Source organism: Anolis sagrei, chromosome 4 (genome assembly GCF_037176765.1).
Source record: "Anolis sagrei isolate rAnoSag1 chromosome 4, rAnoSag1.mat, whole genome shotgun sequence".
Lineage (NCBI taxonomy): Eukaryota > Metazoa > Chordata > Lepidosauria > Squamata > Dactyloidae > Anolis > Anolis sagrei.
Genome location: NC_090024.1, coordinates 46,873,951 through 46,936,996, shown reverse-complemented (window position 1 = coordinate 46,936,996; position 63,046 = coordinate 46,873,951). Strand labels below are relative to the sequence as shown.

General features: G+C 38.7%; 2 protein-coding genes across 3 annotated transcripts; one reads left to right on the top strand and one right to left on the bottom strand.

The window, feature by feature from the left end:
- Positions 1 to 2,824: 2,824 nt before the first annotated feature.
- Positions 2,825 to 11,300, bottom strand: RNF4 (ring finger protein 4). The gene is made up of 2 exons (XM_060775390.2): positions 10,962 to 11,300; positions 2,825 to 6,533 (listed from the first exon to the last, which is right to left on the bottom strand). The coding sequence occupies exon 2, from the start codon at positions 6,491 to 6,493 to the stop codon at positions 5,645 to 5,647; it is 849 nt and encodes a 282-aa protein (XP_060631373.2). The 5' UTR covers positions 6,494 to 6,533; positions 10,962 to 11,300; the 3' UTR covers positions 2,825 to 5,644.
- A 110-nt stretch (positions 11,301 to 11,410) lies between these two features.
- Positions 11,411 to 42,836, top strand: YTHDF3 (YTH N6-methyladenosine RNA binding protein F3). Of its 2 annotated transcripts, none has more exons than XM_060775389.2 (5): positions 11,411 to 11,863; positions 15,831 to 15,855; positions 21,260 to 21,345; positions 24,609 to 26,201; positions 41,681 to 42,836. In XM_060775389.2, the coding sequence occupies exons 1-5, from the start codon at positions 11,840 to 11,842 to the stop codon at positions 41,702 to 41,704; spliced, it is 1,752 nt and encodes a 583-aa protein (XP_060631372.2). In that variant the 5' UTR covers positions 11,411 to 11,839; the 3' UTR covers positions 41,705 to 42,836. The 2 variants fall into 2 exon arrangements, with proteins under 2 accessions (XP_060631372.2, XP_067323504.1); XM_067467403.1 differs by lacking the exon at positions 11,411 to 11,863 and adding an exon at positions 18,469 to 18,548.
- Positions 42,837 to 63,046: the final 20,210 nt, after the last annotated feature.

Here is a 63,046-nt window from a genome sequence, read left to right as displayed (position 1 = left end):
CCAATTCCACTAGTATTCAAATTTGGGTGTGTTGGGTATTTGTGCCAAATTTGCTTCAGTGAATGAAAATATATCCTGTGTATCAGGTATTTACATTACAATTCATAATAGTAGCAAAATTACAGTTATGAAGTAGCAACGCAAATAATTTTATGGTTGGAAGTCACCACAACATGAGGAACTGTATTAAGGGGTTGCAACATTAGGAAGGTTGAGAACCACTGCTTTATATGTAATATTTTATTTTGTTTTCATTTATTTTTCTGCACACTGCTCTGAGATCTCATTATATAGGGCAGGATATGAATAATTTAGGATTGGTTCATTTTTGGTTTAATTTCTCAGTGGCTTGCTCAACATATTTATGGATTTAATTATTCCTAATGCCTCAAAAGTGGAAACCATAAACATATAAAAGGAAATTAAACTCAACACCCCTTAAAATAGTTTTGATTTTATACATTAATAAAAATCTTTTTTTTAAAAAAAAACAACAAACCACCACTTCAAATATGTCAAAGTATGTTGTTCAGAAAACATTCAAACCAGCAGCAAGAGCCTGACTCTTTTCTTTGCTGTGTTATTAGCTGGAAATTATTTTAATCCATGTTGTAAAACAATTTGTCTCCTACTCTAGGAGAAAGGTGGGATAAAAACAAAATTAATCCTATTATATACATGCCGGATTTGTATTTACCACAGGCATCCGGTTAGCCATCATCAGAACAGGATGTTGGACGGTGGTCTGATGAAACTTTCAGTTTTTAAGAGAAAGTTTTTTGAAAACCTGAAGAAAAAAGAATTAGCTGCTTACCTCTATGCTGTATGCTGTGAGCTGATAGACTTCAGAAAATGGAGGTTGTTCCATCATGTAATCTGCCAAATTTACTTTTAAGATGGCCTGGAAGCTGCAATTGGTGCAAAAGTGAGCTGCCAGGCTTTTAACTGGAACTAATTATAGGAAGTGCATGACATCCCTATTAAAGCAGCTTCACTGGCTGCCGGTAAGTTTCCGGTCCCAATTCAAGGTGCAGGTTATGACCTACAAAGCCCTAAATGGTTTGGGCCCCACCTCTTTGTGATCGTATTTCCCCCTTTGAAATGGCATGGGCTCTAAGATCTGCCAGGGAAGTCCTCTTCTCGCTCCCAATATCGTCACAAACACAGCTAGTGGGGACAACGGAAAGAGCCTTCTCAGTGGTGCCCCCGACTTTGGAACACCCTCCCCAGGGAGATTAGGCAAGCCCCTTTACTGTCCTCCTTCCATAGGGATCTGAAAACCTGGATGTTCCAAAAAGCATTTGAGAATGACTCGTCCCTACATACTCGGCCCAGTCCCTCTCACCATATAGTATTCTGTTCTCCGTACTTCTTCCAATCCCTTGGCCCTATACTACGCTGTTTTGCACTATCCCAGGCCCGGTCCTCTTTATACCCTGATCATGCCCATCTTAGTATTCTGGTATTTGTTTTTTGTTGTGTATTGTTTGAGTGATTTTCAATGCTGCTGTTTTATACCTTTATGTTTTGTTCAATTGTTTTTATTTATTATGCTTTGCTGTTTGATTTTTAGAGCGTTTTGTTTTTGTTTTCATTGATTGTTTTGTTTTGATGATCTGTGGACATTTTGTCTCATGTGTAAGCTGCTCCGAGTCCTTTTGGGGAGCTGGCAGCAGGGTATAAAAATAAAGTTATTATTGTTGTTGTTCAGAACCACTCTGGTAAGAAAGTTATGACTTTTTGGGAAAGCAAAGCACTCCTTCACAACAGACAATGCTATTTGTCATTTGGCACTGCATCTAGTAGGACTTTTAACAAAGCTGGTAAGTTAAATAGCTCTATGAAAAGGCGCAAATGTCAGTAGAACTTTGAATAATAAGCCCAGTGAAGTGTGGAGAACATTGGCTCTGCTTTCAAAAGATAAGTATGACATACATCTAAATGTAGTTGGACAAGAGCATGAATTTTAAACTCGTGTCATGTTTTAATCTCTATCCTGTGCATTTAGTATTTCATAAAAGTATGTTTGAATATGTATCTTTTATAGAACTGCATTTTAAAATGTGTTTATAGGTTTTTTGCAATGTTTGTGTGTTTTGACTGTGGTATGACCTGATCTGCCTTGAGCTGCAAGGAGAGACGGGTAAGAAATAAAATGATTATTATTAAGAGAAGAAAAAGTTTAATGTGCTTTGATTTAGACTGAATATTAGCATTTTTTTAATTAACTGAATAGATACTGTCTTTGGGGAAGCTGGTATCTCCTATACCTGGAAGACTGTTTCACTGTTATGAAATTGAATGTTCCTTAAGAGATCCATGAATCAACATCACTAATATATACCAAATTTCCTGAAACTCAGTGAAACTATGGTGCAATGACTATCAAAGTGGTTATACCCCTTCCTGCTTAGGAAAGTCAAGGATCTTAAGCAACATAGCATTGATGCCTTATTCTCTGGCCAGTTTGCTAGCCAAATCAGATTTATTCCCAGCATTGGAACAACTGAAGAAGGTACAAGGTCCTTTTCGGTGACCTGAAGAACCAACTATAAGTCTAAATCTTCCTTTGGACAGCAGACACTGGAATATGGTGATACAGCCCAAAAAATTCACAGCAACCCAGATTTAAATTTCAATTATCATATTTTTGTTCAGGCAACTCTTCTTGTTCAGGTAGTTATGTTTATGATTTACTATATTCTTTACAAAGTGCCTCATAAAAGAACTCTCTCTCTCTCTCTATATATATATATAGCTGTTATTTATCTAAAATACTTATATTCTTAGGTTTAATGTTCCCAATACAATCAGAAAGCAAAAATTATGGAAAAAGATTTATCAATAAAATTTATTCATCTAATTAAAATGTCGAACACAAAACTGATATACACATAAACAGATATGTTTAAATAAGTAAAAAGCATGAACTCTACACATTTACAATGGGGAAAATACAGAAAACAGAAATGTGATATTTAATTCCTAAATTCATGCACCTCATTTACATCATTTGCTTTGAAAATAAATTCAAAGGGATTTTTACATCTTGTTTTGAAGACAGTTAGGTATGGCTACAACATTAAATTGTAGTTTAGGCATTATATGCATGTGGTTTGTGCATCTTCCTCTTCCCATGGTATGAATTTGGTTGGTTTCAATAACACTATTAAAACTAGCCACAATGTGTCTGTTTAAACATAATGTTATGCATAGTTGGTTAAAAATGAAAGAGAAACTTTCAGATTTCCTTGTAGATTCACTGAAGAAGGGATGATACCCATACTTGAGGCCTGGCCATGTAATACTAAAACATGGTTTAACATAAAATCCAAATACAGTCAATTGGTTGAATCTATATTATTGCAAGCCAACTCACTGGAAACAATGGCCTAACCTTAGTCATGACTAACTTAAGCCTCACTGATTTAAATGGCATTATTTTAACAAAATCTGGATCCAATAAAAGCTATTTGAAAATTCATTATAGAAATTGTGTGCCTACAAGCTGGTGCAACTTTCAAAAGCTATTGTAAAGGGATTTGTAGACATGCCTCATGTAAATATATACTCACAAAAACAATAATAAAATTACATGAACCAGAAGAATACAACTCTTCTTAAGAGAATTATACTTTTTTATTTATGAACTGTGACTTTATGAAAAATATATAAAAAGTAAGCTCCTCTTAATGTACTAGAAGTTACTTTTAAATTACAGAGGTTTTTCTGCCATATTGCCTTATGGTAGAGTGGGTTGATAATGTTCTTGGTCTCTGGAATGAATTTTTTGAGTTGTCAGGATATGATTCAGAAAAGTTCTGTATTTTTCTAAACAAGACTGCCTACTACTGAAACAGTTCAGCTAATGTGGTATAAAACCAACCACAATACATTTCTAAGATTCTATGATACAACTGGGACTTTCAAATTTCTTTTAGTGGTATGGGAGTTAATTTTCTGTAAATACTAAGTGTTGCATGTAAATAACCCAAGATGGAAGGGGCTATTCAATCATATAGATTGTCATTTATTTGCAACTTCTAATCATGCATGACTATTTATAGTAAAGTATTTATGATGAGATCAAAATGTTTAACATGAAAAATGTGAACTTTTAGGTAGTTCTTTTAATAAGAAGGCCAGAACTGGTGATTTCTGTATTTGTGCAATCTATCTGTACAGTAAAAATTCTAAACAAGAATTTATTTATGTAACTTAAATTATTAGTAAGCACCTGAAACTGTCTACACAATCAATAGTGGCAAATGTTCAAAGTCCTTACCTCAACACTAACTCGCTGTCAAGAAAGAGACTATATTACATGAGATAGTATCTTAACATTTCCACATACATTAGCCTTCATAGTTATATGAAGTATATGGGATGACTTATTGCATGCTAATATAGGTAAAGGTCCAACTACTGCCTTCCTTCACCAGTTTATTGCTGATAAAACTTTGCAGAGCTCCAGAGCTCACTTTTGCCTAGTGTAAGGGGCACCAAAACTTCACATTGTGGGCTGCACAGCAAACTCTGGAAGTTGAGAAAATGGGCTTACAGACAAAACCTGCTGGGTCAAATAGAAAGAAATTCCAGATCATGCTTTACACAGCTTTACACATAAAAACTCATTGAAATGATTACTTAAAATGTAGAGCTGTAGTCCAACTTCACATATATAATCTTGATCATTGTCAAATGAGCAGGATGATGCCTTAGTCCATTTTCAAAATATGTCTTCACAGGGGCGAAAGTGCAACTAATATACATATTTAAGGCCTACTCAATTTAAACTGCATTAATAAATAGCAAAGAGAATGTATTGTTTCTAAAATTACTTTCCCAAATTATGAAAAACCTATTAGTTAAGTATCAGCAATAGGAACTTGTTAATACATAGTACTTTTTTAAAGTCAAGTCATTAAACATTGTATCATGAATACGTAAAGGGCTAAAATAAGCTTGTTTCACCACAGCTTAATTTCACATCCTTCTCAGAAGGGGAGAAGTTAAGGAGGTCCTTTTCAATGTATGCGTATGCAAAGATTAGGCTTTGGAACATCAAAAAGTATGAGCAAAGCATGCCTTCAAATAAAATATTTGCACATTTTATATCAGATGTATGTTGCAATATGGCTACAAAGTCCAGCCTCTTGGAAATTCAGAAGTTCACACACGATGAGCAGCTTCCCATGGCATTGGATTTGATTATTATAGTGAAGTGCACTAAAAACTGCAGGCTTTCTAATTGCTTGTCACTTTTACTTTCATCATCTTGAACTTAATGACTTTAAAGTCTCAAATGAAAAGAATATTCATGCAGTCTCTTCGAGAGGAGGACATCTTCCTTTTTTTTCAAAAGTGGCATGGAAACACAAGGTGCTTTCCTTGCTGCAGATAGTCCTTCAAATAATTATTTACCCTGATGAGGGATAAAGCCAACTTGCTAGCATGAAAAATAAAACAAAAATGAGCTTATGTATAAGACAGATCAATAGAAAAACAAACCAGAAAAGTCAACAAATAAGCATCACAATTTGGCATATATGTAATCTGTAGTTCTTTATTATTTGTGGTATTAAAATTTTATGAAGCATCTTTCAAAGTTCAATTCAGATTCTTTGGAGAAGAATCTAAAGCTTCATATATAAATTGGATGATACTGTTTGTAACCAAGTTTCTTCCTACAAGTCGGGCAAGAATTAACATTTTTTAGAGAATCCCGGAGGCACTGACTACAGAAAACATGACCACATTTTGTTGACACAATGAGCCTTCCACTCTGTACAATTTCTGAGTATCCATCCATGCAAATCGGGCAACTCACAGTACCTGAACGTCGTGTACTTGAAATGCCATCTTCCAGCAATTCCAATTCCCTGGGCAGTGTATCAGTCAACACTACATCATTATCTCTTGGTTCGTCATCATCACTGCTCAGAACACAACTGTCAGGAAGTTGTTGGCTTCTTAAATGTTGGTTTCGCTGTTGACAAATATTTTCTTCAACTATAACAACAGAATCATTGCGAGTCAGATCAACTACAACTGGGTCTGAAGATTCACAAGTGAGGTCTACTACTTCTTCACAAGGGGTTTCTTCAAGATCAATAGGTTCTACTTGTGAAGAACTGTCAGTAGATAAGGTAGATATTCTGCTTCGCTTGCAAGTTTGCCTAGAATTAATTGTTCCTCCACAGCGCTTTTTGGGAACTTCACTCTTCCCTATCATTTCACTGGAAATTGATGGTATGGCTGTGTCAGTTTCTAACAGAACACTATTTTCATTGCTAGGAGAAGCAGCAGTGGCAGATGTCTGAAAAGAGAAGGCCACAGAAGAAGTTGATGGGGTTGAGGAGGTGGTGGTTGAAGGAGGAGGGGCCACAGACTTCACCTCCAAATCATCAACTAGATTTGAAGAGACCAGACCAGTAGATCTCTTGTTCTTCCTGCGCTTGGTAGCACAACGTTTGGAATCAGTTGGGCTCATGGTGTGTAAAAGTAGGAAGCACCAAGCTCAAACAAGCAGTCTAGGAATAAGAAAAATAAAGAGATGATTTCTGAAATCCAAATTTAATAGCCATTGTCTGCATGCATATTCCCAAGCAATAAACAACAAAACCATTGAACTTTAACCATCACAATAATATGCAAGCAGCCTACTTCCCATTCTTATTGGCACTCTATGGTTAGATATTATCTGAGTCTTTTTCAGGTGGCTACGTGTCTATTTTGTGCAGGTTTTGGAGCAGCATCTGTTACGATGCTAAAGCCTTTGCTAGCAATTAAGTTTTAGCTACTATTTGTAATAAAAGTTAGCTTCTGGTTTCTTGATGGTTCCTTCTGCTTGAAAAAATAGTTTTTTCTGAAAGTCTATTGAACCTGTCTTATTGTTATAAACTGACCAACTGGTCTTGTATTTTTCTTTCTATTAAACATTTTTCAATTAGTGTGCAGCACTGTCCCTTTTGCAATATGGTAAGTACAGACACTTCCTAATATGCCCCAGATGCTTAGCTCAATGCTCTCATGCTATCCAATGCGGAGGATCAGCTGCCTCCTTCCTGCCATGTGATAGAGACCAGTCCCATATTTGTAACCACTGACTACAGCTGTTTCTTCCTTTTGCCAGACTGGAATATGACAACTTTGACTAGTGTGGCTTTAACTAAAGAATGGAATGCTAGTTGAGGCTCCAGATTGACAAAATAATAATTATTTAATGCAGAACATTGACACACATGCCCCTCATCAACCTTATTATGAAAATAAGTGTGGAAATGTTATGTATGAGAATTTCGCTATAATTTTCTTCTCCAGGAGGAAAAAAAGGCAGCTGATATTTACAGGGCTGCACCACTGACATGAGCTTGCACATAAAAATGGATACATTTTCCATGAACCAAAATGATGCACTACTAATTAACAGAAACAAAGCTATTTCCTGAAGACCTTACATTTGCCATTAGCAACCCCACCAGAAATGATTGTGCAACATGGAATTCAGAAAGAGATTTTTTTTACATATTTTAGAAAATTATAAACCATAGCCTGTGAACAGACTACGTATGAATAGGGAAAATTGTTGCTGGCAATCATATTGATCTTGAAACACACATACATTTTATCAGCATGTGTTTGGCATATTGGAAGTTCAGTCTAATCCAAATCCATTAGCTAAAATTAAAATATATAATTGGCTTATATATGAGGCAATGACATCTGCATGGCAGAAACACTATGCAGACTTGTGGAAAGTTGTATATTTTACTTTCTGACCAGTAAATGACTGATAAGAGTCTAACAAACACAAAGCTACCTGGAAACCAATTGTTTAATGTACTCATGAAATGTACATAAATGAAAACTAGAATCATGAAGTCGTGAAGAACAACATCTCAGTAGATTACCACCTCCACATAAAATTAGCTAAGTTTAAGGTGGTAAATTAGAATAAAAAGTGATCTGATGAAGCCAAATGCCACCAGAAACTCCAGCTCAACAACCAGGAGCTTATGAATCCAATTAAAATCTAGTCTATTCACAACAATCACTATTGCCTTTCGAGAATTGTTTTATGAGTTACAGAAAGAGATTTTCATTCTGGAACCAAACTTGTCACCACAAACAGGCTGCTGGGGGTACCTCCACAAGTTCTTATATCAGATAGCCCTCCCACCCCCCCCCCCACACAAAAAAAACACAACCCAAGACACTGGCATATCAGCCCCCAGTGACGCAATGGGTTAAACCCTTGTGCCAGCAGGACTACTGATCAAAACATCGGCAGTTCAAATCCAGGGAGCAGGTAAGCTCCCGTTTGTCAGCTCCAGCTTCTCATGTGGGGACATATGAGTCCTCCCACAGGACGGTAAAACATATGACGTCCCCTGGACAATGTCCTTGCAGATATCCTATTCTCTTGCAGCAGAAGCGATTTGCAGTTTCTCAAGTTGCACCTGACACACACACAGACACACAGAGGAGGCTCTTGAAGAAATCATACCAAGCAGTCATCACCTGTTGGATTAATCATTTCAACTTCAAACATATTCAGGGATACCTGTGCTGGCCATACAGTGAAGTAATTGTCTGAGTTTTACCTAATCATAAATCTTTATTACAATCATAGAACAGCATAAGGAGAGTGAGGTACAGTCTCATAAAATTATTGTACATTAAAATCTAAAAGGCTAAAAAACAGAGGTATGTTGAAGGCTAAAGCACAAAAACTATTACGGGAAGGGACTAGAAGGGGATGGAGAAGGAGGGAGATTGGTGGAAGGGTAGGAGCATTTAGGGCACAAGTCTAGGGTACTGGAGTGGGAAGAACCGATTTACATTTCAGTTAGCTGACAGTTAAGATTGTTAACTTTTGGAACCAGTCATTGCCCGGCGGATTTGAATTGCTGCTGCACAAAACCTGGCAGTAATATAGGTTATAACTGGTTGGTATCTGAGAGTAGCAGGGTGATGTAAAATTGCCCTGAATGGCCTGGGTAATTATACAGCAAAGGCAGGATGAGCCTGCATCAAATGTCCATGTAGAATAGGCACTGGTGGAGAGAGCACCTACACAGCACCCAACTCCTGTACTGTAGCAGCACAGAGACCTCTGGAGAAATTCAGTGTCTCCTACTTTAAAAAACTTCTGGTGTTTGGATATCAGCCAGCACGCCAACGCCTTAAATCAAGAATGGGTTTTCTAAGATTTACAGAGATACTCACAAGTGAGAGTCCAAAACTGGCAGGCTAAAACCTGGAACCCCAAGACATGGCTGATACTGAATGAGACTCCTCCCTGGGCACACAGAAAACTGGGCTGAACAGACTGCACCTGGCACCATGAGATGCAGAGCCAACCTTATGAAATGGGGCTGCACAGTGGAATCTACGACATGTGAGTGTGGAGAAGAGCAAACCATAGACCACCTCTTACAATGCAGTCTGAGTCCTGTCACATGTACAGTGGAGGACCTTCTTATAGCAACACCCGAAGCACTCCAAGTGGCCAGCTACTGGTCAAAGGACATTTTAGTATAATGCCAAGTTTTTAAAAAATACATTACAAATGTACCCTCGGTTTGCTTCCAATACTATAAATAAATTCCTAAGAAAGGGGCCTGTGGCTTCACAAAAGGCTGAGTCATCCTGGATTCCAATAGGAGTGACTCTGCTGCTGCAGCGATTTACGGTATATACTCGAGTATAAACCTAGTTTTTCAGACTCTTTTTAGGCTGAAAAAGCTCCCCTCGGCTTATACTTGAGTCAAGGTTATTCTTTTACTCTGTTATTAGTAATATTTTATTACATTTATTATTTTACTCTATTATTCTATTTACATTATTTTGCTCTATTATTATTATTATTACATTTACAGTATTTTACCCTATTATTACATTTATTATTTTAATCTATTTATTATTATTATTATTATATTTACAGCATTTCCCCGTTATTGCTACATTTATTATTTTACTCTACTATGACTGTTTTTATTACATTTTCATTATTTCACTGTATTATTTTTTATTATATTTATTATTTTAATAATAAGTACATTTACTTATAGGTTAACATAATGGTTTAATAAGAGTTGGGCAGTCTTATCTTAAATTACAGTTTTATGTAAACATTCAAAAACATTTAGCCTATTGATGCCTCAATTAATGTAATTTTATTGGTATCTATTTTTATTTTGAAATTGACCCATAGTGGATGCATTTCCCACCCTCGGCTTATACTCGAGTCAATACATCTTCCCAGTTTTTGTGATAAAATTAGGTGCCTCGGCTTATACTCGAGTATATACAGTACATTTGACTGGGTTTTTTTTTGTCTTGGCACTCAGAAGGCCAAAATGGGGGAGTGGCTTATGTCTGGATTGAAAACCGCCCTGAACAACTGACCCACAAAAACAACACTGGGTGCAAAACGTAGGCCTGCGTCTCCAATGCCCTCATTTTTCTTCTCTTGTATGCATGATTCTTCAAAGGTCTCTAATGCCCTCATTTTCCTTCACTTCTATGTATGATTCTTCAGAGGGCGCAGAAGCCAGTGGAGCTTCGAAATCTGACATGAAGCGTTTCTCCGCATTTTGCGTTGGCCCAGATAGGTACATCTCTCTTTGGTGGACTTTGTTCCATTTGTTCGAGCTATGCCATGACTCAGCACTAAAAGCCGAATACCCTGAACGCGGAAGGCTTGAAACAACAAAAGGAAAAAACCAAACAAATGCCTCTTAAAACTCTGATAATTCCCCCCGTCTTTTGCCGACTCAGTTCTAAGTCTTCAGCTTTTTTTCTACCCGGGCCAGGACCTTCTTAAAGGCTTCCTCATGCCAGGCTCCCACTCCCTCGGCCGCCATTTCCCTGCTTGGAAGACAGGCCCTGCCTTCCTTCCTTCCTTCCCCTCACACCCCTCCCTCATATTGTTAAGCCTTTGGAGACAATCTCACCGAAATGGGAGAGGAATCTCCCGGGGAAGAAGCGGCGAGGAGCCTGGCGCCGAGGCCTCCCTGTCGCGAGTGCCGATGGTTCAACGGAGGGAAGGAAGGAAGCAAGCCAAGGGGCTCTCTTTCTCCTCAGCCGTCGACTACGGCGTCCCGAGAAAGCGCCGCCTTGCTCACTCCGAGCCGAGCGGTTGAGACGGTTGGGAAAACGGCCTCGAACGCCTTCCTTTTCGAAGCACTCTCACGCCTTTTCCGTTCCCTCAGGATTCTCGCCCGACTCTGTGCGGCTGAGGGAAAGAATGCTGACGTCACTTCCGCCTCCACCCCCACCGGTCGGAGGCAGCACTGCGCCTGCGTCGACGCGCGCGAGCGCCTCACCCTCCTAGACACACACCATACGGGCTCTTGGAAGCTCTTGGAGGCCAAGGAGGCGTGCGCATGCGCCCCTTTCTGGTTCTTCTCCTCCTCCCTCCTTCTCCTCTTCCTTCCCCTTCCCCACGTGACATGAGGCGGAGACGGAAAGGTCGCCTGCGACGTCGTCGTCAGCAGCAGCAGCGAGGGAGGGAGGAGGAGGAGGAAGAGGGGGGAGAGAGCGGAAGGTCAGGGCGCTGCGGAGCGGAAGTAGGAGCCGGAGCGCGTCCGCCATTGTGGGAAAGCGAAGCCCCGAGAGGAGAAGGGAGGGAAGCCGACGCCGCCGCCGCGCTCGCAGCGTCCAGCGGGTTGCTTTCCGAGGAGAAGGAGGAGGGGGCCGAGCTGCGGAGACAATCAGGCGGCGGAGGAGGAGGAGAGAGTGGCGGAGGAAGCGGCGCTTGGAGGGAAGCGGGACCCACGAGCAGGCCCGAGCGGAGCGGAGGGGGTGAGGGGGATTGCGCGCCCCTTGAAGAATGTCAGCCACCAGCGTCGACCAGGTAGCCGGCCCGGCCTCCTTTCTTTCTCCCTCCCTCCTTTCCTTCCTTCCGCCGGGCATAGCGGGGATCCGCGGCCGCTACATCCGCGGCCGAGCGGCGGCTCCTCCCCCGTTTCCCAGCGCCGCCCCCTCGCAGGCCTGGAGGCCGCTGCTCAGCCTCGGGCTCGCCACTGAGGAAGGCCGCTGGGCTGCTCCGGGCCTCTCGAGCAGGCCTTCCCCTTTCCTGGCGCCCTCCGCGGCCGTCCCTCCCCATCCGGGCCCGGCGAGCGGGGTTTTGGGCCCTGAGGGCTTGCCTTCCCCGTCGCCTCCTCGGAGGTGTCTTCTCATCACTGCGACCCCTTCCTGGTTGTGTGTGTGTGTATTTCTTGGAATATGTATATAAATAAAAATGTAATGTTCGTTTGTGGGATTAACAGAACTCAAAAACCACTGGACGAATTGACACCCAATTTGGACACAATACACCGAACAGTCCAACGAGTGTCCATCACCCCTAAAAATACACACACACACAACCCCAGCGGAGCAGACTTAAACCCCCCCCAAAAAAACCCACCATATACACATACACTCATACATATTTACATGCACACATTTGTGTATATATATATATGCACAAACACACACAAATATACACACACATATATACCCAAATATTCATATAGACAAGCACACATACACAATATACATGCATACATATAAACACAAATACACAAATATATACACAGACTAGGCCACAGAAACACGTGGTAGGGGATGGCTTGTGTGTGTGTGTGTGTGTGTGTGTGTGTATATATATATATATATATACACACATATACACATACATTTATATGCCACCCGTCTCACCCCGAAGGGGACTCAGAGCATCTTACAAGTAAAAATACAATATATTATATTATTACTATAGCACAATATTAATATTATATATTACATTGTACTATAACATTATACTCTAATATTATTAGTAATATTACATTTAATATAAAATATATTATTATAATATCATAATATTATTAGTAATATATTGTATTACATTATAATATTAACTTGGAAAATATATTCTTGGAATGATGCTCCTTTACACCATATTTCCCATTGCTGAGGCATATTTTCATCCCTCCTTTTCAATCTCCCTCTCCCCCCGTTTCGTGCACATATATCCAGGCTTCACTCGTTTTCCTTGTCCACTCTATTGTCTTCATTTTATTATTATTTATTGTGCTTTGCAATCAAACAAATTTACATTTAGCTTGAAGAAAAGAAGGTTGAGAGGAGACATGGTAGCAAAACCAAAACATAATTTCTAGACAATAACATATACTATAAATTAAGAACCTTACCCGTGTTACACATATCATTATAAAACAACATATACATTAAAATCGCATCATTAAAACACATCAATTGAAGCAATTATTTAAAATCGCACAATCTGGGAACATAAGTCAGGAGCCATTCCAATTGTCACCTGTAATAGCTTATTATTGCACCAAGATATCAATTGTTGCACTATCATTGTGAAAACACTTGGTCCCACAACGAGGACTTAACTTTCTTCCTGAAGGTCAAGAGGGAGGGGGTGATCTAATTTTCATGGGGAGGGTGTTCCACAACCGAGGGGCCACCACTGAGAATGCCCTGTCTCTCATCCCCACCAGTCCTGCCTATGAAGGGGTGGGATTGAGAGCAGGGCCTTCCCAGATAATCTTAATCTCCAAAATCTTTCATAGAGAAATATACGCTTGGACAGGTAAGCTGGGCCAGTACCTTAGGGCTTTATAAGCTGAAGCCAGCACTTTGAACTGTGGTCGGTAGCAGATTGGCAGCCAGTAGACCTGGTGCAGCAAGGGAGGTTTGTAAAGCAGACTCTCAGTTAATTGGAAATCTCAAGCAACCAGCACAAAAACTTAACTGAAATCGCTTATGTCATTCACAAGAGCTATTTTATAATAGTGTAAAATGTATTACTTTTAATTGCTTTATTTCAATATTAATATCAAGTCAGTACAAGAGTTTACGGTATAATATAGGTTATAGCAGGCTTGGGCAAACTTTGGCCTCCAGGGGTTTTGGACTTCAACTCCCACAATTCCTAACAGCCTCACGCCTCTTCCTTTCCCCCCTCAGCCGCTTAAGCATTTGGATTGTGGGAGTTGAAGTCCAAAACCCCTAAGGGGCCAAAGTTTGCCCAGCCCTGGCTTACAGTGTTAGGCCTGTTTTTAATAGTAATTCCCAAGCAACTTTATCTGGCATCTACCAACCATTTAACTGAAAGTTTATTGGTTTTGAAAGATATAGTGAGAAGGGGGAAACTTGTTTTCTATTGTTCCAGAGCCATAGATTCAAATGGCAGGAAAAGTAATTCCATTAGGGAAAACTTTTTGGTGGACAGGCTTTTGAATAGAGGCTGGATGGGCATCTTGTCAGGAGTGCTTTAATTGTGTATTCCTGCATGGTAGGGGGTTGGATTGGATGGCCTTTGGGCTTTCTTCCAATTCAATTATTCCAAGAAAAAACAGTGGATCCTGCCAGAGGCATACGATCTAAAATATATGTGTATACACAAACTTATTGCAACAAGAATAACAGACCATAAAACCATACAGTACAATTGCAAAATTAAGCGAATAAAGACTCACAGAAACACAATATAATACAAAACAAGCTTAAAATGCATGTTTCATTCCTAATCAGCCCTTCTTCATATCTCTCTCTGGATGGGTTTTCTCCCAATCCTCAGCCTCATGGCTCCCTCCCTCTGTTGTGTACACATTGCCTTTCTGACAGAGAGTTAATAAAGGCTTCTGGTTCATGTCAAATTTGGAAACATCACTTTAGAAAACAGAATTGATCAAGGAGAGGAATTTTTTTAAAAAGAATCTCAGGATTGAGTAATGTTAGGAAAGCTTTTGTGGGTGGAGTGAACAGCAAAATAAACTTTTAACTCTCAAACTTAAAATGAATTAAAAAATTAAATCCACATATGTTTGTTTATAAAGCTTTGTTTTAGGTCTTGGTATGGATGGTAAGCTTCATCTTCCTTAAGTAGTGGAATAGGGACATTGAGTAACTTACTGTAGGATTATGGTTCTTTTTTAAAGAACATGCAGAGTGCAGCTCTGTGGTTGTGTATTATCTCTATGGCTATTTTTGCAGTCCCCAACTTCTTCCATATGCCTCGAATTAATCCTTTTGTGTCTTTTTCTGTCAAAAAACAGTTCATTGCTTCTTCCAGAAGCATCAAGGAAGAGATCACAGCAGAATCTTGCCTTGTTAATTTTTTTTTGTAAAAAAGTAAGAGATCTCTGTCTTTAAGTCAGAACTGGACTTTTAGCTACTTATTATTCTACTTAGGCTAGACTTAACACAGTTTGATTCCACTTTAACTGGCGTGGCTTAATGCTATGGAAACCTGAGAGCAGTAGTTTTACAAGGCCTTTGGCATTCTCTGCGAAATAGTGCTACAATTTCCAGAATTCCATAGTATTGAGCCTTGGCAATTTAAGTACCTTAAAAGTACATTAATTTCACCCTTATATTCACAATTTCTTTTGGCAGTTTGTGTAGGTCTCAAGGAAGAAAACTGGTGTACACCTCCTGTAAAGGTGCCCAGAGAATATCATATAGTTTTAAAGGTTACATTTTTAATGTAAAGTTGTCTACTTAAAAAACAAAAGCAAAATAAAAACCAACATAATACAACATGATTTTTGGCATTTCTGTCTAATTTGACTCTTGGAGTTGCCAAACATTTCTGTGACTTTTGTATTTGATATGTTTGGATGGCAGAGTATTCAAATGTCCTTCAGTGTGTGTGTTGTAATATTGGGTTCTCCAGCAACCACGTGTTTAGAAATAATCTGGTTGTCAGCTCTTCCATCATTTACAGCATAGTTATAAATATAAGTGCTATCATAGTTTGTAATTTCACATTCCTCTAACTTTTTTTTCTTTATTACTAACAGAGACCTAAAGGACAGGGAAATAAAGGTAAGTTGAAACTTTTTAGTCATATTTTAATTCTATAGCTTGTCAGAAGTAGACAGTTTTTCAGCTAGCAAGGGGAAAGGTACTCGCCACTGACTTTTATACTGATATAGTAGGTCATATCATAAAATATGGTAATGGGAGAGGATGGTCTTGTACTTTTATAAAATAGAATTGCCCAAGTATTTCAGCATGTCTGAAAGCTGTGAATTCCGTTCTCTTCTTGCCCAAAGCCCAAAGCAAATGACATGACTAATCAAGTAGTCATATGACAGTGTTCCTTTTCTCTGCTTAACAGCTTCCTCCCAGTAACATTTTTAGTTTAACACCTGGAGTGCCTTTAACATTTTTAGTGGAAAGAACCTTTGCATTCTGAAAGGGTGAGATGAAGGTAGATACTGTGGTAATATTGTACTACTGTAATGTTTACATGATACAGTATAAATAAAGCTCTGTATCAATTTCCTTGAGTGCAAATCTTACTGCACTAACCAGAGCCTACTTATGAGCAGACATGTATAGTAGTCTTGTGCATTTCAACTGAACCTTGATCTGTTTCTGCTTCTCATTTTTTTTTGGTAGGGGGGTGGTTCCATTTTCAGTCCACAACCAAAAAATGCAGCTAGATATGGCCCATTGGAAGCAATGGGGGAAGGGCTTCAAGGGCTCCTCTTCCCGTCATTTTCAGGGCTACCAGGATGAAAATGGTCACACTTGGAGGACACATCTACCACTGCTAGCCCACCAAATTTTATAATGTTTGGGTCATCCACTTGTTTTTAGGATTTTTTTTTCTTTCTAGAAATAATATATCCTTTTTTAAAAATCCCCAAAAGGTATCCCCTGCTGGCCCCACCTTGTGACTTATTTAAGAGCAGCAGCAATATGGCAGCATTCCTTCTTGCCAAATGTCAAATATCACACAGCCCACCCACTATTACACTTTCTTTAATAATAATAATAATAATAATAATAATAATAATAATAATAATAAAAACAGCAACTTCTTCCAAAGCATTTGGAATTTGCATTTCTTGTTCTCACAACATACTGGAAGAGGCCAGCAGCCCACCATCCACAAGCAAACGACATGCCCCTTATTAGAAAAACACTCCTGTATGACCCAGAAATTATTAAATATTGGTGGTAAGTTTAGGTAGGCAGGTAGTTTTTTTCTGAGAATGAGGCTTTGCTGTTTGCTGGAATGCCTATAATTATTAATAACAATAATCTTTTAAAAGTACTACTTTGATAAAAAAGAGGAGGGAGAAGAGATAGGAGATAGGAGAAGAAGCTAAAGGCTTTAGTAGAGGCTAAAGGGTGACTCAAAGCCACCCTAAAAGATAAGCACACCCACAAATGACATGTACCCACCCACCTGCTCTTTCAAACTCCCAGTCCCACTATATAAAGAATCCAGACAATAAAGGAAAATAAAAAATAATCAATACTAGAAGCTAAGCCAAAAGCTAAAGCTGAGAGTGAGTGGCAAGGTAATCGCACTGAAGCACCTCTCTAGAACTAGGACGCAACTGAGAAATGGAGGCGTTTGCCCCACAGCTTGTGTAAGATACATCATGGTGTTCTCCTACTCCGATTGGTCCAACAGGCAAGGTTCACAGGGAAACCCCGTGCAGGCCTTTCTGTGCATCCTGTGCTCCTGAAAACAGGGAAGTAACTGCCCCTGGCAGCCACATGGGTTGTTTTGGGTGAAAAAAAATGGCGGTGGTGCCCTTGCTGTTATGGCAAGCCGAAAAAGCCAAAGGCAAATGGCCAAAATGAATCCACATACAAATCTAATATATAGGACTGCATTATCAGGAGCCTTAAGCTTCAAACTTACCAAGTTGGTCGTTTACCTTTTGTAAATTTGATTTAAATGTTTTCTCTAGGAATCTCTAGATCCTCCTGTGTGTTTCTATTGTCAGCTTTCATAGAGCCATACAGGAGAACCTAGAGATTTGTATAATCTTTCAGGGAAAAATAAAAAAATGCACTTTTCCACTTTTGCTAATCTGGAGGACTGACGGTATAGGACAGATAGACATACAGCCCATGCTTTCTCTATCAAAAGAGAAAATAAAGGCAGCTTGCACAACTTAAGAAAAAATGAAAATATTGCATTATTAAAATTCACCAACAACAGAGGAAATGAAAAATGTGCACTTTGTGAATGGATAAATACATGAAACGACAAGCTAAAATTTTAAATGCTCGACAAAAAAAAAAGATCTTCAGAAGAGGATGAATGTTCTACATGTAAATGTGACAGTATAGCAGGAATGTTTCTTTAGTTGGCAGCTAATGTGTTATGTTACTTGTGTAGTTGTCATGGGTTTGGGGAACAAAATCTTGACATGAATACTGTTTGAATGTTCAACAGGTAATGCAGACCGAAAGAAAATAGCCACAGTGATTCAATGTCAGCATTTTCATTTAATATATTTCTTTGTAAGCTGGCAGCTGGGTTTATTTTACTCTTTAATTGTTCGTAGCAACTTTTTAGCATATTATAAAATATGAATGTATACAATTTATAGAGCATTTTTCAGTTTGAGTATATTAGAATTTTCTAAGTCAATTGTATATGCATTTCAAACATTATTCTTCTTGCAGATAACTTGCTAACTTGATTCTTTTTTGAGCATGTTTTACTGATTGAGTCACTGGTTTGTAACTCCATTTCTTTTCTAAGGGTGAGTTGGTTTCCTTTCAAACATGCTACCATTTCACTCACACAGGGAACTGTTGTCTTATTTTGCTGAGCTACTAGCAAAAGGATTTTGAATTTTTCAGAGCACATAAGAAATTGAAGCACAAATTAAAGCCTTTCCCCTCCACCCACTCTTCTTTACTTCTGCACCAAGCTTTTCTATCAGAATGAGTTTGCAAATGTTGTATTTATTTATTTTGTATGTATTTGGTTTTAGAATTAATACTTCTAAAACATTTGGATATTTGCAGCAGAAGATATCAAACTCTTTGGGGTTTTTTTGAGCGACTATGTTTAATGTCTATTTTTACAGGCATCACAACCTGTGGCCCTCTGGGTGTTTGGAACTCCAACTCCCAGCATGTCCAGTTAGGAATTCTGGGAGTTTAAGTCCAGAAACACCTCAGGTTGTGCAGACCTCTTCTACAGAATACATTGTTTCCTCCACATAAAATACTGCCCCCTCTCTCTCAAAATCTCTGAAACATAGTATCCGTAATAAAATATTTCAGTTTAGGTTTACAGATTTTATACAAAGGCTAGTAACTAAGGGAAATACAGTGATACAAACTTAAGTATAGAATGATGGAGATCTCGTAGTTGTGGCCACAAGCTGGAATTAGTGAGCTGCATAAAATATTCTAATGTTCAGTATTGCTAAGAGTTTGGAATTTTAGTTGTAACATGAAACAGTGGAACAAGCACAATATGGTTGCTTGCTGAAATCAAGAATTGTTCAGAAGTTCTAATAAAAATAACCTTTCTTGGCATCCTAGGTTGAAAGACTAAATAAATAAATAAATAAATAATAAAGACCCTCCAAAAGTAGATTGTTAGGGAAGAACCCACTCTTATATTTTCCTAAATAGTGTTAGAAAACTCCCTAAATCAAATCAATCAATTCACCCTTGCACTGCTCCATAATATACTATTTGTGTCAGGAAACAGAATTGAAATAGAGAATGATCTACTGTATTTAGATTTTAGATGTTGAACTCCCATGAACTGGAACTTACCTTTTCCTCTAGTCTAGTTGGCATTTTTTCTAGATTATTGTTTGCAAGTAAGTGAAGTAAAGAAATTTGAAAAAAAGGTTTTTACATAGGGAAGAACACCAATAATCGTTATGTGTTAGAAGTATAGTTGAAATTACCACATTCTGTGTGTAGTTTTCAGTACTGATATGCAGTTTTTTGAAGAAAAAACGGATGGCCCAGAGTGTTGGATGTCAGTTTGAGTTGGCATATTGTTGGGCTTTAAGGTGCCTGTGCTCTTTCAGTACATGATACTCAAACAGCACAAGAAATCAAAACCTTATGACATGCTTGAATTCCTTAAAAATCAATGTGGTGTAAGACAGGAATTCCTTAAACAAAACTAAGTACAACTATGTGAACATAGAGTAAATACTGATTGCATTCCACCTGTTACTTTATATATGGTGCGATGGAGCTGAAGGTAAGTTGACTCTAATACAGAGAAATCGTAATGATGCTGTTATGCTTTTTTCATCTCTTCCTTGTAATTCTCCTTTTTTCCTTCTGGGGGTAGTTTGTGTGTGTGTGTGTGTGTGTGTGTGTGCGTGTATGAGAAAGAAAAGGAGAGAGAAAATGAATTTACCCCAAAAGAAGCCTTAAAGCAGTGGTTCTCAACCTGTGGGTCCCCAGGTGTTTTGGCCTACAACTCCCAGAAATCCCAGCCAGTTTACCAACTGTCAAGATTTCTTGGAGTTGAAGGCCAAAACATCTGGGGACCCACAGGTTGAGAACCACTAATTTAAAGCCTCTGTATTCTTGAATAATATATACATCAGCATGTGCTTGTTTGGACCTTGGTGATTGGCTCAAAGTGCACAGTATTGCTTGGATTTGTGCTGACAGAATGAAATTTAAGAACTGAAGATGCCTCAAATCTGTTTCAGTTGTTAGTAGTACAAATGTGTAACCTTTAACTGTTCACAATAATTGAGCCTTGCTTAACAATTTAGATAACATCATGGTTGACTGTGATGCACAATGAAGGAATCCAGATTTGTCTGTTTATGGTTTAGAAAATGTTTATTGTTCTTTACAGATCAAAATAGAAAGACAGTACTTTTTTATTTGCATGTGTGTGTTTATGTTTAAAAACCCTGTTATTGTATTGATAGCATAAGCAAAAACATAGTTTTCTATTTCCTGTGTTTGAGCAAGTTCTTCTGTCTCCTTTGGAGTGCAGGATAATTGGATTATTATCTCCTTCCTTTGTTTTGGGATTTTATCCATGTTCTGGGGTGGGGTGGAGGTGGTGCTGCTGCTTGGTTGAATTTATGCTGTCAGAGTAATTAAGCTAATGTTTACACTTGTCACCCTTGAAACTTTAACAGTTCTTCTTATGTATGGCTAGATAATATATACACTTCTGAATATTTTTTCCACTTTCAGACTCATTAGTAATCAAAATAAACGATTTAGTTTTATACCGCACTCTAATTTACGGCCTCAGAAGTATGACCTGTTTTTCAATATTGTTCAGTTTATATTTTCTCATTATTGTCTTGAAAACACATTATCTACCTACTGTTGCTTGAGATACATATATGGGATTTTTAAATGCTTCTAGCGTTTCTGACTTATTACATTTTAATACTAAAATACATGTACAAAAGTGATAAATAGCATTTTTGAAAGACCTCTAATTTTGGTTGCATTTTAGTTTCAGTGCAAAACGGTTCGATTCATCAAAAGGATGCAGTAAATGATGATGATTTTGAGCCATATCTAAGTAGTCAGACAAATCAGGTGCGTATTTAGAAAAATATTGTTTTTGTTTTTCAAGCAAAGTCATACATTTTTAGTTTGTTAGTTCCATGTCATTTCTATTTAAAATGAAATTGTTTTCAGCATTTTATTGTGAAATCAGATTAAGCAAACCAAGAAGTTGGCTTGCTTAATCTGTTCCTTTGTTTAATATATGTGTACATATTTATGGGTTATATCAAATTAAGATAGAAATGAGTAAACTTTATTTTGTGATAATTTTTTGTTATATTTGGATATAACTTACTGCAAAATTATTGTTTACTCTTGGATCCATGCATGTGGAATGTCCTAAGTAAGGAATGTGATGTATTATAGAATTGTACATCCCAGATTTTATGTCAGTTTGAAGTTAAGGATGCGATTTGATTAGATTTTCTTGAATGAAGAAATCAAAACAATAGAGATGATTTGTGAAGATTTTGTTAGTCCTTTCCAGTAATATTTTCTAAAACACACTGGGTGCTCTACTTTCTTTTGGTATCACAGGCTACTGTTATTGTTGCCTATAGAGTAGGAGCACAAGTGAAACAGTCGTGAGACCTGAACATTGAGGGGATGCTACCAGTGATAATTTCAGTGTTCTAGAATCATTTCCTGATATATGGATTAGGAATAAACACTCTTGCCATTGATGTTAGTTGCTAATAGATAGCTTTATAAAAAAACTCAGTTAATTTATAGCCTACATTTCTCGCAACAAGGGACCTAAGACTGTTTAGTATGTGGTCTTGAATCCCATCCATCCCCCTTCACAAACATTGGTAGCAAAGCTAAAATTGTATTTACCTGCTTACTCCCTGCTGCTTTGATTTGGCTGGAATTTGGTGGTGACATCTCCTTATAGCACTGCCAGATCTTTCCATTCTTTTTTTATTGGGGAGTGTTCTGGGAGTGTTTCAAATTTTATGGCTGTTACATAGAGATACTAGATACCTCTGTGCAGCAGTTCCTTAAGTTTCCCAGTTCTCTTCTGGAGAAGGAGGCTAGTAGGATGTGTCTGTTGTCTTGATCTAATATGACATTCTGAATGCATTGGCTTCACAGTTTTCCAAACTGCATTTCTTCTCAACTTCAGAACTTGCCTGCTTACACTTTTCAGCTGAGTAACAATGTTGATTTCCTAATAGAATTTATTAAACTTTCATTTGCCAATGCATGTGTGAACATGCTCCCAAATTGTTCCACGTCTTATGGCATCATAGGCTAATAGAGCCAATGAATCATAGCCTTTACACACCAAAACTTTCAAGTTACCTGAATTCATTTCTTGTTTGCTAATTGCTTTGGAAGAAGCATGGATTAAGAGCCCCCCCCCCCAAAAAAAAGAATGTTTGTGGATTTAAGGACAGGTTCAGACAGAGCAAAATGTTTCCACTTGTTCTTGGAAACAGCTTATTTTAATTTTAATTTATTTAAATAATGTGAACACCACCTTTTTGCCAAACATTCAGGATAGTATAATACAAAATAATGTACAAATTTGGTCCACGTACTATATATTCCATCTTGTCACTGTGTGTTCCCATCCTGAATTTAGGGGGAGGAACAAAAAGAAATGGAAATTGGTTGATTTTTTTAATGATTTAGCCTTTAATTAGCTGCTCTTTTTAAATTATACCATGAGCTTCCCTCCCAACAAAGATTTTGTTCTCTTAAGGAATCCTTGTTTGAAGGAGGTGCTATATAATACAGGATTTCACAATATTTGTTTTAAAATATGGGCAACTAAAGATTTGTGATTGCACCATACTATATGGGAATGCTTGTGAGAAGGTTGGGGAAGGGGACGATCAAAGGTCGTGTTTCCTTTGAACAGCAATTAACAGTGTAGTATGTGCATTTGCATTGGAGAATAGGAAAACACAAATCAAATGAAGCAATATGTTTTTATTAGCTCAGCATTGCATTTTAACACTATTTAAGTAATTACACTATGTAACAAAATTTAAAAAAAAATCTGCTCCTGGTTTGAAAGTGTTATTTCCTGTTTCATTGTGAATTATCACTTACTTTGAACATAGTTATTATACTCCAGAAACTTCATTTTTGTGGCTACCACATACAATGTTGAGTTGGTTGAGTCTCTAAGGATCTCATCATACGAGAGCATAGATCCACTTTAAATCCAGTTGGTGCCTCCTGCAGAATTTTGGAGCTTGTAGTTTAGGGAGCGTCCTTTAAACTGCTCAGCCAGTCATGTCCTGGGCCTCACTGAACTACAAACCCTGGAATTCTGCAGGAGGCAGAAAACAGATTGAAATTGGATCCATACTCTAGTGTGATGAGGCAGTATGAAATATTAATTGAAAAACTATCGCAAAATGTGCTTTAGGATGTCTTGCTAATAAAACTTTGTCATGTTTTTATGAGAGAAGAAATTAGGAAATGACATTTATAACTCAGGGACAAAAAACGTGTTACATAGTGCTATCGAGTCTCAAGCCACCCAATGTTTGTATGCTAGGGTGACATATTATATAAGCCTTTGAGGTTATTCAGCTGTACAAAGTCTTAGTTTGTTTATGGTTAGAAATGTTACTGGTTTTGCTTTTCTTTTTTATATTTCCTTTTGTTGGGTAAACACTGATGCTGATAAGACTCAAGTAAAGCAGCATAACCCTGCATACTATGGAACAATAAAACCAGTTTGAGGTTGGGAAAAAAGAACAAGGTTAAGTAGCTGCTTTGAGTCCCCTTTGGAGAGATAAATTGGGGTATAAATAAATATAAATCTTTCTGGCAGGTCATTCCACAGTCTCGGGGCAGCTGATGAAATGCTCCTCTGAGTGACAGTTGCCAGTCAGGTTCTGGCTGGTTGGAGTAAGTGTCCCCTAGAGGCATATACATAGCAGATCAATAATGCTGTCAGCACTTGTCTGAGGCAAAGGAAAGGAAGAAGAATCTAGAGTAAGAACAGGAATCAATTAGAAGAATAAAATGTAACTTTTTAAAAAAGGGACTTATCACAGAAAAAGAATGTAAACATTTTCTGATCTTAATTGTTCGGACATTGCAGACATCAGTAAAATTGGATGCTTCTGTCATCTGCTCTTAGTTCAGCTACTGTTATTTAGGTGAACTGTAAGATTTCAAATTTGATGTTGTCATCTTTTCAGTTGAGTATGATGGTTGTCTGTTGATGTTGGGTGATGAACAAAGTTAGATGTCAGTGTAGGTAAATTCACTTTTTGAATTCCATGCCTAAAATCTGATTCTCATGTTAACTTTCTGTTTTCCTGCAGAGTAATAGCTATCCACCAATGTCAGACCCATATATGCCTAGTTACTATGCTCCATCCATTGGATTTCCATACTCTCTGGGTGAAGCAGCATGGTCCACAGCAGGAGATCCTCCAATGCCATACTTGACAACATATGGACAGATGAGCAATGGTGAACACCACTACATCCCTGATGGTGTATTTAGTCAACCTGGGGCTCTAGGAAACACTCCTCCATTTCTTGGTCAGCATGGATTTAATTTTTTTCCTGGGAATGCAGATTTCTCAACATGGGGAACAAGTGGATCTCAGGGGCAATCAACTCAAAGCTCTGCTTATAGCAGCAGCTATGGCTACCCACCTAGCTCTCTTGGGAGAGCTATAGCTGATGGACAGGCTGGATTTGGCAATGATACTTTGAGCAAGGTACCTGGTATTAGCAGCATTGAGCAAGGCATGACTGGACTGAAAATTGGAGGGGATATGACAGTTGCTGTAACAAAAACAGTTGGCTCAGCTCTTAGCAGTACAGGTATGACAAGCATTGCAGCAAACAGTGTTCCTGTAGTTAGCAGTTCAGCACCTAAACCAACCTCATGGGCTGCCATTGCTAGAAAGCCAGCTAAGCCTCAGCCAAAACTTAAGCCTAAAGGCAATGTTGGAATTGGGGGGCCTGCTGTTCCACCACCTCCTATAAAACACAACATGAATATTGGAACTTGGGATGACAAAGGGTCTATGGTCAAAGCTCCCCCAACCCAACCAGTACTGCCTCCTCAGACAATAATTCAGCAGCCTCAGCCATTAATCCAGCCACCTCCGATGGTGCAAAGCCAACTGCCTCAGCCGCAGCCTCAGCCACAGCAGCCACCAGGACCTCAACAACAGGCTCCGCCTCATCAACTGCAGCAGCAACAGCAGCAGCAACTGCAAAACCGCTGGGTGGCTCCTCGCAATAGAGGTGTAGGCTTCAATCAGAGCAATGGAGCTGGCAATGAAAACTATGGTATAGGTGTTATGCCAGTTAGCTCTTCGCCTTCTGGTATAGAAGTGCACCCAGTATTGGAGAAACTAAAGGCCATAAATAACTATAATCCCAAAGACTTTGATTGGAACCTGAAGAATGGGCGTGTGTTTATAATCAAAAGTTATTCAGAGGACGATATACATCGTTCCATTAAGTATTCTATCTGGTGTAGTACTGAACACGGTAATAAGCGCTTGGATGCTGCATACCGTTCACTGAATGGAAAAGGCCCACTCTATTTACTTTTCAGTGTGAATGGCAGTGGACACTTTTGTGGAGTGGCTGAAATGAAGTCTGTGGTGGACTACAACGCGTATGCTGGAGTCTGGTCTCAGGATAAATGGAAGGGGAAGTTTGATGTTAAATGGATCTTTGTTAAAGACGTTCCGAACAACCAGCTGCGGCACATTCGCTTGGAAAACAATGATAACAAACCAGTTACCAATTCAAGGGACACTCAAGAAGTCCCCCTAGAAAAAGCCAAGCAAGTGCTTAAAATAATTGCTACTTTCAAGCATACCACCTCAATCTTTGATGACTTTGCACATTATGAAAAGCGTCAAGAAGAGGAGGAAGCCATGCGTAGGGTAAGATCATAATGTCACAATAAATGTTTGTGTTTTCACTTTTTGGGGAGGGAGTAAAAATGGGGCTCAGCCCATCTTCTGATAGCGAAAATTACAGGATCAAATTAGTAGAATCATTATATCAGGCATCTTCAGATTGCGGCCCTCCTGCTGTTTGGGCCTCCAACTCCTAGAAGCCCTAATGAGCTTGTTCATTGACAGGAATTCTGGGAGTTGAAAGCCCAAACAGCTGGAGGACCACAGTTTGAGGATGCCTGCATTAGATTGTAAAAGATATATATAGCAATAGGCTAGGCACTATAGCTGCAAATACATTTAAATTGTGATTTATCTATTCTTAATATCATTTTAGTTCTGTATTAAATTTTTTCACTCCAGTGTAATCAATTGTTAATACTATCAACTGGTGGTAGTTGGATTGATTATTTTAATGATTTTAGCAGCAAATTGCCCTTCTTCTTTATTTGTATTTCCTGTTTTCTTTTATGATGTTGAAGTTTATTAGTGCTTTAAATATTTCCAGCATCATGAGGATTATACACAGAAAAAATTAATTACTTACCTTGGAACTTGCCGCATTAACTTTGGTGGCAAAGCACCTTGTCTTGCAGGGTTAGCTAGATATCACACTTGAATCTCCTATCTGAGTAGAGACTCACACTGTTTTCCAGCACCTCAGATATTTTTTTCATTGACTGCAGTGGAAAAATAAACACATATAATCTTTCTGGTTATGGGTGTGTGAAAGAAATAGATGAAATTTGCAGTTGTAGCAACCTCTCAGGCCATAATGCCTTTCAAATGTCAAATAGATTTTATTAAAAAATGCATGATATGTTGTGCTAGAAGTCCGGCATTTTAATATTCCTAACTACCATATGAAAAGTCATTTGGGACCTAGCATGTCTTCTTCCCACAAAGTGTCTTACCCTTTGGTCTCCAATAAGACCTCATGGTGTGTCACATAGATGGGCCTCACAGTGCATCACATAGTGTGTTCTTTCCAATGTTGTTGGGCTGCAGTTCTTAACATTTCCCCCATTAGCTATGCATGGAAGGGTTTATGGAAATCGTATCCCAACAACATACCTTGGGCAATATTCTGCCCCACACTTCCCCCAGCCATTGCATATTGTTGCCAAGTTGTACAATGGTGGCTGTGGGTAAATTCCATTTGTATGCTTTGTGACTGTATTGCTTATACACATTGTGTGCCAATCTTTATAATGAAACACCTACTCTTTTTGTAGGCTGGGGTTGAGGAGAGGATGATCCTCCTTGCCCTTTCTTTCAGATTTTGGAAAAACCCAACTACCACTGTGGCTTAATTTCAGCAGTACAACTTAATTTCAACATTTTTGGGACTGGAATTTTTTCATTCATTTGTTATATTAACCATTAGCTTTCCTCCAAGGACAGGAAGTTCTTCTAGTATATAGTCTACACATTTCTGTCTTTACAACAGCCTCTTGAGATATTTTAGACTGAGAAGTAGTGACTGGCCCAAGGACACCCAATGAACCTCATGCCTGATTGGACTTACAATCCAAGTCTCTGCTGTCCTTGTTCAACACTTTAACCATTATGATGCATTGACAGAGAAGGTTGCAGAAGCAGTATGATAAAATCAGTGAGAGCAAAACAACAACTATGTTAGTGTATTCTCCAAAACATTTCTTTTTATTCTCAACTTATTTTGAGTTTACAACTCTTTCCAAGGGAATATTTTCAAAACAATTAGAATAGCTACAAAATTTTCCAAAGGTTGCTCAAACTGTACTGTTACAACAATTCTTCAACAATCTCTCATCTGAATAATACCAAAGATACCACGAGGTACAGGGCATTGATTAGACCCATTAGGATGTTGTGTTCATTTTTGTAGCTTTTCACGCGTTCTCCTTTTGTTGCAATGATGAAAAACATAATTTTAATTTTAAAGCTGTCTGCACACACCTTCATTACAAGTGGAAGCAAGATTCTCTTAAGATCAATGCATCACAACAAATTATGTGCTCTGTGGTGGTGAATGAAAAAAGACCAAGAGAGCTCAGTCCTTGGTTTATTTTTATTATTTTTTTCCCTCAATGATAGGCCCAATATGACTCATGTTACATTAAAGTAATATCCTAACATAAAATTTTAAAAAAGACTCAAAAACTAGCACTGAGTAAAAATAGAAAAGGATTGGGAAGACAGGAGAAGAAGAATGCTCCCCCACCCTCCCCAAAGCTTTTTCCCCCCAGGAAAATGGGATTATGGAATATTTAATGCAGTGGATTGAATGTTTAAGACAAAGGGTTTACATACATTTTGCCACCAATTCATCTTTAAATCTATGTAAGAGAAAACTTACGTAAGGTTATATATAGTATTAGATCATCACAGTTACTGGTCCCTGTTTCCTTTTCACACTTCTTTTTATGGAAATGTGTATGCTTTGTCCATTGACACTATAGAGAGCCTAGTGGAGACAAAATACTTAGATGTGTCTTCTATTTTATTTTGATATTTTCTTTTCTTGTGGGTTCCTCATGAACTGGAAAAAATCAAAGCAGTTCCTAAATGTTCAGGTGTTCCTTACAAGCCAGAATCTTGTAGTTTCATTTGTAACAAAATAAATACATCTTTAAAAAGTAAATCCAGTTGGTAATTATTTTTTTGAATAAAGTGTACTTATAACATATCAAATGTGATAATTTCATGTCAAACCAAGCTATATGCAGGCAGTCCCCAAGTTACAAACATTCAACTTACATATGATTCATAGTTAAGAACGGGAGTGTGACAGAAGGGGAATTCACTCCTGGAAGAGTTATCATGGCTAAAGGTGTCTCCACTGAAGCTTTATCACCAACAAGCCACATTTTTTCAAAATCCAATTATCCCAGGGACAGAAAGGGAGTTGAAATCTTCCAAACAGGGGTACAGATAGCTAAACAAACACCATGCTATCCAAAGCTTATATATGGTTTGAGTTACACTTTAATTTGTACCTGTTCTGGCTTACATAGAGCAAACCTACAGAACCTACTGTATCTTGTTCGTAACTTGGGGACTGCCTGTATATATAATACATTGCATGTTCCTAAAGTAATAAAATTTTCTTTTGTAAAGGGCAATGACTTTCTGTTTTTCCAGTTTTCTAAAAAAAAGCCCAACTCACCTTAACTTCAAAACTTCAGCAAATTTTCCATCTCTACCTCTAAAAGCATCCAGTTAATAGCCAAACCTTTGTCAAAATAAAGAGTTTTTTGCCTGCCAGCAGGAAGAGAGCAAAGCAGACTCTGTGTCTTCTTATGGGAGGACGTGCCACAGTATGGGAGTATCCACATAGAATACTTTGTCTTTTGTCCTCATAAAATGTTCTTGTGAAGACTGACAGAAAGCCTTTTCAAAAGTATTTCAAGACTCATAGCGGCTTATACAGGGTGAATCAGAAAGTCTAGATAGATCCAAGTCAAAAAGGATTTCATAGGCAGCTATGGTGCTATAGATATTGACACCAGCAGCTTGGATTGTGCCTGGAAAGAATGGATACCAGATTTTATTATTTTTATATATAATATAGTCAGAAATACTCAGTCCTGTTAAGGGAATGAGTAATTCCTCTTCAGATACTACTGCAGCTGTCAGAAGACATAGATTTTTAACAAGCACAAAAATTGATTAAGGGTGCATCAACATTATAGAATTTATGTAGCTTTACACCACTGTTACTTCCATAGCTCAGTTTTCATAGGTTTTTAGCCTTCTCCAGCAAAGAGTTCAAGTGCTTCACCAAACTACAAATTGCAGGATTCCATAGCACTGAGGTTAAAGTGGTGTCAAACTACTTTAATTCTACAGTATTGTAAAACAGTGTCTAGTATATATTTTTGTATCCTTCTCCAAGTCATTATAAATGGAAGCTAGATTTCATCATACTGAGAATTAATATTGCTTGATTTGCGTCTGCTCTTAAGTATCACAACTTTGGACCCATCTCCATTATTGGACAGAAGTGAAGGTCCCTAGAAATGTATGAGGTTAGAGCATTATAGTCCCCCAAATCTATTTGTGCTCTTCCGTTTGTCTGGTGTATTTCTATTGGATTATAAAATGATTGTAATATCTTCAACTGAGAAGATATTTGAAGATACCTTCAAACATGTACCTTGTTTAAGATAGCTGGGTAACAATTTTGTGTTACATGGAATCTTGAAAATTGAGTTTCTCATTCTATGAGTTTTAATTGCAATCCTATGCCAACTGGGATTCTGTCTCATTGAACTCGTGAGACTGAACAGAAATAAAGAATATCAATGTAACACATGTAAAAATACATTTTAAATATGCTACACCAGTTTAAATGCTATAACACATTTCTTATAAAATGTGCATTGGGAAGACAACAACAAAGAATTAATAGAAAATATGTTACTGAATTACAGGCACATTCAGTAAGGACACAGGAGAGCATTTTTGATGCTACCATCCTGTGGATGCTCCCATCCTATAGGGTTCCCTCCCATGAGAAGGCAGACTGGAACATCTCTGCTGTCTGCAAAAACATCTGTTTCAATTGGTCTTTGGCTGTTAAAGGATCCTGCAGAGATAAAACTGTCTAGAGCCAGTGTGGTACAGTGGTTTGAGTGCTGAACTAAGATTGTGGACAACTCGAATTAAAATCGCTGCTCAGTTATGAAAATTCACTGGATGCCCTGTGCAAATCAATCTCCTCACCTCAGTGGAAGCAATGGCAAACAAATCTTGCCAAGAAAATGCCATGTTAGGTTCCATTTTACTGTCTAAGTAAAAAATGACTTGAAGACAACTGGCAGCAAGAAAAACAATCCACCCTAGTTCTATTTTCATGTCTGTAGGGAGTTTAGGAGAGATCTGAATTGCTGCTTTATATCTTATATTTGGTATCTCTGAAGGGTTGTGCCTTATAGACAAGTTGTGCTTGGGCTCTTCTTTGGATAAAGGAGAACCTTAACTCTGAAGCTTGTTTGGAGTAGATCTTGCAGTTATGGGTCCTAGTAGCACAATCCCAGGGTCGCTGTGTTTTCTCATTTCTCAGAGCACCTTATATTGTAGCTAGCAGAACAGGAACACTTTGAGCCTTTCTCTGCAGAATAGGAGCAATTTAGAGAGAACAGTGCCATAGCAACTAGAATTTTTCAAAAACATAAATGAATAGGCTTACTGGTAATCAAAGAACTCAGAGGAGGAGAATGATCAGAAAATCAGCAGAAAGGGTAGAGATGTAAAGCTTTGGGGACTGGCTTTTTTCTAGGGCTGCCTTGAAACAAAACCAAAAAATAAATACATGGGAAATTATCATTAATCTGTCACGATAAAAAGGATCAAACACTGTTGATAGTGAGAGCTCAGAAAATCAAAAATTACTAAAGATATGTAAAGGATCTCAGAAATACACCCCCTCCTCCTTTTATCAAATCACACTTTACTACCACTGCAGTGTTTCTCATTTTAGAATTTCTGGGAAATACTCATAGCCAAGCTCTCTTTAGGCATTTGAGATATTTGAAATCTTTGTATTTAAGGAGGCAGCCCCTCCACCCTCTTATTTTAGGAAATTGGGAGATTATTAGATGTGGGGAATTCATACCCCCAATGTACCAAGAATAATGTCTCTTGCCTACAAGGACCAAGATCCCTCATTTTAAGTAGAGTATCATGGTAGAAGTGTCTCCAAAGGTAAAAGAGTCTCTGCTGTGTTTATAAACATTTTCTTATATAAACATTTTTTTGTGTGAAAGTGACAGTCCAGAGTTTTTGTGCTCATCTTTTCTTATGCTGAGATTGTCTTCCAAAAGCCAGGGGGGAAAAACTGGATCCATATGTATATATGTACACAAATTTTAACTGTAGCAATATTATATGCCCATTTACAAGCTAGCTATTGTTAGAGCAGTCACATTTAACAGCTTAACAAGTGACATGAGTTCACTCGGATCCTCAGTCTTGTGAGAGTACCTCGCTGAGAATAAAAGCCTGAAAAATGAAAGCCTCTTCGACTAGATAATTGTTTCTGTTTGTATTATTCATGTATATTACAGGGTGTAGTGCTCACTGCATCTGAATAAACAGCCTTATTTGAACAAAAATAGGTTTGTAGTTTTAGAAATATCTCACCCTATCCAGTCATGGTTCATAAATAGACCAGAGCCCTTTGGGAATCCCAGCAATGATAACAGTATAACATAACATACGAGTCTAGCATTACTTCGAATGTCGACTTTGTGAAATCATGATACTTTTGGAGACGGATTTACATGTGCCTTTATAACTGCCTTGATTTCCTGAACATCAGTTTTCAGATTTGTTCAATGGCACATCCTCACAAGGGGAAACTAAGCTGGCTTTGTGACTGTATATTCTGTTCTACAAGCTATTTAAACTGAAATTGGATTTTAGCCAGTTTAATCCCACTTACTTCCATTTGTCTATATCTGTTTAAAACAAAGTACTCTAACTGGATTGGTGTTTTGGCTGAGCATTTACTGTGTAGTGTTTTCTGTCATGTGTGATCTCAGAAGAGTTTATAATAGGGCAGATAAACTATCAACTTTGAGTTAAGTGTTACCTTGAAACAGAAAGCACTCCAGTATAATTTTATAAAGTTAATTTACTCATATAATTTCCCATTTAGAAGCTTAAGTGGTAGGGGTTTTAAAACATCCAGGGCGCACTGAAAGATATTACACCTCCCTGTTGCTCTCGGACTCTTGCTCTGCAACAACCTACAGTGTTGCCAAGTTCTGTGCAGCAGCAATTAACATTAGACGGCTGATGACCGACTCCACCAGGCAACTTCCTGCCGGGAATATAGATAGAATGGTTTGTAATAACTGAAATGCTGTAAATGCTCCCCTCTCATCCCTTTTATAGCTTCCCAGTCGTCTGATATTTGCTATTAGCCGCCCCCTATTTTAGATTCAAACATGCACTTTAAACTGTAAGTTTAGTCTGTTTTATCTTTTTAATTTGTCTCTTTTATAACATGTTTTTAATCTGCTTTTAATCTGCTTTTATACTTGATCTACTTGGGAACTGCGATTCCCTTCCTTGGGCACCGATGCCCCATTCTGTACTGTGCTGGTCAAAGACCGTAATAAATCATTGATTGATTGATTGATTAAAGTGGTAGGGGAATTCTCTTATACTTTTAAAAAAGTTTTTATTTCAGATCTTTGTGTTTATTTTTTCCTGGAAATGATTTTTTTAATAGATTTTTTGCTTCTGTCGGTCTGTCTATCTATCTTTGGCAATCACTTGTGGTCGAGTATGATTGACTTCCAAGGGGTCTTGATGGTGGGTCTAAGTCACTGTAGACTAGAGCCTATTCTGGATTCACATGGTCTTTCACAATGAGGACATCCTCTTGGCATACTTCTCCCATTTGCCCTATATTTGTGCCTCTTCAAAATCCAAAGCACTTGGTAACAGCTGACCTCTAGTTAGAATGCTGAAGTGCTAAGGCTTCCCATTTCTCTGTGTCTGTTCCACATTTTAGCTTGGCTTTAAGTTCATATTTAAGTATCTTTTGTTGTCCATCGACATTCTCTTTTCTGTTCTTGAAAAGACAGTAAAGTAACTGCTTTGGGAGACAGTGATCTAACACTTAGACAACATGGCCAGTCCAGTGAAGTTGATGGCAGAGAATAATTGCTTTAATTCTGGTGGTCGTAGCTTCTTCCAAATCACCAACATTTGTTTGCCTGTCTTTCCAGATGTTAGGAGTGAGATTTGAAATGGTCAGTGTTTTGCAGGCTTACAATAGAGTTGGAATGACAACAGCATTCTAAGCAAGCATCTTGGTATCTCTATGAATATCTTGATCCTCTAACACTATGCTTCATTTGAAAAAAAAAATGCTACACTCGCAGAGCTCAAGTGATGTTGTATTTCAGCGCCAATATTTACTTTTGTGGAGGTGGCTACCTAGGTAATGGAAATGATCAATATTTTCTAGCATTATACCCCTAAGCTTTATTTCTGTTCTTACTCAAGGCTGGGAAACCCATGGATTCCAGATTTTGTAGAATCCCAACTCATAGCCAAGCTGGTCAACAGGAAGCAATTATGGATGTTGTAGTTCTGTAACATCTCTCTCTCACACACACACACACGCACACACACACCCAAATACTGAGTTGAAAACAGTAAGCAATTGTGCTGCAGAGAAATCACTTCTATTAGTATAAACAACCTAAGTATTTGATAAACAAGCCTACAAACTAATACAATAAAATGAGGAGGTTTTTTGCTTATTTTAAAAAAGTAGAACAACACTGAATAATATTTTTATCAGCACTGGGTAAATCCAACACAATTCTAGCAGTCACATCGGAACTTCATTTCCATTACAATATAACCCTCTCTGGTGGCCAAAAAGCATATCCATTCAGAGCGAATCTACACCAGGGGTATCCAGACTATTTCAGTTGAGGGCCAGTTCACGATCCCTTAGCCTGTTGGGGAGCCAGATGATAGTTTGAAAAAAACATGAACAAATTTCTATGCACACTGCATATGTATTTTTTGTAGTGCAAAACCCCCCATGATAGAACAATACAATAAAACGAAGAACAATTTCAACCAACGTAAACTTAACCAGTCTTCCAATGGGAAGTGTGGGCCTGCTTTTGGCAGATGAGAGAGTCATGTTAATTATAATTGTTGCGTGCCTTCAAGTCATTTCAGACAGTGGCATATGCTGTCAAGTCAAGCCAAGCCAACTTTATTTATACCCTTTCCCCTCTCCCCATGGGGACTCGGGCGGCTTACAATATAAATGGCAGCCATTCTATACCATACAATGCACAGTGAAAATACAAATGCATAATAAATTAAATTAAGATAATTAAAATGACGATTTATCTTAACTAAACATGAAAACAAATCAATAAAACACACATGACAATGGCAATTAGAAGAAGATTAAAAACCCAATTGGTAGATTAAAACCATATCCATTATTAAAGTCCTGTCCATAACCATTCATTGTGTGGCAGCTGGATATTCAAGTGTCTCCATAAGCCTGGAATCCCCCTGTTCCCCGCCATGCAGCCTTTTTCGGGGCCCTAATCTTAATAAAGGAACGAAGGAATGAAGAGAAGAAGGAAGTCATGAAAGGAAGGGAGGAAGGAAAGAAGCAAAGAGGAGAAGGCCTGGAGAGAGAGGGCCGGTGGAAATTTGAATAGGTGCCGCAATTGGCTGCCGGACTGGACTTTGGGGATGTGTGATCTACACTGTAGAACTATTGTAGTTTGGCATCAATTTGATGGCCATAACTCAGTAATATGGAGCCATGCGTGTTGCAGTTTACTTTTCTGCCAGATTACTGATGTCTCACCAAATTACAAATCCCATGGTTCCATACCTCTGAGCCATGATGCTTAAAGTAGTGCAAAACTGCATTAATTCTACAGCATAGATGCATTCTTAATTGCCTTGTTCTCCAGAACCAAGTTTGTGGGTTCACAGAGAGCTGCCGAAGGGAGAGATACTGCTCCCTTCTTGTTAGAATGAGTCATTTGATCAATGAAAATTCATTATTGGAGACTGCTCATTGTTTCTGTCCAAACTTCAGCCAAAATACAGTTGATAAGTCACAAAGTTGACTTCCTGAAGCAAGCACTGCATCTTTAGTCAAGGCTTGTGTTAATGGTATTGATTCACTTATGCTAGTGTACTTGGACATACCTACTGGATTCAGGAATTTTCTATTTTATAATCATTTTGGAAATATGCCTTTAAGACTTTTCCAGCATGTCTTGGGAGATAATACCTGTGTTACTTAACTATGTTTCATAACTTGATGTTCCAAGCACAGAATTTGCCACTATTTACATTTTACGTGTACAGTTTCTGGACATACTTGGTCCTGGTTCAGTACTGTTTCACAAGGCAAATGTTAGATACCTACATGATCACCAAAAGAAAAATGTACAACATGTACAGAAACCTTGAAGAAGAAAAATGGAAGGACATACAGAGAAAGGTTGATATTGAATGGTTTAAAAGAAGCTTAAATTTAAAAATCAGCATGCATAGAATAATCCTTTTGCAGACATTAAATCTTCTCACCATGTGGTTCATATGGTGGAAGTTACTATGGACCAGATGTTGGATTCTCAAGCTCCTTTAATTTGAACTAGTTGCCTGTCTGCTACTACTAATCTTTCTCAGGCTGATGATGCATTTGGTGATTTCTCAGGAAGAGTATAGCTTGTAATAAAATAATGGAAGAAAAACTATATTGCATCTTGGAGAAAAGTATGTACGGAATGCAAACTTTTCTGTCTCATACATTTTGTGAAGAGTAAATGGATATATATTTATGTAGCGTGACATATTTGGAGGGCGAAGAGTAAGGATGCTTGCAGTTATTAAACTGCCAAGGAAAATTATTCCACCCTTGGTATAGTATTTCCAGATTAAGAATCTTTTTTCCCCTAAAGGGTTGTTGTCATGGATTTGAATAATCTGTATGGAAGAAGAGAGAAAGGGAGATTTTGAAAGCATACTCATTTTGATATTATGCTGAGTTCTAAAATGTTTTACTTATGTGTTGTCCATAGAAATATTGTCTTGGATCCAAGCAACTGGTGGGATGGGGTGGGGGCTAGTATTGCCAGTGTTGCATCCTGTTCTTATAGGAGACTCCTTGCAGTGTAGTGAAGTACCCCAGAGTATTGTGGGCTGTGTTTACAATATGCAAACTGGATTTGCTCCAGGGTTGATACTTCGAATAAAAAAGTAAATCATGCCTGTCTGCACATTGATCCAATTTATGAATTTTCATTGCATTGTTACTCTGGTTACAACTTGTATTACATAAAGGGGCTACAGGTCATAACATATAAACCATAGATGGGTGTAAAATGGTCTTGGGAGTGTGCTTCCCTTTTTGCATATATTTGCTAAGGCCAGAAACAAGCTTTTTCTGAGCGGCAGAGCATTTTTGCAAGTTATACAATACCCTTTGAATCTGATCCATAAAGCATAAACCTCTTTAGGTACTATGTAGATTGCTGTATGGAAAAGTTGCATTTTAAACCAGTGTCATGGACAATAATGTATTAATAAAATTTTAACAATATTCAAAGTTTAACAGCTGAAAAAATATTTTAAAATTATGATAATCTACAACTAGGAAACATGCTTCATTGTATACAAGATAAGTAGACAAACAATGACATATTTTAATGGAAATAGTAAGCAGCATGTTGTTGGGCTCAAGTTATAGTTAGTCAATCGAATGTCTACAGGAAAAAATGCTTAAACTTTGCTTAAGTTTCTACAAAAAACCTACATTTTAGAAGTTTGTACCTACGAATACCACATTCAGTTTTCATGAACAGTACATGTTGCCTAATGCATGATGTTAATCTTTGGTATCAAATGTTTTCTTTTTCATTATATAAGAGCTCTTTGTATCTGTTGGGGTTTGGTTTCAGGAAATCTCATTATATGTAATGGTGTTGCACAATAATGTGCCTTATGTAAAATGGCAAATCAGGGTATGCTTTCAGGGATTTGTTTTTGTTTGTTTTTTTTGTTTTTGTTTTTTTGCAGTGTGGGTAAATAGATTCAGGTTGTGGGTGAATCCATGGATTCTGGATCTGTGAAAACAGAGAACAGACAGTATGTTATAATACACTGAAAGCAGAAATTTCTAATTACTTTTATTGTTTTGAAAGGTGATATATTCATTTTCAAACAGTACTACAGCATAGTTGATACTCGCCAAAAGGCATATTGCTAAGCTGCCAATATTTAAGTGGCAACTTTACACTTTAAGTGTTTCTAACTGAACAGGGGGGACTTAACTAATTTTTTTTTAGAAATTAGCTATGCAGATGCCATTTCCATTCATTGTTAAGGTATAATGATTTTCTTAAAAGTGATATCAACAGCTGTTTTTTCTGTTGATGATTGAATCAGTGGAAATTGGCTGTGGTTGATTCACTGTTCATTGTTGTTGTTACTTCTGCCAACAAGTCATTTTCAACTTAAGGTGAACCTAAGTGTTAGAGACCTCCAGCTCAATAGACTGCTCAGGTCTTGCAGACTCAGGACTGTGGCTTCCATGATTGAATCTATCCATCTGCAGAGCATTCTGCCTCTTTTCCTACGGCCTTAAACTTTAGCAAGCATTATTTATTTTAGTGAGTCATGTCTTCTCATGATATGGCTGAAGTATGACAGTCTTTGCTTAGTCATCTTTGCTTCTAGGTAGAATTCAGGCTTGATTTGCTATAGACCTATTCAATTTACATTTTAAACTTCTCACAAAATCTGTAGAACTCTTCTCCAGCACCACATTACAGATTAGTTCATTTTCTTCCTATTAACTTTCTTCATTATTCAACTTTCAGGACCACACAAAGAAAGTGGAAATACAATGTCATGAACCATCACAACTTTAATATTCAATTGTTTATCTTGACACTTTAGGGTCTTGTCGAGCTCCTTCATAGCTGCCCTTCCATGTCCTAGTTATCTTTTGATTTCTTGACTGCAGTGTCCATTCTAAAAAAAATGGCATGGATAATCTTGAATCATTTCAATATCTTCACCATCTATTTTAAAGTTATTTAAATAATCTGTAGTCATTACTTTTGTTTTCTTAGTGTTTGTCTGTTATATTGCCTTTGCACTATCTTCATTGACTTTATTCATTTCAGGTCTATTATTTTCTGCGAAAAGCAAGGTATAATATGTATATGCTAAATTTCTTGTGTTCTAATTTTCATACCTCCTTCCTCAGAGTCTAATCCTTTTTTATGTATCATATATTCAGCATACAAGTTAAACAGATAGGGTGATAAATTGCAACCTTGTCTTGACCTCTTTACCAAATGTAAACCATTCTGTTTCCTGGTATTCTGTCCTGATGGCAGGCAGCCTCTTGTTCAGAGTGCAAGTTATATATCAGGACAGTCAAATGTTGCACCACACCCATTTCTTTAGGAGCAATCCACATCGTTTTCATGATCTATATTGGGGTCCTCAAAGTTTTTAAGCAGAGAACTGGTTCACAGTCCCTCAGACTGTTAGGGGACCAGACTATAGTTTGATAAAAACATAAACGAATTCCTATGCACACTGCACATATCTTTATAGTACAAAACACACACACACATATGAAAGAACAATACAACTTGTAAAATGAAGAATAATTTTAACCAGCATAAACTTACTAGCATTTCAATGGGAAGTATGGGCCTCCTTTTGGCTGCTGAGATAGTCAATTAGAATTGTTGTTGTTGTGTGCCTTCAAGTTGTTTCAAATTTAAGGTGTCCCTAAGTCTAAAGTTTAGGGTGGGAGAATAGATTGTGCCCAATTAAGATACTTCAAACTAATTGCTACTCTTCAGGGTGACCGTTTTCCAGTGTTGTGCTATGAGGAAATGAGTGGCCATGGACAATGGAGATCCGGCCTGGAGGACCTCTTACTTAACTACAATCTTCCTGAATTGAATTTTGCCCTGGACATGACTAAGAGACAACCAAGAGACTGGCTCTTTTGGATTAACTCAAGAAGGACCCTGCAATCAATCAGGAACTCAATTTTTCCCTATGGCTCCCCTTTTTGAAAACTGAACATTTCAGAGCCAGGTATCCGATTAAGCTCAAGACTCCTTCCTTGAGAACCGCCTTCACTGAGCTGCAATTTCAAGTGATGCCAACTGCAGTGTTAGATGGTCGCTATCATAATGTTCCCTGGGAAAACAGACCATGTATTTGTAGTCAATGTCAGGTAGAAGACATGGTGCATTATCTGTTAGTCTGCCCATTGCAGAGTGACCCAAGGGAAAGACACCTGAAACCCTTGTTGAAACAAGATGTAGAAAACCCTATTGCAGTTTCTGCTGAGCGACACAAATGACAAATTAATAAATTAAAACATTATACCATTAAACAATTAAAAAATTCCCTGACCCTCAGGCCATTAAGGTTATCCATTAAAAAAAGTTGTTATAGGATCCTAAAAGTTCAATTTTTTTTAGGTCGTGCTAAAATATTGTCGAAATAACATTCCAAAAATATACAGGCACTCGCATGTATCTCGTCATTGCCTATTGTTGATCTTCAGAAAAGGCCTGCTTCCATAAAAAGGTTTTAAGTTGAGAGCAAAAGGCCAACAAGGAGAAGGCCAATTGCAGCTCTCTAGGAAGGGAGTTTCATACCCGTGGGGCCACCACCGAAAGGCCCCCTCTCCTTCCCACCAACCATGCTTGTCATTCTTGTGATTCTTTGGTGTTCTCCATTATTGAATATATATTCGCAATATTATCTCTTTTGTCTCTTGCTTTCCATAACCCAGCTTGCATTTCTGGCATTTCTCTTTCTCCATGTGATCAAAGTCATTGTTACAGAATTTTAAGCATGCCTTTGTTTGCATGGAAAATTCTGTGGTCCTATGGTTACTGCAATGTTAGGTGTTCCCATTCTTTAGAATTGCCGTGTTCATTGTATATTTTCTCTCGGTGGACCATTGTTTTGTTTTCTATATTTCTTTTTTTATATATAGTAGTTTTTATTATTATACTTTTAAAAATAGGAACACATAATATTGTTCACACACACACACACAAATACACACACAAAGGAAAAATATGTTCTCCATATTTCTTGACAGGTTTTAGTTGAAACTGAAATAGATTCTGTCTATTCTTAAGTGCTTGAAGTGTTTTATTTATCACTGAGGCTTCTCTCTCTTTTTGGCTCCTTTACTTCAGTCCAGAGTTCTTAATAGTGCAAATCTGTTTTTACATTTTCTTTAAATTCTACAGAGATGAATTATTCAGGTTATATTTTGGCATGCTGCTTGGTTTACTGTTCCTTACCTTTATGCTAATATTTGATATTAGAAGTTCATGTTCCTTTCCACAATCTGTTCCTGATCTTGTTTTTGCAGAGAGAATGGAGCTTCTCCATTTTCTTCCTCAAATTATGTAGTCTGTGATTTCTATATTTGCTATAAGGTGACGTCACTGTATGCTGTCACCTCTTATGTTGCTTGAAGAATGTGCTCCCTATGAACAAACCATTGGGATCGCTACATTCAGTCAGTAACTCTCCTGGCCAGATTTTCCTACAATTTGTTTTAATGACAGCATTTGCCTTAGAGTCTGTTTGAACTGCGTGATTGTATAAACTGCATGTAATGTAAAATACAGACACAATTTATAGCAAATACAGATATGGTTTGTAATTTTAAAATATTGCATATATAGATTTACTTTTGGTTTGATGTCAAGCCATTGAACACACATTCAGATTTCTGCAGGATGGGGTGGGAAATGAACTTTTTAGTAAAGTAATTGCCTCCATGTTTCTTTGAAGCTTGCAACATGCTTTTATGAAATATTTATAGTTGAACAGCTGCTGTATTCTGTTGCACAGAAGTATTTGATGACAGTGCTGTGCTAATTTTCTTTTCTTCTGTTCTGCAGGAGAGAAATAGAAACAAACAATAACTATATGGAGATGGTCCTGCTAGAATTACAACACTAATGATGTAGACTCTGGAAATGCCTAATATGTCTAAGAAGACGTTATTAAAGCTTTGTTCCTGCTTAAGGTGACATCTTTGAACACTTTAACACAAAATTGACTCTTCTTGTAATGGTTCTCATCAGTGCATCTGCCCTTATACTCTCTCACCAAACACACTTGAGAACTGTAATTTTGTCAAGCACTTTCTGTCCTGAAGCTTTTACCAGTATCTGCTGTCTTTTGTAATTATGCATCCTAGCTAAGGCACAGGAGATGGAACGAATGCAAGGATTCATTAACTCTTTGAATTTGTTAAATACTAACAATTAACCATCATAAGTGGTTCAATGATGTGAGATTCACATTGCTTCAACTTATTTTTCTTTGATGTAGTTTTTTAATTGTCAGTTTTTAGCTATTCAGCAGAATTTAAAGCAAAATCATGCCATATTTAGTCCTGGAGTAAAACTCAAGTCTAAATGTTCATGTGAAAATTATTGTAGTAAACTTTTAATATGGCAAGGCAACTCTGAGCTACAGTTTAGCCAAATGAATGATAACATGAAATTATATTAGAATGACATTTTCCCTTGTTTCAAACTGTTTGGTGTAGAGAATATTAATATATGCAGCTTGGTGGGCCACACCAGTTAATGCACATTTCCTTATTCTTTTCTGTAACATGTATACCGAAAAAAGTGCATTTGTCTGAGGAACTGTTTGTTTGCTACCACTCAGTCTCAGTTTTGAGTACATGTACCTCAGTCTAAATCAGACTTTTTATGACCTTTATAACTACACGTAAAATCTTTAATTCCTATTTCTGGGTGTTTGCAAGCCTGAAAAGATTGCTATCATGGAAGTGAAAATTTACTCCTCTAGGTGATTCACTAGCTAAATAAACATAACTCTTGTTTTAGCAAGCATATACTCAATTTCTCAGATTTTGTTTGTTCCCAGCTCTGAATATAAAAGTCTGGTATCCTTTCAATTCAAAATACTTTGGGAAATAAACGTTTATCCATGGTTTCAGTTTGTATGCTCTCATGGCTGTGTTTACATGTTATCTGTTAGTACTATATAATAAAAGCCTAGGTACCATATTCACCTGAATATTTTCTATGCTACTTTTTACACTCTAAAACCAAACCTTTTCTTTTAAAGCTTCCGCTTATGCATTAACATGAAGTCGCAAAAACCATAGGAGTATAGAAAGTAGATACTGAGAAGATCTTCAAAAGCCGTTCTGTGAATGCTTTTTATATCTGACACTTACAAATGTTTCTGTTATATCTGGTGTCTTTCACTGACAATATATTTTTTAAACTTGGCAGAATGTGTGTATCAAAATCCTGTTAGGCCCCATTTTTCTTATTTTGTTCTGTGGCTATGCAAAATTTGGGAGAAGAAATTGTATTATTGACCTAGTGTGATAGGCAGCTATTTTGCCTTTACTTTCGAAAACATCCTCCTATGCATATGCCTCACACACATTTACAGATTTAGTTACAGAGCAGACCTACAGTAGAATCTCGCTTATCCAACCTTCTGTCTTATCCAACGCTCTTATCCGACACTCCTTTTTTCCTCCAGCATTTCCCCTTCAGTTAAAAGAGCGTCACCCAACTCTCTCTCCATTCCCAGTAAGTGAAAAAGTCAAGACAAGGAGGAGGAGGAGGAGGGTGGAAAGGAGGAAAAGAGTCAGGAATGGAAGCGGAAGCGTTCTCCCTCCTTCCCTCTGTGATTTCCACGCTCCTCTTCTGCATCCAGGCACTTCCTGCTGGGCCGCTCTAGCCCCGAGGAGTTATCTTGCCTTAACCCTTTGAGTCCTTGTTAGTATTCCAAGTGTCTATCATTGCGTCCGACGGGTAACAGGAAACTCCACATTAGCCAATGTTTTTGTTTATCCGACATTCTGCCTGCCTGTTTATGTTGTAGTAGGGTTGACTGGGGTCAGTGGAAGCAGAATAATATTTAGCAGAAGAACTGCTACTTCAAGAGCCCTTCTGGTTTTTGCTGGCCAGTGTAGAAGATGTAGAAAAGTTCACTGGAAGAAACTTAAATATATGAATGCCAGAGCTAATGTACACCCCCCCCCCCCGGTGTCCTTCCCCCCCAACCCTCGGTGTCCTTGGTAGAGCAGCAAAATCCAAAGCTTCTCTCCATATGCACCTGCAAACACATTTCTTATTACTCACATCCCCCACTGCAATATGGTTTTCAAAGGTTTAGCCCTGCTTAACAGTCTGAGCAATGTAAAAGTCTAAACAGCTGGTGTCATTTTGTTTTTTTAAAACAACGTATTCACAGAAAATTTCTTCTGGAATATACTCCTCAAAAAGAGAAATCTGAATAATTAACTGCAAAACTGTGGGAGCAAACATTACATTACCTCTGAAGAAAAGGAGATGAAAAGACACTGCTCATTGGATCCAAGGAACCACTCAATCACTTTTGCATTGCACACCTTCAAGCCACACATAAGGGTCAAAAATCGGTGTATGTTGCTTTATGACACTAAAAATGTTCTGTTTTTAAAGGGTAAATGTTCTTTAGGTGTACAGGGATCCTTGGATTAAGACTGTAGTCCAAAACACATTGAATATGAACTCAGTGAGATTTGAATAGGATTGTGCTGCAAATCTTGAATGGATAACTTATTTTGTGTTGTCTAAGGCTTTCATGGCCAGAATCACTGGGCTGCTTTGAGTTTTCCAGGCTGTACAGCCATTTTCTCACCTGATGTTTCGCCCACATCTATGGCCAACATTCTCAGAGGTTGTGAGGTCTGTTGGGAACTAGGCAAGTGAGGTTTAAATATCTGTGGAATGCCCACGATGGGAGACAGAACTCTTGTCTGCTTGAGTCAAGTGTGCATATTGCAGTTGGCCACTTGATTAACATTAGATGGCCTTGTAGGTTAAAGCCTGGCTGATTGCTGCCTGGGGATAGCCTTTATTGGGAGGTGTTGACTGGCCCTGATTAATTCTTGACTGAAATTCCTCGACTTTTTTAGTGTTGCTCTTTATTTTCTGTCCTGATATTAGAGTTTTTTTTAATATTGGCAGCCAGATTTTCTTCGTTTTCATGGTTTCCTCCTTTCTGTTGAAATTGTCCACATGCTTGTGGATTTCAATAGCTTGTCTGTGTAGACTGACATGGTAGTTGTTAGAGTGGTCCACCATTTCCGTGTCCTCAAATAATATGTGTTCTCAAATAATATGCTAACACTTTCCAACAAATGATTCCCCCAGGCAGCAACCAGCCAGGCTTTGAAGCTGCAAGGCCATCAAATGCTAATTAGAGTGGCCAAATTGCAACATTCACACTTGTCTTAAGCAGACAAGAGTTCTTTCTCCCATCCTGGACATTCCACAGATATACATATAAACCTTGCTTGCCTATTTTTCAACAGAAACCCCTCAACCTCTCAGGATGGCTGCCATATATGTGGGCAAAACGTCAGCAAATAATGCTTCTGGAATATGGCCATACAACCACACAAACTCACAGCTAAAAGAAGGGAAAAAAATTCTGTGATGAAAATAATGGTTTCCTTTTTTAAAACTGGTAAATCTTGACATTACCACAAAGGAGTTAAGGATGCTGTAGATGAAGGTTATTTCTTGGAAATGAAACTGCATCAGCATCATGATCATCACAACAACAATAAATTCATTACGTGCCTCTCCTTGTAACTTTAAATCCAATTCAGGAGTTAATAGACACCAACTGAATATTGAAGAGATGTTTGTACCTGAAGACTCCGTTCAATGCAAAATGCTTTTCAATATTCCCCTGTAATGGTTGAGATGCTTACTATCCACACAAGTGTAATAAATACATAGGAAATTCCAGTTGGCACAGAAAAGATATTTATAGTTTCCGGCATGACGGAATTTAAAACCAGGAGAATTTTAAGAAACATTACTCATGGAATAAATATAGTCTCATTGAGAGACATTGCCTGTACTGAAGGCAAAATTAACTTTGTCGTTTGTCATATTTTCTGAATAGATAGAGGTAGCTTTACCTTTATTAACTAAATGGTCTTTTGGAAACCACATATGGAAGCCAAGTAATATCTACAAGAATTAGTAATTAAACATGTTTGTTTTGCTGCAGAGTTATTTATTTATTTATTTATTTGATGCACTTATTAACCGCCCTTCTCAGCCCATAAGGGCGACTCATGGCGGTGTACAGTACACATAAAAGACAGTTACAAAAAGCCAGTTTCAACAACATATAGACTATACAACAACTACAGACTACACTAAAAATCCGCTTCGTCTCTTAGTGGAATCATAGCCAATCTCATATTCCTTGTTCCATTCCAGTTCTCATAACCGTATTGTTTAGCACTTAATTAAATGCCCTCTCGAAAAGCCATGTCTTAAGGCTTTTTCGAAAGGACAAGAGGGAGGGCGCCTGTCTGATGTGTGCAGGGAGAGTGTTCCACAGCCGGGGGGCCACCACCGAGAAGGCCCTCTCCCTCGTCCCCGCCAGCCGTGCCTGTGAGGCAGGCGGGATCGAGAGAAGGGCCTCCCCAGACGATCTCAAGGTCCTCGTGGGCTCGTAGGCCAAGATGCGGTCGGAAAGGTATTTTGGGCCGGAACCGTTTAGGGCTTTGTAGGCCAAAACCAGCACCTTGAATTGGGTCCGGTAGCAAATCGGCAGCCAGTGGAGCTGGGACAACAAGGGCGTTGTGTGCTCCCTGCCACCCGCTCCAGTTAGTAACATGGCTGCCGCGCGCTGAACCAGCTGAAGCTTCAGTTAGTGTACTGATTACTGCACTAACATGTTTTAAAAAATGGTTCATACAGAAAAATCTACAGTCGAGATCTTCAACATGTATTTAAATATGAAAACAGGGCAATAGTGGATTATTTTACAAGAACTCCAAAAATGTGCAAAACACATTCAAAGTAATTGTATCTTAATTTGGCTGAAATATAGAGGCAGTGGCTGTTAACGTACATATTTATTCTGCCAATGCTTACATCAGTACAAGTATAGGTATTCCTTATGTTACCCAAACTAATCTTTGATTGCCTTCTATAACATCAGAATACTTACACCTTTCACTTCAGACTAGTAGATTAGTAGAAGGTAGATTTCTTGATGGTTTGAATTAAACTGGCAATGCTTTGAATTCTAATTGTCTTATATAATTATTTATTTATTTACACTATTTCTATCCCGCCTTTCTCAAGCAACTCAAGGTGGCTTACAAATTGGTAGTCATTCGATGCCACAGTAATCCACAATATATAATTAAAACATTCAAAAACATTATAAAATCAATACAAAAACCATTAAAAACATATAATAGTGTATTCCTGTTAATCCCATTTTCCATATCAAAATGTATATATGTATTTATTTATTTACTACATTTGTATACCGCCTTTCTCAGCCCATGGGCGACTCAAGGTGGTTTACAGAGGCAAAATTCAATGCCCAGCAACATCATAAAAACATTCAAAACAACATATAATATATAATCATAGCATGTACATCCTATTGCCTTTCAGTTGGCTTCTGAAACCCAAGTGTTTGGGGTTACAAGAGAACAAAGGATTCATCGAGGCAGCAACCAGCCAGGCTTTGAAGCTGCAAGGCCACTTGCAGGAACACATAGAGGCAGGACATGTCTCTTTAAGGCTACACAATTGTTTCTAAGCATTTTCCTTGGACAATGATTCTGAACCACAAAGAGAGTAGTTGCATCCTTCTTGGATGTAGCTGTAGAGGATTCTGTGGATTGAAGTATTTCTTTTGCTTCATGGAGAAGTGAAGATGTGTGTTGATGTTGGCAATGACCTACTAGGAAGGACAAATGCATAATGTATGGAACTGACAGGAAGTCTTGATCTGGTGTATTATGGATATAAGATAGAATTCAAGACTATCAATACTCGCCAAGCCACTGATCATAGGAACAAATGATATTGCCAGACACAGCCTCAAGTGGCCTGGCAACAATACATCTGTTGCAACAAGAGAATTGTGTGCTCCTTATAGCCAGCCTCAGTTAACAATCTGTCACCAGTTCTTTGGGCCAACTGAAGTTTTCTATGACTTTTTAAAGAAAGACCCACATACAGCACATTACTGTAATCCAAAGGCATGTACCATTGTGGCCAGATCTGATTTCTCTAGGAACAAGTCCAACTGGACCACTAATTTTAACTGCATAATCACTTCTACTCATCCTACTCTTGCAGAGGCCCTGAATCTCAGTACAACTGAACCTGATCAAGAAGCTATATGCCAATGACCACAGAACAGCTCCATTCCCAGATCACCATCATTCTACCTTGTTCAGAGTGTGCCCAGGAGCATGAGTGGGGCCAGACACCACTTGGGACAGATCCAAAATTGTCATGGCAGATGTGAAGTCCTGAGCCACTTCAAATAGGGTAACCCCTATATTCAAGTCCTCCAGCATCACAAGTCTCTAACACCACCTCCAAGACCAGCCTGGTTAACTGGTCGGTAGTATGGCCACATAATCCCTATCCTTGTAAGACACCTTGAAATACAGTAAAACCCTACAGATTGAGGGACAGGATACCTAATTTGGGGATATTGTTCCAACAGAGCACTGCAAGTCTTCCCATGTCTCCCAGGCCTTACTGGCACAAAGAATCTTGGTGGGCAAAGCTGAGAGAGATTACTCATACACCTCATCTCTGTAATACAGACCAAATCGAAATGTTCATCTATGTTCAAGCCCAGAATAGCAGCTGTTTTGCCATTCACTGGTTTGGCATTAAGCAGCAGCATTTCAACCCACAAATAACTAAGGGGCCTTCCACACAACCATATATCCCAGAATATCAAAGCAGAAAATCCCACATTATCTGAGTGTGGACTCAGATAATCCAGTTCAAAGAAGATATTGTGAGATTTTCTGAGTTGATATTCTGGGATATAGGGCTGTCTGGAAGGCCCCATGTTCCAAGTTGTTTAGAGCTTCATAAACCTGACCTGTGTTGACCTGAAACAAGATCCATGAATTGAATATAGAAAAGGAAACAATAGTGACATTTACATGTTATCAAATCCTCTTAGTTATTTTGGTTATATATAAAGGGGAAAACAGTATTCACACATTTTTAAGCGTTTCTGTGTTTCTCCTCAATTTGCTAGGGCTGAGTTCAAGCTTGCAAAAGAAGTCAAAAATAATAAATTGGAGAATGGCTCTGTTGAAGCAAGAGTTAAAACAAGGACAGATGCCTGTAGTGTAAATATGACAGAGGTCCCTTCCATTCAGCCATATAACCCACAATATCAAGGCAGAAAATGCCACAATAATTGCTTTGAACTGGGTGCCCTTCCACACAGCCCTATATCCCTGAATATCAAGGCAGAAAATCCCACATTATCTGAGCGTGGACTCAGATAACCCAGTTCTAAGCAGATATTGTTGGATTTTCTGCCTTGATATTCTGGGATATAGGGTTGTGTGGAAGGGCCCTGGGTTATCTGTGTCCATACTGCCATAGATTCCAGTTCAAAGCACAAAATATGGGATTTTATTCAGCTGTGGGGAAGGGGAAAGAGAAACCTCTATGAGACAGAGGGAAGTTGGGACTGCTCATGGCCTACATTGCCTCTGCAACCCAACCCTATTTATTATTTTGACTTTGTAGTAAGTTAAGCAACCCGTGCAAGATCTTTGAGCAAATCTGAAAGAACTTCCTAAAAGGAAGCCAGTGTTCAGTCTAATGAAGATAGAATATCTGATGCAGTGAGGGAACTGAAGTTGGATAAAGCTATGGTATGGTACAGGAGCTTTGAGGGGCCGTCCACACAGCCCTATATCCCAGAATATCAAGGCAGAAAATCCCACAATATCTGCTTTGAACTGAGTTATCTGAGTCCACATTGCTATATAGTTCAAAGCAGATAATGTGGGATTTTATTAAGCTGTGTGGAAGGGGCCCTAGTTACTCAATGAGTTTCAGTTTGCTGAAGCTTGATCCCATTCTGAAAGTACTAAAAGAACTGTAACTCAGAGTTTTCACTTAAAATCTTAGCAAATATCCAGAGAACGAAATAGATTCCTGCCAGTGTTTGATTCTCCAACAATGTGTGTGTGTGTGTGTGTGTGTGTGTGTGTGTGTGAAATATAAGTAGCACTTGAAATCTGAAAAATCTAACATGCCTGAGGGAGTGGATTTTTTATTATTTTATTTTACCTAGCAGGTGAGTATATTGAGAATGAATTGAAGAGCCACCACTGAAGAAGTTCTGCCTCTGACATTTGTAGCACCTAGGGATGGGCTCTCCAAGGAAGATCACAATGGTTGGTCTTGTAGTTTTCAGATTGTCAACTGATGCTTAGTTACCTAGGCATAAATCCTATTGAGTTCAGTGGGGTTTATTTCTAACTGCATGTGTCTATTTTATGCACCAATCCATATTTCCACTCTCTATGGGATGGTACTGAGTCCTCATTTCCCCAAGGAAACACTGTTCATCTCTTAAGCAGATGTAGCTATTTTTAATATGCTGCGTCTTAAAAGCCTATGGAGTATTGCCGACCCATTGAACCTTGTTAGTCACACTCGCTGGTTACTTTGGGAATGCATTTTACATGCATTAAATGGAAGCTTCTCATATTAGGTAATCTGATGTAAAAAGAAAACAGAGAGGGTTCATAAAATTCTGAATATTAATATTTTTTTGTTTGAACCTCATAGGCATTTGAGCAGTCTTCTTTGAAAGAATTGCCCAAATTCTTTATTGACTGATTGCCACTGTGACCAAAGATGCCAGTCAGCTGATTTTTGGGAGAGTCAGCGACCACCTAAAGCAGTGTTTCCCAACTTGAGGGTCGGGACCTGTGGGGGGGGGGGTGGTCATGAGGGGATGTCAGAGGGGTGATTTAAGACCATAAGAAAACACAGTATTTTCTATTGGTCATGGGGGTTCTGTGTGGGAAGTTTGGCCCAATTCTACCATTGGTGGAGTTCAGAATTCTTTGATTGTAGGTGAACTATAAATCCCAGCAACTACAACTCCCAAATGTCATGGTCTATTTCCCCCAAACTCCACTGGTGTTCACATTTGGGCATATTGAGTATTCGTGCCAAGTTTGGTCCAGATCCATCGTTGTTTGAGTCCACAGTGCTCTCTGGATGTAGGTGAACTACAACTCCAACACTCAGGATCAATGCCCACCAAACCCTTCCAGTATTTTCTATTGGTCATGGGAGTTCTGTGTGCCAAGTTTGGTTCAATTCCATCATTGGTGGAGTTCAGAGTGCTCTTTGATTGTAGGTGAGCTATAAATCCCAGCAACTAGAACTCCCAAATGAAAAAAATCAATACCCTCCAACCCCACCAGTATTCAAATTTGGGTGTATCAAACATTTGTGCCAAATTTGGTCCAGTGAATGAAAATGCGTCATGCATATCAGATATTACAATTCATAACAGTAGCAAAATTACATTTATGAAGTAGTAATGAAAATAATTTTATGGTTGGGGGTCACCACAACATGAGGAACTGTATTAAGGGGTCGCGGGATTAGGAAGGTTGAGAAACAGTGAGCTAAAGTTTGGGTCTGGGTAGTAATAGGCTTGCTGGATAGCACATATTTCAGCAGCACCAAAAACTCAACTTCTTGTTTGTAATTGTGAATACTTGAAAGTTTTCTGCTTAAAGCCAAACTTCAAATAGCAAGCAACAACTGCAAACAGTTGAATAAATGTAAGTCATTGCTAATATAGTATAACCCCCCTCCCTTTCATGGGACCTATACCTGTGATTTCACCTATCCACTTCCTACAAAGTATATCCTCTTGAGGAATTTTAAGGCTCTCCAGGTGAATCTACGGTATGCTACTATACAGATGCCCTAGAGCAGGGGTCCTCAAACTAAGGCCCAGAGGCCAGATACGGCTCTCCAAGGTCATTTACCTGGCCCTCACTCAGGGTCAACCTAAGACTGAAATCACTTGAAAGCACACAACAACAATCCTATCTCATCAGCCAAAAGCAGGCCAACACTTCCCATTGAAATACTAATACGTTTATATTTGTTAAAATTGTTCTTCATTTTAGTTATTGTATTGTTTTTATGTGTTTTTTGCACTACAAATAAGATTTGTGCAGAGTGCACAGGAATTCATTCATTTTTTAAAAAAATTATAATCCGGCCCTCCAACAGTTTGAGGGACTGTGACCTGGCCCTCTGTTTAAAAAGTTTGAGGACCCCTGCCCTAGTGGATACCTTGAGGATTCCTAGAGGATACAACTATCTAAGAGTTTTCTAGGTCCTCTAGGAAGACTCTGTGGTAGTATCTGGGAGAAATCATTCATTTCAATACTGTTTGCTATTATCCATAGTATTCTGTTTCCAAGGCAAGTTTGGAATATAAGCGTTGTACTGTATTTTTTTAAGTTGGCTGTTTTATTGGGTTGCTGCGAGTTTTCAAGAGGAAAGCAGCCAGGCTTTGAAGCTGCAAGGCCATTCAATGCTAATCAAGATGACTAATTGCAACATCCACATTTGTCTCAAGCAGACAAGAGTTCTTTCTCCCACCCTGGATGTGCCACATATTATAAACCCCACTTGCCTAGTTTCTAACAGACTTCACAACCTCTGAGGACGCCTGCCATAGATGTGGGTGAAACGTCAGGAGGGAATGCTTCTGGAACATGGCCATATAGCCCAAAAAACCTACAACAACCCAAAATAGCTAACTGTTCATTTGAAATTATTTGTCCTCCTCCATTCAAAGGTAGTCGAGAAAACTTCTCAGAGGGAAATTTGAATTAATTATTTTACTCACTCAAAGAAAGGTAACAACAATTGAGATTTTGCAAATAAAAATCGATTCAAGACCTTCATGGTTTTTGAGTTATTTTTTGAGGGGGCAAAGACTTTTGTTAACCAGCAGATGGCAGTATAGTTTGATACTATGAGCATGAGTCACAATTTGGTTTGCTTGTGTTTAGTTAGCTGTTTAGATGCAGCAGCTGTAACAGTAGCTAGCTATAGAACAAGGAAAATATAAATAAATCAGATATTCACCCATTTTTGAACACAATAGTGACTTATCACGTTAAAATAAAACACATGTTGTACTTAAGTAGTTAAAAACCATCTCCTAATCTGAAAATTTAAAAAGCTGGGAGTCCTGGCATGTAATAGTTTGTTGTGGAGGCAATGAGGCTTATAGGAAGTTACTACCTCATAGAATCCATAGAGTTAAAAGCGAGGCCAAGAGTCATCTAGTCATCCTTTTTATAAGTACAAATTGCTAAAATATGTACTATTGAAAAATACAGACATGCTTTTGTCATGGATAAAAAGCTGCACAAAAACAGAAACAGATTAAGTATGTAAGTATGATGCAGCAGAACAGGGTCTCCTGGTTGGTAAATATTAGCAAAGGCCACAAAATTGGCAGTTGGGGTTGGGAAGAGCGCTAATCCTGTCTTCTCATGCTGCCATCTGATTGATTGATTTATCTATTTATTGCATTTGTAGCCTGCCTTTCTCAGCCTTGCAGTGACTCAAGGCAGCTCACAGAAATAGCAATTTTAGTGCCATACATTCATAAAAATTCAGTTAAAAACATTCAACTCAATATTTTAAAAACATATATAAATCATTTAAAAACATATAATCACTGATGTCGTCCTATTAAAATCATTATCCAGCAGCATCGTCCAGCCATTCTGTGTTCATTCTTCCTATTTCATAATTACCTATTCCGCTGCACTTCCAAACGCTTGTTCAAAAAGCCAAGTTTTTACTCTTTTTTGGAAGGACAAGAGGGAGGGGGCCGATCTAATACCCTAGGAAGGGAGTTGCACAGCCGATTTCACTTCCTGAACCTGCTGGAAATTTCATTTGCAGAGCAAATCACAAAAGCCCGAAAAAACCCACAAGAACCTAGTGATTCCAGCCATGAAAGCCTTTGACAAAACATTACATTTTTATTTATAAAGATACTAGCCGTCCCCTGCCATGTGTTGCTGTGGCCCAGTCTGTATATGTGTTTTGTGTGTGTATATATATGTGTATATATTTGTGTATATATACAAACATTACATTTTTATTTATAAAGATACTAGCCGTCCCCTGTCATGCATTGCTGTGGTCCAGTCTGTGTATATGTGTTTTGTGTGTATATATATTTGTGTATATGTGTATACATGTGGTTTTCCGCATGTGTTGTAATGTATTTTTTTTAAAAAATGGCTTTTTAAGTCTCTTCTGCTGTGTTTTCCAGTGTTTTTATGAGTGATGGTCACTTGTTGGCTTGATAGGAGTATTGTGTCCAAATTTGGTGTCAATTCACCCAGTGGTTTTTGAGTTATGTTAATCCCACAAACAAACAAACATTACATTTTTATTTATATAGATAGTAATAGGAATCATTCAAGTATGCTGACCTGCAACCCACAGATGACAACTCAGACATGTGTGGCCAAGCAACATTGGAGTGTGGCCACAATGGTAAAGTTATTAATGAGGAAGAATAGATAAAGCTTGAAGATACTGCAGCAACTTGCTTTTGCTTGAATCTTCTGAGGATGGCAAAATTCCAGCCCTTGTTCTCCTCTCCTCCCTGATGAATTAACCGAATGCTTTTGCTCTTGAATCTCAATTGAAGTAAATCGGGGGAAAGTGGGAGGAGAAAACAAAAACTGAAACCTTAAAAAAGCACTACAGAGAATTGTCCCCGCCAAATTGGAACAATTGGACAAAATGCGCAGATCACTATATGGCAAGTTATAGCTTCTTCTTGGGTACATCTACCTGTTATCTCAAAGGGAAGATGTAAATCAGCTCCACGGTGGTTAAATGACACACGGTGCTGATTTGTGTTAATACAAGTCAAATTATACAAAAAAAAAAAAAAAAAACCCCAGAGGAAACTGCAACTCTGGGCCTATCTACGCTGACTATTTAATGCAATTCAAAGCTGGCTTCAAACTTTTTGTGTGTGTGTCAGGAGTGATTTGAGAAACTGCAAGTTGCTTCTGGTGTTAGAGAATTGGCTGTCTGCAAGGATGTTGCCCAGGGGATGCTCAGATGTTTTACTTCTCTTGTGTCCCTTCTCTCGTGGGAAGCTGGAGTTTTACTTTTCTCATGGGAAACTAGAGCTGACAGATGGGAGCTCATCCCTCTCCCTGGATTCGAACCGCCGACCTTTCAGTCAGCAGTTCAGCCAGCACAAGGGTTTAATCCATTGCACCACCGGGAGCTCCCGCTTCAAACTGTGGTGGCCAGACAACAAATGCTCAAGAAAGCTTGTAAAAGAAAGTCCTTAATGCTCATTAGTGCTCACTCTATGGTTTGTGTAATCATCTGGGAAACAAATTGGTTCCTGGATTTTTTTAATGTAGGTACCACTTTAATACTGATTTGAAACTGCATTAAATGGTCAGTGTAGACAGGTTTTGAATCCATATAAGGAAAGAAGTGCCAGTTCCTTCTCTCTACTGTCCGATATCCTGAACAACATTACTCCAGGCATCACTTTGGCACCTTGAACAACAACACTTGAGGGAAAAGCAACTAATATTTGCCACGAGCCAAGCATGTGATCCAAGCCCTCTATTTGGGACCCCCCGCCCAACTTTGGAAGGGTTGCCAGAGAGAGGAGAGAAGAAATTGCCACTCTTTTCCTTATATGGGTTCAAAAGCCTCTCAGTGAGCAGGGATATGGAGGTCAAAACCATCCTGGGGTTGATCCAGAATTCAACAGTCCAGATCAGCCCTGGGATAAACAGTATGTGTACAGCCATTAGCCACCCGTTGACTACTTTCTGGTCTTCCCCTTGTGCTTTGGTTCTGATTCCAAGGTATTAGAAGCACAGAGGACAACTGAAAAGATGAAACACCCTTCCAAAAGCAAACAGAAGAATCTGAAACCACACCTAGTAACCTTAACAAAGATCTATATGCTTTTATGGCAATGTCACCTATTATTGTCAAGGGGGAACAAACTGCAGATTTATGCAAGTATTTAATAGCAGCTTGCCAAGAATGTCGGCAGGCTTTTCAAAAGAAATCTTCTTTTGTGTCCTTTGATATTTAAAGAGCTGTAATTACAACTGCAAAGCTTTGAATCCCCCCCCCCCCACCACAGACACCCATCTTCTTTCCCTGATTCCCTTATACACATTAATTTATGGACCAATCCAACATTACAGACAAGCTAATGAAAGAAGCATGGATTCCCTTTATATTTTGTTTCTTTTATAGTTCCATTTTGTGTGGATAAATGCAAAAGAGTTAACACTATAAATAATATAATGATGTATCTCTCTTCTCAGTTGCTGGGTGTTGATGCTAAAGTCCTGTATAATAAAGGGGGGAGGGGGGAGAGAGAGAATTTAAATTTTCTCATTTTTTTCTCTTATTCCAAATGCTTAATCCACCTAATTTAAGTTTCATTCTCCCCCCACCTTCTTATACCAAATGCTCATGACATCATCTCATTAGGATGTTTTTAGCAGTGTAGTAAAAAAGAAAATTTGAATAACTGTAAATGTTTTGGGTTGTTATGAGTTTTCTGGGCTGTATGGCTATGTTCCAGAAGCATTCTCTCCTGATGCTTCACCTGCATCTATGGCAGGCATCCTCAGAGGTTGTGAGGTCTGTTGGAAACTAGGAAAATGGAAGGGTTGCTGTAAGTTTTTTGGACTGCATGGCCATATTCCAGAAGCATTCTCTCCTGACATTTTGCCTTCATCTATGGCAGGCATCCTCAGAGGTTGTGAGGAAAATGGGGTTTATATATTTGTGGAATGTCCAGGGTGTCAGAAAGAACTCTTGTCTGTTTGAGGTAGGTGTGAATGGTGCTATTGGCCACCTTGATTAGCATTTATTTATTTATTTAAATGTATTTAAAACTTTTATATCCCATTCTTCTTGACCTCCGTGGAGGGACTCAGAATGGCCAATGGCCTAGCAGTTTCAAAGTCTGGCTCCTTTACTGCCCAGGGGAATCCTTTGTTGGGAGGTGAATTGCTGGCCCTGATTATTTCTTGTCTGAGTGTTGCTCTTTATTTGAAATTGTCCGCATGCTTGTGGATTTCAGTGGCTTCTCTGTGTAGTCTGATGTGGTAGTTGTTAGAGTGGTCCAGCATTTCTGTGTTCTCAAATAACATGCTGTGCCCAGGTTGGTTCATCAAGTGCTTTGCTATGGCCCACTTATCTGGTTGAATTAGTCTGCAGTGCCTTTCATGTTCCTTGATACATGTTTGGGTGCTGCATGGTATATAGTAGACTCCTGCTGAGGTGAGAGGATCCCTCTTGCCCTTTACTAAACATAACATTTGTTGGATTTTTTTTGTGGGTCTGTAGATAGTTTGTAAGTTGTTTTTCTTCATCAGCTTCCCTATGCAGTCAGTGTTTCCCTTGATATATGGCAAGAGCATTTTCCGACAGGATGGATCTTTGTCTTTACTCTCATGGCTAGTTCTTGGTCTTGTAGCTCTTATGATGTCTGTGGTGGAGTATCCACTGGCCTGTATAGTCCAGTTTAGGTGGTTCAGTTCACCTTGGAGGAGTTGAGGTTCGCAGATTCTTTTTGCACGGTCTGCCAGGGCTTTAATTGTGCTTCTTTTTTTATTTGGATGATGGTTGGAGTTTTTATGTAGGTATCTGTCTGTGAGTGTAGGTTTTCTGTAAACTGTGTGGCCCAATTGTTGATTGGGTTTGTGGATGATCAGGACATCTAGAACTGTCAGAAGAAGCCGTTGAAATCATGTGTAGTATATCATATATAATATTACATTATATTATATTACAACAAATTACATGATCTTTGATGGAAGGCAGTCCCACCAAGGGTTTGCTTGATGTGCCTTCCTCTTGGCATGCTTCTCCCTTTTGCCCTCTATTTGTGCCTCTTCAAAACCCATAGTATTCTTGGTAAAAGCTGATCTCCAGTTAGAATGCTTGAGGGCCAGGACTTTCCAGTTCTTTGTGTTTATTTTACATTTTTTTAGCTTAGCTTTAAACCCATCTTTAAATTTCCTTTGCTGTCAACTAACATTCCGTTTTTTGTTCTTGAGCTGAGAGTACAGTAACTGCTTTGGGAGATGGTGATAGGACATTTGGACAATGTGACCAGTCCAGTGAAGTTCATGGCTGCTGAGGTCTGTGAAGCCTCTGAGGATGAGGACAAGGATTTTCTGGTTGAGCCTGGTGTTTCTGTGGGGAAAAGCAAAAGTGTTTTTTGAGACAACGGGAATATTTTGGGGAAATCTGTTGTTGGGGAAACAGGCATAAGAATTGGCCAGGGGTTGACTCTAAAAGGAATGTGTAAACCCAGTGTTTACAGATCAGTGTGAAACAGAGTGCAAAATAGTGTGAAACAGAGACAAATCCAGTTTTTCCAGAGACTGAAAGATAAACAAAGGGAACCCAGGTGTGATGTCATGAGCAAGGCTGAGTATTCTTAAGGAATTGGAGTCAATGTTCAGTGTATCCGGTTTGGATACACATCTTGTTTTAAGTTTCATGTCTTTGGGATTACAGTCAAGTTCAAGCATCAAGCTTTTGGATTATGGACATGTTCATGCTTCCAAGCTTTTGGATATAATTCTAGTTAAGCGTAACAAGCCTTGGATTACAGTTTCTTGGTTTTGGCTTAAGTGATTTTTGGAATTCCTGTTCAGAGTTGATCGTTGCTTTTTGTTAAGCTTCTGGAAATCTAGCTCATGGATGTATTTTGAAACTGTTTGTAGATACTCTTTTCTTAATAAACTTACTATTATTGTTTATCTTTGTGGTGTTTGGATGAAAAGGGGATAAAGTAGGTGGCTGGGCTGTAACAATGGGAGAGGATAATCACTTCAATTTCTAGTGGTCTTTGCTCCTTCTAGAACACTGATATTTGTCTACCTGTCTTCCCAAGCAATTTGCAGGATTTTCTGGAGGCAATGCTGATAGAATCTTTCCAGAAGTGATGTTTGTACATGGTCCATGCTTCACAGGTGTCCAATTGAGTTGGAAGGACAATAACTTTATAACAAGCATCTTGATATCCCTATGAATGTTCCAATCCTGAAATGCTGTTTCATTAGAAAAATGCTGCACTTGTAGTTCTCAGAGTGTTGTATTTTGGTGTTGGTTGACTTTTGAGGAGAAGTGGGTGCCTAGGTAGTGGAAATGGTTTACATTTTCACAATTAACCTGTGTTTCTGGCATTGGAGAGGGATTGATTGGAGCCTACTGGTCGAGCACTTTGTTTTTCTTGATGTTCAGTAAGAAGCCAAGCTTTTTATATGCTCCTGCAAAGGTGTTTAAAGTGACATGTAGATTTTCTTCTGAACGAGCCTACATTATCATCAGCATACTGCAGTTCTATAATAGAAATTGTTGTGACATTACTTTTGTCTTTCAGCTTGCTGAGGTTAAAGAGTTTGCCATCTGTCCAATGTGTGATTTCCATATTGGTGAAAAGTTTCTCATCAACGAGGTGTAGAATCATAGCAATAAGGTTGGGGTAATAACACATCTCTGTTTGACACCTGATCCCACTTTAAATGGAGCACTTTGGGAGCTGTTCAAGATTGCCACCACCATGCCATCATGGAGGAGCTGCAGGATGTTCATAAATTTATCAGGGCATTTGCTTTTCAAAAGGATGGTCCAGAGAGCATTATGATTCAGTGTGCTGAAGGCCTTTGCAAAGTTAATGCCATGTACAAAGATTGATTTTGTTCCCTGCATGACCAAAAAGATCCTTGCTGACTTGAAGGACCAAAAAGATCATAGCAGATGCCATTATCATTAACCTTTTCAAAAACTAAATCCTAGAATGGTTTTTGCCCCTGTAGAGGAACAGTGGATATGATTTTCACTGTTCCAAGAAAAAGGCAAGGAACAAAATGCAACTCTAGCAAATGTTGGGGGACGTGACCACAATCTTGTGACATTTTATCATATGTGGTGATCTTGCAGGAATATTGGACAGAAATACATAAGATGCCAGAAGAAATTGTTATGGTAAATTTACGATGAGATTTGAGTTCTATCTGTTGGAAATGCTTGACAAGCATCTAGAAAGAAAATTTGGAAGATTATTACAGCATATGACAATTGCAGCAAGAATTGTTTATGGTCAGAGATGGAAGGAACCAGTTATCTCACTCAAGAAGAATGACTGACAAAGATCTGCAAACTAACTGAAATAGACAAATTGACTATGCTGATTAAAAATAAGTCTTTGATCAACCTCAAGAAAAACTGGGACTTATGTTGCAGTTATATATTTTAATGTGCTATTTTTTAAAATCATGTTGTTCAGGCTCAGCCCATGTAAGCCACCTCGAATCTCTTTTGGGAGATGGAGGCGGGGTACAAAAAGGAAGTTATGATAATATTATTATTACATTTTCACAACAGCAATCAAGGTAATTGTCAGTTGTAGGATTTATGAATTAGAATCATAGAATCAAAGAGTTGGAAGAGACCTCATGGGCCATCCAGTCCAACCCCCTGCCAAGAAGCAGGAATATTGCATTCAAATCACCCCTGACAAATGGCCATCCAGCCTCTGCTTAAAAGCTTCCAAAGAAGGAGCCTCCACCACACTCCGGGGCAGAGAGTTCCACTGCTGAACGGCTCTCACAGTCAGGAAGTTCTTCCTAATGTTCAGATAGAATCTCCTCTCTTGTAGTTTGAAGCCATTGTTCCGCGTCCTAGTCTCCAAGGAAGCAGAAAACAAGCTTGCTCCCTCCTCCCTGTGGCTTCCTCTCACATATTTATACATGGCTATCATATCTCCTCTCAGCCTTCTCTTCTTCAGGCTAAACATGCCCAGTTCCCTAAGCCGCTCCTCATAGGGCTTGTTCTCCAGACCCTTGATCATTTTAGTCGCCCTCCTCTGGACACATTCCAGCTTGTCAATATCTCTCTTGAACTGTGGTGCCCAGAATTGGACACAATATTCCAGATGTGGTCTAACCAAAGCAGAATAGAGGGGTAGCATTACTTCCTTAGATCTAGACACTATGCTCCTATTGATGCAGGCCAAAATCCCATTGGCTTTTTTTGCCGCCACATCACATTGTTGGCTCATGTTTAACTTGTTGTCCACGAGGACTCCAAGATCTTTTTCACACGTACTGCTCTCAAGCCAGGCGTCCCCCATTCTGTATCTTTGCATTTCATTTTTTCTGCCAAAGTGGAGTATCTTGCATTTGTCACTGTTGAACTTCATTTTGTTAGTTTTGGCCCATCTCTCTAATCTGTCAAGATCATTTTGAATTCTGCTCCTGTCCTCTGGACTATTGGCTATCCCTCCCAATTTGGTGTCGTCTGCAAACTTGATGATCATGCCTTCTAGCCCTTCATCTAAGTCATTAATAAAGATGTTGAACAGGACCGGGCCCAGGACGGAACCCTGCGGCACTCCACTTGTCACTTCTTTCCAAGATGAAGAGGAAGCATTAGTGAGCACTCTCTGTGTTCGTCCACTTAACCAAATTACAGATCCACCTCACCGTAGTTTTGCCTAGCCCACATTGGACTAGTTTCCTTGCCAGAAGGTCATGGGGGACCTTGTCGAAGGCCTTACTGAAATCCAGGTACGCTACATCCACAGCATTCCCCGCATCTACCCAGCTTGTAGCTCTATCGAAGAAAGAGATCAGATTAGTCTGGCATGACTTGTTTTTGATAAATCCATGTTGACTATTAGCGATGACTGCATTTGTTTCTAAGTGTTTGCAGACCGCTTCCTTAACAATCTTTTCCAGAATCTTGCCCGGTATCGACGTGAGGCTGACCGGACGGTAGTTGTTTGGGTCGTCCTTTTTTCCCTTCTTGAAGATTGGGACCATATTGGCCCTCCTCCAATCTGCTGGAACTTCTCCCGTTCTCCAAGAACTCTCAAAGATGGTTGCCAATGGTTCCGAAATGACTTTCGCTAGTTCCTTCAATACTCTTGGGTGTAGTTGATCTGGCCCTGGGGACTTGAACTCATTAAGAGCGGCCAGGTATTCCTGGATGACTTCTTTCCCAATTTGGGGTTGGATGTCCTCCAATCCCTCATCCACTCCATCTTGCTGAGGTTGAAGACTCTCTTTTTGTGAGAAGACCGAGGCAAAGAAGGCATTAAGTAGTTCTGCCTTTTCCCTATCCCCTGTCAGCATTGCCCCATCTTCTCCTCGAAGAGGTCCTATCGCCTCCTTGTTTTTCCTTTTTCTACTGACATAAGAATAGAAGCCCTTTTTATTGTTTTTAATGTCCCTGGCAAGTCTGAGCTCGTTTTTTCCCTACAGGTGTTGGCTATTTGTTTGAATTCTTCTTTGGTGATTTCTCCCTTTTTCCACTTCTTGTGCATGTCTCTTTTGTGTCTTAGCACAGTTAGAAGTTCTTTGGACATCCATTCTGGCTTCTTTGCACTTGTCCTATTTTTTCTCTTTGTTGGCACGGTTTGCAATTGCACCTTGAGTATTTCACTCTTGAGAAATTCCCATCCATCCGTAGCTCCCTTGTCTTTTAGTATCTGTGTCCACGGAATGCTGCTCAGCGTTTCCTTCATTTTTTGGAAATCAGCTCTCCTAAAGTCCAAAATGCGGGTTTGACTTGTCTTAGTTTCGGCCTTCCTTTGTACCTCAAATTGCAGGAGCACATGGTCACTTGCCCCTAAGGATCCTACCACTTCGACCGCATCGATCAGGTCCTCCGCATTTGTTAGGATGAGATCAAGAGTAGCCAATCCCCTTTTTGCCTCTTCTACCTTCTGGACCATGAAATTGTCTGCAAGGCAAGCGAGGAATTTGTTGGACCTTGTACTCTTGGCCGAGTTTGTTTTCCAGCAAATATCGGGATAGTTGAAATCGCCCATGACTACTACATCTCTTTTCTGTGCCTGTTTGGTCAACTGTTGGCAGAAGACTTCATCAAGATCTTCCTCCTGGCTTGGGGGTCTGTAGTAGACGCCTACAACGACATCTTTTTGAGTCCCAGTTCCCTTGATTCTTATCCAGATGATTTCAAGCTGGTTTCCCAGATTGCTGTCTTGAATTTCTTCTGCAGCATAAGAGTTTTTGACATATAAGGCTACTCCGCCTCCTCTCCCCTTTGTTCGGTTTCTGTGAAAGAGGTTATACCCCTCGATATCTACATTCCAGCGATAGGAGTCATCCCACCAGGTTTCAGTGATGGCTATGATATCATATTTGTGGTGTTGTGCTAGAAGTTGGAGTTCGTCTTGTTTATTTCCCATGCTCTGTGCATTAGTGTAAAGACATGTGAGCCCCTGGGATCTTCCCTTGAGCTGTTTAATTGGGATTATTGTGCTTTTGGTACTTGGTCCTTGTT

Excerpts from the sequence above, each read along its gene's own strand:
- YTHDF3 (XM_060775389.2), top strand. The coding sequence starts at position 11,840 with ATGTCAGCCACCAGCGTCGACCAG. Across the intron at positions 11,864-15,830 it reads CAGCCACCAGCGTCGACCAG|AGACCTAAAGGACAGGGAAA; the intron begins GTAGCCGGCCCG and ends TATTACTAACAG. Across the intron at positions 15,856-21,259 it reads TAAAGGACAGGGAAATAAAG|TTTCAGTGCAAAACGGTTCG; the intron begins GTAAGTTGAAAC and ends GTTGCATTTTAG.
- RNF4 (XM_060775390.2), bottom strand. The coding sequence starts at position 6,493 with ATGAGCCCAACTGATTCCAAACGTTGTGCTACCAAGCGCAGGAAGAAC.